The sequence below is a fragment of the Macaca fascicularis genome, chromosome 8 (genome assembly GCF_037993035.2).
Source record: "Macaca fascicularis isolate 582-1 chromosome 8, T2T-MFA8v1.1".
Taxonomy (NCBI): Eukaryota; Metazoa; Chordata; class Mammalia; order Primates; family Cercopithecidae; genus Macaca; species Macaca fascicularis.
In genome coordinates this window covers 95,769,061-95,841,149 of record NC_088382.1, presented here as the reverse complement: position 1 = coordinate 95,841,149, position 72,089 = coordinate 95,769,061, and the positions used below count along the sequence as shown (strand labels likewise).

Here is a 72,089-nt window from a genome sequence, read left to right as displayed (position 1 = left end):
TATATTGTATTTAGTTAAAAAATTATTATGTCAAATATCCTGAATGCTATTTGCATATAGAGTGTTTCATATATATTGTGTCAAATCTTTAATTGGAACTAAAGTCCCAGGAATTCTCCAGTCTCTACCACGGTATTTCCAAACTGTGTGGGAGAAGCTAGATAAAATGGAATCAATGTAAATTCTGCTTTGATTGTTGAAAATCACAGAGAATCAAACTTACCTTTATGCAGTGCCCAGACTTTGAAAGTATTCAATAAATAGAGGCTCTCGTTATGTTATCATTCTCTATCCACCCACCACAATTCCACCATCCTTAAACACCCTGAGTGTGTTTTATGTTGAATCAATCACTTATTTATCACTTCTGTGGTCTAAAGACGGTTACCTATCCTCAGTTTATAGAGTTCAAACTAATACAACTTAAATAAATTATAAACACCACGCTTATCTTTTCCTAATTATTTTACTATGTTTAACTATTATTTGTGCACTTGAGGTGATTATGGCTATTGTATTTGTAAGGTAGATATTCTATATAATGACATGCTGTCATGCATCTCTTCTCAACTCCGGGTTGAATGACGTAATGATGGTAGCTTGTAGCAGACCATGGCAGGAATGAAGTATTTTACCATGAAAATAGTCAAATGTTGCAAATCAGGGCTTGATTCATTGGTTAATTGTCCGGTCTTGAGAAAAAGATGGAGAAAATGTTAATAAAGCAAAAGTATGTAATGTTTATAGTCATTATATTGTAAATTGCAACCAATTTGAAGAAATGTTCTATTAGTATTTAAAAACTGTTATCTGATTCAGCAAGGAAGCCACTCACTTTATGAAGAACAAGAGAAGTTTTGACATATGTCTTCGTTGTTTCACTTTCATGTTATTCATTAATGTAAACAGAAATATTAGCCAGCATTTATGTTGGATATTCACTTATTTGTCAATTGCAAGTATAGGTTGGGTACAGATAGAAGAATTGAACAAACAAAAAAATCAATGAAAATGTTCTGTGAAAATCAATTCACTATTGAATTGGAATTTACAATGAAGAGTTTTTTTTGGCTGGGCGCAGTGACTCACGCCTGTAATCTCAGCACTTTGGGAGGCTGAGGCAGGTGGATTGCTTAATAAGGCCAAGAGTCTGAGATCAGCCTAGGCAACATAGTGAGACTTGGTGTCCACAAAAAAATTTTAAAAAATTAACCAGGCATGGTGGTGCACACCTGTGGTCCTAGCTACTTGGGAAGCTGAGGTGGGAGTATCACTTGAGCTGGCTAGGCACAGGTTGCAGTGAGCCAAGATCACACCACTGCACTCCAGCCTGGGTGACACAGTGAGAGCCCATTTCAAAGAAAAAGTATTATTTTATTGTTACTTATAAATTGGGTGATACACATTCTTTGCCTCAATAAAATTGAAAATAAACATGCCATACATTTTTACGGACAGCCAGTTGTTACACATGCACACCACAACATCTTCAGAGTCTTGCCTAGAGCCAGTCCTGCAGGTCAACATGCTCAAAAAAAAAAAAAAAAAAAAAAAAAAGGATTTTGTTGCTGTGTGTGTGCAGAACAACTTTCCAATTTGCCATATTTTACATTTATATGTAGATACAAGTTTCGATGCATCTTTAAAATAATAGTCACCCACATTTTTTGCTATTATGAAATTAAGGCAGCAAAGTGTTCCCCTTTCCCTCCACATTGTCCTTCTCACCTGGCAGAAGTAAAAATGTCTCACTCCTGCTAAAGGTACTTGTCATAAATGCCATCAAGCTCACAAGAGATGAGAGGAAACCAAAAAGAATGACAAGATCTGGAGTTTCTTTATAAATGGGTCCTTATGGTGAAAACATAACAAAATTGTCATTCCAGTGTTTAAACTACCAGTGATGTTCAGGAGAGTGGGCTTTGGAGTGTGACGGGCATGGGTTTGTGACTCCGTCTCTCTAATGGCCATGTGTGAAATGGAAATAATAACACCTGCCTCATAGGTTGTTGCCAAAACGAAATAAGATAAAATCTTTAACATGCTTAGCACAGGTGGGCATGTGTGCTAAGTACTTGGTGAAAGGAAGCTACAGTTTTAGTTATCCATGATTAATGACGGTCTGAAAATATTACATGGAAAATTCCAGAAATAAACAATTCATATATTTTAAACTTTGTGTCATTCTGGACAATGTGATGAAATCTCTCTTTCGCCAGCCCTCTATGCCCCAGCCAGAACATGAATCCTCCCTTTGTCCTCCAGGCTGTAGGCGCCCCCGATTGTGAGTCACTTAGTAGCCATCTCAATTATCAAACCAAGTGTCAAGACATTTGTTTTGTGTTCAAGTAATACTTATTTTACTTAATAATGAACTCAACGTGCAAGAGTAGTACATCTAATTTATAGATAAACTTTAAATTACGCAGGTATGTATGTACAGGAAAAAACAGTACATAAAGAGTTTCCATTGGGGTGGATTAGGAGGGTCTATTGTACAAAAACCACTGTAATCACTTTTATTTATTTGTTTATTTATTTTTTGAGAAGGAGTCTCACTCTGTCCCCCAGGCTGGAGTGCAGTGGCACGATCTCGGCTCACTTCAACCTGTAACTCCCGGCTTCAAGCGATTCTCCTACCTCAGCCTCTGAGTAGCTGGGATTACAGGCACATGCCATCAAGCCCAGCTAATCTTTGTATTTTTAGTAAAGATGGGGTTTCACCGTGTTGGCCAGGCTAGTCTCAAACTCCTGGCCTCAAGTGATCTGCCCACCCCAGCCTCCCAAAGTCCTGGGATTACAGGCGTGACCCACTGAGACTGGCCTGTAATCACTTTTAGATTGAATTTCCTAAATCCAGGAACAGTGCCTTATTCATTTTTCTTTTTTCTTTTCTTTTCTTTTTTTTTTTCTTTTGTTTTAAGAGGCAGGGACTCACTGTCACCCCGGCTGAAGTGCAGTGGTGTGATCATGGCTTACTTCAGTCTTGAACTCTTGGTCTCAAACCATCTTCCCACCTCAGGTTCCTGAGCAGCTGATACTACGGGTGCACACCAACAGTCCTGGCTCATTTTTCCATCTCTCCAGTGCTTAGTAGCATGCCTTGTTGGGGGCCAGAGAATTCAATACTCATTTCATGAATTAACTAGAGTCAGAGTTTTAAAATGACTTAAAATTGCTTTTACAGAATATTTAATTCCCCGTTTCTCTAGGAAACACTATAATTGGTAAGTGTATCTGAAGAGTGAGGGTATTTTGTGGTTTTGTAGTGTAATGCACATACATATATAATTGTGGATGTGTGTATATCTGTATAGGATGTACAGGAATTATTGTGACTTTCTGTCAGCTTCAGGGGTTCCCAAGAGTCATTATCTTCATAGCATTAGAGGATCAATTTATTCTGCAAGGAAAGGAGATATTCCTTGACGAAGTATAGTATAGTGTCTGTCACACTGAGCATAAAGAGCTTCTTTCTAGATGTAGTAGGTTCTTCAAAGCACAGTGTGAAAGCAAAGGAGAGGAAGGCTGCTTCCCACACATAGTCCTCCGATGTCTTCGATGCAGCTAAGGCAGCCCAAGGCTTTGCCAACTCTAAAGTAGTTGTCAGGGTGGACAGTCATATCCACTCTCAAACAGCCCCTGAGAGCATCTTTAGAGGCAGTGTGTGGTACACAATGCCCCCCAGAGCAGACCTATGATGCCATGGTTAATAGCCAATCAAAGGCCAGGTCAAAGCCCTTTCCTAGGACTATCGCACTTTAAAACCAAACCAAAACAAAACTTTTAAACTTTTTAGGTTGGGTACAGTGGCTCATGCCTGTGATCCCAGCACTTTGTGAGGCAGAGGCAGGTAGATCCCTTGAGCCTAGGAGTCCGAGACCAGCCTGGGCAACAGGAAAAAATCACGTCCTTACAAAAAGTACAAACAAACAAAAATTGACCAGGCATGGTGGGCACGTGCCTGTAGTCTCAGCTACTTGGGAGTCTGAGGTGGGAGAATCGATTGAGCCCTCAGAGGTTAAGGCTTCAGTGAGCCTTGATCACACCACTGCACTCCAGCCTGGGCAACAGAGTGAGAACCTGTCTCAAAAAACCAAAACCAAAAACCAAAAAAAAAAATCCCAAAACAAAAAAACCAAAACCAAACTTTTAAGTTTTTTATGATGGAAAATTTTAAATATACAAGAAAGAAACACTACTATAATTAACTCCCACATATCCATCACCTACGTTCAATAATTATGGACTCATGGCCAACCTTGTGTCAGTTATACAAGGGATCAGTAAAGTATCTTTTATATAGGTCAAATAGTAAATATTTTAGGAATTGTGGGCCATTTCATCTCTGTTGAAACAACTCAACGTTGCTATTGTGGTGGAGAAGCAGCCGTATATCACACATAAATGAACGAACGTGGCTGTGTTCCAGTGTAACTTTTTTTACAGAAACCGTTCATGGGTCAGATTTGACTTCTAGGGTATAATTTGCCAACCCCTGATCTATATATAACCTTGCTCCCTTTCTTCCTACCCTGAACTATTTTCAGTTAAAACCAAGATATATTATTTTATCCATAAACATTTCAGTACTCTAAAAGATAAAGCTCCTCTTGCAATATAATTACAATTCTATTAGCATACTTAAAGTTATTCCTTAATATCAACAAAATCTAGGCTGGACACGATGGTTCACGCCTGTTATCTCAACACTTTGGAAGGCCAAGGCAGGTGGATTACCTGAGGTCAGGAGTTTGAGACTAACCTGGCCAACTGGCAAAATCCCGTCTCTACCAAGATACAAAAATTAGCCAGACATGGTGGTGGGTGCCTGTCTTCCCAGCTGAGGCTGAGGCAGGAGAATCGCTTGAACCCAGGAAGCAGAGTTTGCAGTGAGCCAAGGTCTCTCCACTGCACTCCAGCCTGGGAGACAGGGTGAGACTCAGTCTCAAACAAACAACAACAAAACCCCAAAATCTAGTCAATGTTCAAACTTTTCCAATTGTTTTATAATTTTTATTTTCTATTTTTGCAGTTGGTTTATTTGAATAGGAGACACTACAATTGGTTTACATGTTTTTATATTTTCTTTTAGGTATGCCTTCCCTCCTCTAACCCTTCTTTGCAAGAAACTGGTGGGTCATGTATCCTGCAGAGTTTTCCACATTTGGAATTTGCTGATTGCATCCTGTGGTGTCATTTAACTTGTGGTGGTGTCCCCTGCAATTCCTATAAATTGGTAGTTAGATCTGGAGCCTAGATTACAATTATGTTAGATTTTTCTTTTGTAAGAATACTCATAGCAGTACTGAATACTTGCATCAGAATGCATGTAACATTTGTCTCTCACTTTTTTTTTTTCAAAGCAGCCATTAATGATCACCACCTAGATCCACTATTTCATTAAGAATAACAAAATAATGATATTTTTAGTTTATTATTCCTTCATTCATTAGCTGAAATACTCTAAAAAAGAAACTACATCAACTATTGGTTACCCTAGTATACAGTTTGTATAAAAAAGTCAGGATAGGCCAGGTGCGGTGGCTCACACCTGTAATCCCAGTACTTTGGGAGACCAAGGCAGGTGGACCATGAGGTCAGGAGTTCAAGACCAGCCTGGCCAAGATGGTGAAACCTGGTCTCTGCTAAAAATACAAAAATTAGCTGGGCATGGTGGCAGATGCCTGTTGTCCCAGCTGAGGCTGAGGCAGGAGAATCACTTGAACCCAGGAGGCGGAGTTTGCAGTGAGTTGAGATCACACCACTGCACTGCACTCCAGCCTGGGCGACAGAGCAAGACTTTGTCTCAAAAAAAAAAAAAAAAAAAAAAGGAAGAACAAGCAGGATAAAGGCCAAAGTGACCAATAAGGGTTTCTAACAAATAAAGATATTATTAACGTACATATTTAAACATGATTAACACGTTCTTTTGATATAACTCTGGCAAGATTTTTTGTCCTTCCTTCCTTCCTTCCTTCCTTCCTTCCTTCCTTCCTTCCTTCCTTCCTTCCTTCCTTCCTTCCTTCCTTCCTTCCTTCCTTCCTTCCTCTCTCTCTCTCTCTTTCTTTTCTTTCTTTCTTTCTTTCTTTCTTTCTTTCTTTCTTTCTTTCTTTCTTTCTTTCTTTCTTTCTTTCTTTCTCTCTCTTTCTCTCTCTCTCTCTCTCTCTCTCTCTCTCTCTTTCTTTCTTTCTTTTCGACAGTCTTGCTCTGTCACCCAGGCTGGATCACAGTGGTGCAATCTTGGTTCACTGCACCCTCTGCCTCCCAGGTTCAGGCGCCCGCCACTGCACCCAGCTAATTTTTGTATTTTTAGTAGCAGCGGGGTTTCACCATGTTGGCCAGGCGGGTCTTGAATTCCTGACCTCAAGTGATCCACTCACCTCAGCCTCCAAAGTGCTGGGATTACAGGCGTGAGCCACCACACCTGGCCAACTCTGACAGTTTTTGATAGCTTCCTTGCTTTCTGTAATGACTGGATCTTCCTAGCTCATTTTATACAATTTTTTGCCCAGACCTAGAATGAGCTGTTCTTGGAGAAGCTCTGGTTTAACCTTGCAGTTTTTATTCCTGCTGCTTTATTAAGATATAATTGACAAAATTTGAATATATTTACTGTATAGAATGTGAATTTTTGATACATGTATACATTGCGAAATGATTACCTTTTTTTGTATGTGTATAAAGAGAAAAATTTAAGATCTAGTCTCTTAAATTTTAAGTGTACCATACAGCATTGTCACCTATACTCACCATGCTGCACATTGGGTCCCCCAGATTTACTCACCTTGTAACTGAACATTAGTACTCGTGGACAAACATCTCCCCATTTCCCCCACCTCCAGCCCCTGGCAATCAACATTCTACTTCTACTCTCTGTTTCTTTGAGTTCAACTTTTTCAGATGCCTCATATAAGTGAGGTCATACAGTTTTTGTCTTCTTAATCCTACTTCCGGGCATGTGTCCAAAGGAAATAAAGTCAATATCTCAAAGAGATATTTGCACTCCCATGTTCATTACAGCACATTATTCACAATAGCCAAGACATGGAAACCCAGTGTCCATCAGTGGATGAATGGATAAAGAAAATTAATAAAGCAAATACATTTATATGTATATGTGTATATTTATATGTGTGTGTGTCTGTGTGTATATATATAATGGAGTATGTATTATTTATTATTATTTATTTAGTCATAAAAGAGAAGGAAATCCATTTGTAACAACATTGATGAGCTTTGAGAAGATGGCAGTTCTTTTGTTAAAAAAAAAAAGGAAATTAAAAGAAAAAGATATGGAATCTCACTATGTTGCCCAGACTGCTCACCTGGGCTCAAGTGATCCTCTACCTGGGCGTACCAAAGTGCTGGGATTCCAGGAAGACTGCAGTTCTTAGTGCATGTTCAGAAAAATGCAAAGCCCTTGCAGTGTGTGGACGATATAATACGTGGTGTGATGGCCCCACACTCGTCTCTGGAATCTAAAGTGAGGGCCCAGGAGGCACACATCTAAGAGCAGATGTGCTCAGTAGGGAACAGTGCTTTTGTGGATGGCTATGTGGTTACCTTTTCTTAACTTTCTCTCTACTAATTAAGTTTTTCTAACTAGAACATGTCAAAACAAAACAAACCTTCCATATCAGTCCAAGAAAAACATTTTCCTGGAAAAAGTGAATTATAAAGTCATATGAACTTGATGCCTGTGTATGTTCTTCAAGGATTCTAGCTTCACTAAGGCAGATTACAGTGAGAAAACTTAGCATGTGACTGTCTTCAGTATCAGAACACTGCAGGCAAACCTGATAGCTCTCTTGACATTGATTCAGAACAGATATTATGCTCCTCAGCCAGAACACACTTCTGGTTAACTTGCTTTTGATAAACAGAGGAGAATTTGTGAACTGTCGCCAGAACCATTGACTTCTTGGACTACTTCACCCAGAAGGATCTCTTATGTTTGGGGTTGGAAGTGGGGACCACTTATGCTTTGTTGATTTTGGCAATTTAAAGTTATAAGAATATTTTAATAGTTTCTTCTTCCTGAAGAGAAGACTAAAAGAATTTCAGGTGTTGGTTGGCTGTTAAGTCTTCCTTGGCAGTAATTTGTAATGTGTTGTTTGCCCAAATGGTTTACCTTTTGTATTTTAACAAAATAATATTTTTGCTATTATATATTAATTAAACCTGGACCTAATTTAGTATATCTTCCTTCATAGTATCTCACTGTTCTTCAGTGACCTTATTTCATTTCTTGTTACAAAATCTGTCTAGTGGCAAGAATTTTTATTTGAATTAGAAAAATGGAAAAATCGATAATCATTTATTAACATTTAGATAAAATATTTATGTAGGTATTAACTACAAAGCAAAGGTAAAAAGTGCAAAATCATGGAATAACTGTATATTTCAAATGCTTAAGGGAATTACTTCGTACTTTAATCCAAATTCTATATTCTGATTGCAGTGAAATGAATAATTACCTGGGAAAGATGATAATTTTTTTCTATATTTTATTGTATTTTATTGTCGTTATTTTCTTTTCTGCTTACCAGAGCAATGCATACTTTTTAAAAAATTGAGCCATTACAAAAATATATGAGATTAAAGCTACCTAATACCACTCTTAAAGAGAACCTCTCATAACAATTTGGGGAACCACTAAAATTGCTTATTGAAGCACCGAAATACTTGCTTGGGGTGGCAGAATTAATTTTCAAAGGTCATTTTGATTTTGAACCACAAGAGGTCACCATAACATTATAGCAAGTGTCTACATTTGGTTCCTCCCATCTGCAAATTTTTAATTTGAAATATGTCATGTCAAAGTTTTAACAAGTGGCTTCAGGTTGTTTATGTTAAGAGATTCTTTAGACATCTCACTAAGTGTCAAGGAGTTCTGCTATTCCCTAGCTCTTACTCACTCCTCAAACCACTGTTGGTCTTCATCACAAATGTCAAGCCCTTCTCTTTCCTAAACGGCAAGTAACTTTTTACCTCTTTGGCTGTTATTTCACACTCTATGTATGTTTTCATTTCCTCTGTATATTCACAGTGACTTATTTCATTTTAAGAATCCCTGAGTTTGCTCTGTTAAAAAAGAGAGCTCTGTGAACAAACAGGTTTGGGAAATGCAGTAGATAATCAACGTGTCATCTTGGACAGTCAGCATGCGTATTAACATAGTAAAGTCTCTGAGAAGCCCTTCATAATTAAAGGTGTCTAACTTTAACCCAGCACTTTCCAAACAATTTATTGGACAATGGCTTCCTTTGTTTAGACAATTGTATTAGTCCTTTTTCACACTGTTATAAATAACTACCTGAGCCTGGGTATTGTATTTTGTTTTATATTATATTATATTATATTATATTATATTATATTATATTTTACTAAGAGACAGGGTCTCCCTATGCTGCATAGGCTGGTCTCAAACTCCTGGATTCAAGTGATCCTCTTGCCTCGGCCTCCCAAGTGCTGAGACTGAGTAATTTATAAAGAAGAGGTTTAATTGGCTCATGGTTCCACAGGTTATACAGAAAGCATGGCTGGGTAGGCCTCAGGAAACTTACAATCATGGCAGAAGGTGTAGAGGAAGGAGAAACGTCTTACATGGCCAGAGAAGGAGCAAGAGAGAGAGAGGGAAGATGCCACACACACACACTTTAAAACAACCAGATCTTGTGAGAACTCTATCAGGAGACAGTACTACAAGAATGGTGCTAAACCGTTAGAAACCACCCCCATGAGCCAATCACCTCCCACCAGGCCCCACCTTTCACACTGGGGATTACAATTCAACATGAGATTTGGGTGGGGACACAAAGCCAAACCTTATGACTATTTAATACCTGTAGCAACCTGAAGAAGTGATATTCTTTTGAACATTATCTGGGAAATTCTGATTTCTAACATTAACTATTTTAAAAGTGTTACAAAACTCATATGTCACACTATTCTATAAATATCCACTTCATTTTTAACTTGAATAAATTATATCTTTTGAATTCACATGAATTTAAAATTTGTATTTTAAAATATGTATTTTTAAAGCTTGACGGTATTTTCTTCTCTCGTCCAAATATTTCCTATTTTTAATTTTTTTTTTTTTTGTATTTTGATGGCAATGATCCCAGGAGCTGTCTTACTACAGCAATAACTCGTATGGTAATTACACAAACTAATGATGGAAAATTCACCAGCTGGAATTGTAAATGGCATTATTATGTTGAGAATACTATTTTCATGAGAAATAATGAACTAAGAAAAGTGAATAATAGGCAGAAAAGTCATTATTTTAAATTATTATAAGGCTACAAAAATGTCACAGAAGAAAGATTAGTAATCAGAAAAAGGTTTTATACTAACAAACCTTGTAATCTTAGTGTATGAAGAGACCTCAGTGTCATTTGATATAATGTCATATCACCTGCAGAAATCAGGAAGAACTCATGACTGTTTGAGGCTGATCGTTAAATTTTCAGATATCTTCAAGTAGTAGAAATATCTGTTTACTAGCAAAGCAAAACGTGTTCCCATGAAACTAATCTATTGGTTCTATTTCTGCAACGTATAGGTTTTCTTTTTTTGAAATGACCTTTTTATTTTCTGGAAAATAAATTTCTTGATGTAAGAGTTCTCCAAAGATCACATGCAATAGAATAATAGAACATATTGGCAATAACAGAGAACTTAGGACAACAAAAACAGCCTTCTTACCTTAAAGAAAGAGAAACTCAACTTCTGGAAGATTAAGAAAATTTTTTAAAATGTTAAATTAAATTAAATTAAAAAATTGTAAACATCTTTATTGAAATATGATTCAATGCCATAAAAGCCAACCATTTAAAGTGTGCAATTCGGTGGTTTCTTATATTCAGAATTGTGCAATCATTCCCAAAATTTAAGTTTAGAACATTTTTATCACTGAAAAGAGAAATCTCATGCCCATTACTACTCATTTCCCAATGTCTCTCTCCTACTTTCCCCCACCTCTACACAGTCGCTAATCTACTGTCTTTATAGATTTACCTATTCTGGGCATTTCATATAAATGGAATAATATAATTTGTGTTCTTTAGTGTTTGGCTTCTTTTGCTCAGCAACATTTCAAGATTCATCCATGTTGTAGCATATACAAGTACTTTACTCCTTTTTATTGCCAAATAATATTCCTTTCTCTATTTTTTCTTTCTCAAATCTTTTTAAAAAATAATTTCAACTTTTATTTTAGATTCGGGTGTGTGTGTGCAGGTTTGCTACATAGGTATATTGCATAATGCTGAGGTTTGGGGTACAGATGATCCTGTCACTCAAGCAGTGAGCATAATACCTGGTAGGTAGTTTTTCAGCCCATGCCCTCCTCCCTCTCTTTCTGCTCTAGCAGTCTCCAGTGTCTATTGTTCCCATCTTTATGTCCATGTGTACTCCATGTTTAGCTTCCTCTTACAAATGGAACATGCAGTATTTGGTTTTCTGTTCCTGTGTTAAGTTGCTTAGGATAATGAACTCCAGCTGCATCCATATTGTTGCAGAGGACATGATTTCATTATTTTTATGGCTGCATAGTGTTCCATGGTGTATATATGTACCACGTTTTCTTTATTTAACCCACCTTTGATGGGCACCTATGTTGCCCAGGGCTGATGCCCACCTAGGTTGATTCAGTGTCTTTGCTCTTGTGACTAGTGCTGTGATAAACATGTGAGTCCATGTGTCTTTTTGGTAAACTAATTTATTTTCTTTCTGGTATATACCCAATAATGGGATTGCTGGGTTGAATGGTAGTTCTGTTTTAAGTTCTTTGAGAAATCTCCAAATTGTTTTCCAAAGTGGCTGAGCTAATTTACATTCTCATCAACAGTGTATAAGCATTTTCTTTTCTCTAAAACCTCACTCACATCTGTTATTTTTGTTTGTTTTTTAATAATAGCCATTCTGACTGGTGTGAGATAGTATCTCATTGTGGTTTTGATTTTCGTTTATCTGATGATTAGTGATCACGAGCATTCTTTTCTTATATTTGTTGGCTGCTTATACGTCTTCTTTTGAGAAGTACCTGTTCGTGTCTTTTGCCCACTTTTTAATGGGGTTACTTATTTTTCACTTGTTGATTTGTTTAGTTCCTTACAGATTGTGGATATTAGACCATTGTTGGATGCACAGTTTGTAAATATTTTCTCTCATTCTGTAGGTTGTCTGTTTACTCTATTGATAGTTTCTTTTGTTGTACAGAAGCTCTTTAATTAGTCCCCACTTGTAAACTTTTGTTTTCGTTGCAGTTGCTTTTGAGGACTTGGTCATAAATTCTTCCTTAAGGCTAACTTCCAGAATGGTGTAAGAATTAAAAAACAAACAAACAAACAAACAAAAAACAGACATCACAAATCAATAATGGCAGAACTGGGGGTAAAACAAAGATATTACAATTCCAGGTTTATGATGCATTTATGTTTTATTTTAAAATTGATTCATAAACTAAACATAATTTTGTTCAAATATGAGTTAACTATTCAATTTACCTTAGAGCTCTATTCTGAAATGGGGTTTATTCTTCTGGGGAAAAACTTCTACCTCTCTATTTCCACCATGAGACGGCAGGCTACTGAATAGTACACAATACAGGATCTTAGATACAAGTATCAGTGAAAAGAGCGGTGAATTGCAAAGTCAGCAAAGATAGGAGGTTGTAAGATTTGGGTGAGTGGAATTTACTTGGGGAGAATGAGGTCGTCACTTTCCCACTCCACTCTACTGCTAAAGCAATGAGATCCAGTCTAATGTCTCCTGAACCCTAAGATGTAACTTGCTTTGGCGATCTCACTTGTGTGGTGAGTAGAAAATGAGAAAATTTAATCCAGAGAACAGAGATTGATCACACAGCACATTTCAGTGTCATCATGTATCCAATATAGAAGGCTTTTCTGGGTATATGCAAAAGGCAGAAACAATAAAGGGAAAAAATGGAAAAATTTCTACATAAATATTTAAAATATCTATATGTTTAAAAATTACCATAAACAAAACTGAAATACAAGACTGGCAACATTTATTTTTGAGTCCCAGAGACTGAACCATCTGCTAAGAAGGGAGTATTCCTTTGGGCAGGACTGAATATACCAAAGAGTTAATATCTTTAATTTATAAACAGCACATTAATAAAGGAAAAAAAAAATTGACAAAGGGCAGATAGTTTTATTGTGAGGGTGGAGGGGAGAGTAACCCAAAAGAAAAATTGACAAAAAAGAGACAATTCACAAACAGGAGTATAAGTGGCCGAAAAATGTCAGGAGCAAAATTGAAACTTTCTAATAATCAAAGAAATGTAAATTCTAACTATCAGGTTTTATTGAATTCTTCATAAAATTGAAAAATTGGTATTACCGGTTGAGTTCCTCAGGAAGCAGGATGTTTAGTTAATTTTTAACTTTAATTTTAGTGTGTAGGACGTTTATTAGGGAGGGTCCTGGAATTAACACCTGTGGAAAGAGTGGCAGTAAGATTGGGCAGAGGGAGAACTTGAGCTCTGACGCAGACTCAAAGAAGGCCTCAGCCTACCCTGCAAGGAGCTCTGGAGTTGTGATGACCTTCAGAGTGACTGGAGACAAAGAGCTGGGCCTTTATACCTTCTGTATATCCGTCCTTAGACATGAGCTTAGGCATGACCTTGGGCGAGGCAATTTTCTTTAGCTGAGTCATTCCCAAAGAGGAACCAGCCAGGGGCTTACAGACGGTGGGGCAGTGGGAGCAGCCACCTCTGGGTGCAGGTAAGAAAGAAGAGCGATGCCTATAGAGAATTTAAAAACAATAACGAACTGCCTACAAAGTGGGTCTGCTTTTTAATACCACCATACACCACCAAGTCTAAACAATGTCAGTGATAAAATACTGTCTCTCCAAACTTTTGTTGGTCTAAGGTCAAAATAATTGAAATTACTGTGGAATTTAATAATATGTAGGTAAGCTTCACATTTGCACAGTTGTATTAGTCATGTGTGATACAGTGATATAAGAAGAAATATCTATCTGCATATCTATAGCTATATCTATCCAAATCTGCTACCTCTCTATATCTATCTATATCTGTATTTGCTATCTATATCTATATCAATAGATACAGATTTTTTCTAGCTATCTCTATCTATATTTATATCTATATCTATCTATATCAATCTATATCTATATCTGCTATCTATCTATATCTATTGATATGAATAGCTATATCTATATATTTGTTGCCAGGAACTGGGGACAGATATGTAGATATGCTTCTCAACTATATATGTCTATATCTATATCTGTCTATATGTACAGATATAGATAGATATAGCTCTAGTTGAGGAGCATCTGTATAGATATATTTATAGATATAGATATATTGGTCCCTGCCCTCAGTTCCTGGCGTAAAGCTCCTAAAACCCTCACAGACGGGGGTGCTATAAGTATTTTTTGTTCTAATATTTGTTCTAATAGTATTCGGTCTCTGACCCCAGTTTCTGACACAGAGCTCTTAAATCCCTTGAAATTTCTTGGGTGACAGGATCTTTTTTATTGTTCTAATGAGGCAGATCTTGGAGATTCCTCAAGAGCCTCAGGATGTGGGCTGTTGCCAGGGGAACCAACCATGTGATGAGAGGGGTGGAACTTTCAGTTCATTGGGTGCTTGTGAAAAATGAAGATGTTTGGCTTTCCCAGGCTGGTATTTTGAGAACAGTGTTCTCGAATTTGTGCTTTTTTTTTTTTTTTTTTTGAGACAGGGTCTTGCTCTGTTGCCCAGGCTGGAGTGCAGTGGTGCAGTCACAGATCACTACAGCCTCGACCTACTGGACTTAAGCCATCCTCCTGCCTCTCAGCCTTCCTAGTCACTAGAGCCATAGGTGCATGCCACTATGCCTGGCTATTTATTTATTTATTTATAATTTTTTGTAGAAATGAGGTCTCCCTATGTTGCCCAGGCTTAGAATTTCCATTTTTAACTAGCTCCCTGGGTTATTTTTACATTAAAATGAATTACTATTATTATTATTATTATTAGAAATGGATTCTCACTATGTTGCCCAGGCTGGTCTTGAACTCCTGGGCTCAAGTAATCCTCCCACCTTAGCCTGCCAAAGAACTGGGATTACAGGCATGAAGCAATGTGCCCAGACCCTGGTTTATGCACATTAAAGTTGTAGAACTGTTGATAATGGCTGGGATCAAGGGTGACAAAAATAACAATACACATATTGAACTAGTGAATACTTTTTTTTTTTTTTGAAACAGGGTTTGGCGCTGTCACCCAGGCTGGAGTGCAGTGGGGCAATCTTGGCTTACTGCATCCTCCCCATCCTGGGCTCAAGTGATCCTCCCACTGCAGCCTCCTGAATAGCTGGGACTCCAGGCTCGTGCCACCATGCCTGGCTAATTTTATTTTGTATTTTTTATAGAGATGAGGTTTTGCCATGTTGCCCAGGCTGGCCTCAAACTGCTGAGCTCAAGTGATCCTTCCGCTTTGGCCTCTCAAAATACTGGGATTACAGGCATAAGCCACCGTTTCCGGCCCCTGAATACTTTTATTTTTAAATTTTATTTATTTATTTATTTATTTATTTGAGACACGGTCTTGCTTTGTCACCCAGGTTGGAGTGCAGTGGTGCAACCATGGCTCACTGCAGCCTTGACCTCCTGGGCTCAACCAATCCTCCCACCTCAACCTCCTGAGTAGCTGGGACTACAGGCATACACCACCAAGCCCAGCTAATGTTTAAATTTTTTGTTGAGACAGGGTCTCGCTGTATTTCTCAGGCTGGTCTCAAACTCCTGGACACAAGTGATCCTCCTGCTTTGGCCTCCGAACGTGTTGGGATTATAGGCATGAGCCATGGCCCCCAATCTGTGAATGCTTTCAAATTCTGAATTTTATTTGACTCCTTATCTAAGCTATTTTCCTAGCAAATGATTATATAATCAACATTTTAAAAGGCCCAAACACATAGAGACAATCAATGATGCAATTTTAATAACCTGAGAGCTCTTTTTCTCTCAGAAATTTACTACTTCATTAGGGTACCCAACATGTATTTAGAAATTGAAGTAAATAAACCAAGAGCCAATGTCTTAAACAAAACAAAGAAAACATGAGATAGCATTTCAGAAAGAATACTTCACATAATGGAGGAACAAATTCTGGATCTAAACGTCCTGTGGTATTCCTGAAACTAAATGACCCCTGACAAATTTGAACACCAAACAAGTTGATAACAGGATGAAGATAATTAGGTCTTGAGAGCTTTCACAGTTGGCTTCAGCTTGACCATAGTCTTCTCTTGGGCAGTAGGGCTGTGTCCCACATTCCGAGGCTAATGTTTGGAAGGAAACTGTGACCTCCCATTTCAATCCACAGCAGGGTTTTCCAAAATGTTGCAGAAAGAAAATTGGTCACAGACTAACAGTTGGAGAGAAAAGTATGGTCAAAGGTGCAATTGATGGTGTTCTAGGAAGAAAACGCTATTTCCCTGGAGAGAAAGAATTGTGTGGAAATTATAGATATATGAGAAGTATCTTTCATAGATTGTGAAAATGCATAGAATCTACAAATCAAACAAGAACCAAGGTTCTTTACCCTGTTAACTTTTTAAAACCTTGTTTATCTTAAACATTGCAGCAAGGAAAGCCAGAGTACGTTTCAGTAAATAGTTAGGAAATGTTGATCTATTTAAATTAGAAATCAGTTTTGAAATGTTTGTGAAAACTTTGCAAAAATTCTTCAAATAAAAGTGCAGAACTGATTTTTACTTGTTAAAATGTTCATTTGAAAATAGTTTATCTAGATATTCAATGTTATTTTTTAAAATAATAATTACATTGAACACTTGATATCTATGGCATCCATGAAAATTGTGTCTTGCAAACCTCCTACTATGGGGAACACAGTTGATCGGGGGCCCCAGGGTCCGAGCTTTGAAATCCATCTTTGAGTTTGCATAACAGCTACACCACCCGTGAGCAGCTCCTCATCAGCTGTCTGAGTGTGGTGAAGATGCTACAGCTAATGTTTTTCTGACAGACAGGGGACTCCTTTCTCAGTTGACTTTGACTCAAGGACTCCCTGATGGCCTGCATAGCACTCCGAGACACTTTCTCTCAACCCTCTTCAGTGGCTTTCCTAGTCTTTCCCATCACTCTCTTTATTTTTTTTTTACATGAATATTATACCTAATAAAATCCTTGCCCATTTAGTCCTGTCTTGGCATCTGCTTCTTGGAAGATCTAGAATAACAGTATCTCGTTGGTAGCTTCTTCCCTCAGGATTATATTCTGATTGGAGGTTACAGTGGTTGAATTTGAGGCCCAGGAATAAAAATGCATTTTTTTTTTTTTCGTAAAAGAAAAAATCTACTATGAAACTGGAATCTGGACTACAGTGTTGGAAAGTTTAAAAATGTCTAACTGCTGACATGCCACTGGTATTTATTTAGTTTCTTTTTGTTTCCATTATCCTCTTACTTTGGATGATTTGGTCCTCTTTTTCATATTTATTTCTCTATCACCTAGTAACTGCACATTTTCCTTTCAAGATGTTTTACTTGAAATTGCATGAGTTAATAGTTATCTTTGGCCTTTAAAAAGTTTATGAAATGGAGGGAACATCCCCTGAAGAAATGAAACATAAATAAATATAAATAACTGATTATGGCAAAGTCAAAGAACTTAATTAAAAAAGCATAGATATAAATATATTTAAAAATAAATAAGCATACAGATACAGCCTCATAATAGTTTTTTAAACTTCTAAAATTTAAATATTATTAACTTATTTTTAGAGATGGGGTCTTTCCATGTTGCCCAAGCTGTTCTCAAACTCCTGGGCTCAAGCAATCCTCTTGCCTTAACCTCCCAAATTGCTGGGATAAGTGTCAGCCACCGTGCCCAGCAAGTCTGATAATAATGTTAATGTCATATGAGGGATGGGTGTGGTAGCTAGCTCCTGTAATCCGAGCACTTTGGGACACTGAGGTGGGAGGATCACTTGAGGTCAGGAGTTCAAGACCAGCCTGGCCAACATGGTGAAACCCTGTCTCTACCAAAAATACAAAAATTAGCTAGGTGTGGTGGTGTCTACCTGTAGTCCCAGCTACTCAGGAGGCTGAGGCGAGAGGATCCCCTGGGAGGCAGAGGTTGCAGTGATCTGAGATTGCACCACTGCATTACAGCGTGGATGACAGAGTGATACTCCCTCTCAATTAAAAAATATCTATCTATCTAGATATCTTTATCTATAGATATCTAAATATATCTATATATCATATGGGCTACAGACAATTAACAAACATTTATAGATTGAAGTCAGGTAGCATGATGCCTCCAGCTTTGTTCTTCTTGCCCAGGATTGTCTTGGCAATGTGGGTTCTTTTTTGGTTCCATATGAAGTTTACAGTAGTTTTTCCAATTCTGTGAAGAAAGTCAGTGGTAGCTTGATGGGGATAACATTGAATCTATAAATTACCTTGGGCAGTATGTCCATTTTCAGGATATTGATTCTTCCTATCCGTGAGCATGGAATATTTTTCCATTTGTTTGTGTTCTCTCTTATTTCCTTGAGCAGTGGTTTGCAGTTCTCCTTGAAGAGGTCCTTCACATCCCTTGTAAGTCGTATTCCTAGGTATTTTATTCTCTTTGTAGCAATTGTGAATGGGCGTTCACTCATGATTTGGCTCTCTGTTTGTCTGTTATTGGTGTATAGGAATGCTTGTGATTTTTGTACACTGATTTTGTATCCTGAGACTTTGCTGAAGTTGCTCATCAGCTTAAGGAAATTTTGGCTGAGACGACAGGATTTTCTAAATATACAATCATGTCATCTACAAACAGAGACAATTTGACTTCCTCTCTTCCTATCTGAATACCCTTCATTTCTTTCTCTTGCCTGATTGCCCTGGCCAGAACTTCCAATACTGTGTTAAATAGGAGTGGTGAGAGAGGGCATGGTTATCTTCTGCCAGTTTTCAAAGGGAATGCTTCTAGTTTTTGCCCATTCAGTATGATATTGGCTGTGAGTTTGTCATAAATAGCTCTTATTATTTTGAGATAAGTTCCATCGATACCTAGTTTATTGAGAGTTTTTAGCATGAAGGGGTGTTGAATTTTGTCGAAGGCCTTTTCTGCATCTATTGAGATACTCATGTGGTTTTTGTCATTGGTTCTGTTTATGTGATGGATTATGTTTATTGATTTGTGTATGTTGAATCAGCCTTGCATCCCAGGGATGAAGCCCACTTGATCATGGTGGATAAGCTTTTTGATGTGCTGCTGGATTTAGTTTGCCAGTATTTTATTGAGGATTTTCGCATCAATGTTCATCAGGGATATTGGCCTGAAATTTTCTTTTTTTTGTTGTGTCTCTGCCAGGTTTTGGTATCAGGATGATGCTAGCCTCATAAAATGAGTTAGGGAGGATTCCCTCTTTTTCTATTGTTTGGAATAGTTTCAGAAGGAATGGTACCAGCTCCTCTTTGTACTTCTGGTAGAATTCAGCTGTGAGTCCGTCTGGTCCTGGACTTTTTTCGGTTGGTAGGCTATTAATTGCTGCCTTAATTTCAGAACTTGTTATTGGTTTATTCAGTGATTCGACTTCTTCCTGGTTTAGACTTGGGAAGGTCTATGTGTCCAGGAATTTATCCATTTCTTCTAGATTTTCTAGTTTATTTGCATAGAGGTGTTTATAGTATTCTTTGATGGTAGTTTGCATTTCTGTGTGATCAGTGGTAATCTCCCCTATATCATTTTTTATTCCATCTATTTGATTCTTCCCTCTTTTCTTCTTTATTAGTCTGGCTAGCAGTCTATCTACTTTGTTGATCTTTTCAAAAAACTAGCTCCTGGATTCATTGATTTTTTGAGGGTTTTTTCATGTCTCTAATTCTTTCAGTTCTGCTCTGATCTTAGTTATTTCTTGTCTTTTGCTAGATTTTGAATTTGTTTGCTGTTGCTTCTCTAGTTCTTTTAATTTTAATGTTAAGGTATCAATTTTAGATCTTTCCTTCTTTCTCTTGTGGGCATTTAGTGCTATAAATTTTCCTTCAAACTGTACTACAAGGCTACAGTAACCAAAACAGCATAGTACTGGTACCAAAACGGATATATAGACCAATGGAACCCAACAGAGGCCTCAGAAATAACACCACACATCTACAACCATCTGATCTTTGACAAACCTGACACAAACAAGCAATGAGTAAAAGATTGCCTATTTAATAAATGGTGTTGGGAAAACTGAATAGCCATATGCAGAAAACTGAACCTGGACCCCTTCCTTACACCTTATACAAAAATCAACTCAAGATGGATCAAAGACTTAAACGTAAGTCCTAGGACCATAAAAGTCCTAGAAGAAAACCTGGGCAATACCATTCAGGACATAGGCATGGGCAAAGACTTCATGTCTAAAACACCAAAAGCAATGGCAACAAAAACCAAAATTGACAAATGGAATCCAGTTAAACTAAAGAGCTTCTGCTCTTTAGAAACTATCTTCAGAGTGAACAGGCAACCTACAGTATGGGAGAAAATTTTTGTAATCTATCCATTGGACAAAGGGCTAATATCCAGAATCTATAAGGAACTGAAAGAAATTTAAAGAAAAAAAACAACCAACCACATCAAAAAGTGGGCAAAGGATACGAACAGACACTTCTCAAAAGAAGATATTTACGCAGCCAACAGTCATGTGAAAAAATGGTCATCATCACTGGTCATCAGAGAAATGCAAATCAAAACCACAGTAAGATACCATCTGACACCAGTTAAAAGGGCAATCATTAAAAAGTCAGGAAACAACAGATGCTGGAGAGGATGTGGAGAAATAGGGATGCTTTTACATTGTTGGTGGGCATGTAAATTAGTTCAACCATTGTGGAAGAAAGTGTGGTGATTTCTCAAGGATCTAGAACTAGAAATACCATTTGACCTAGCAATCCCATTACTGGGTATATACCCAAAGGATTATAAATCCTTCTTCCATAAAGACACATTTACACATATGTTTACTGTGGCACCATTCACAATAGCAAAGACTTGGAACCAACCCAAATGTCCATCAATAGTAGACTGGATAAAGAAAATGTGGCACGTATACACTGTGGAATACTATGCTGCCATGAAAAAGGATGAGTTCATGTACTTTGTAGGGACATGGATGAAACTGGAAGCCATCACTTTCAGAAAACTAACACAGGAATAGAAAACAAAATAGCGCATGTTCTCACTCATAAGTGGGAGTTGAACAATGAGAACATATGGGCACAGGGAGGGGAACATCACAAACTGATGTCTGTCAGGGATTGGGAGGCTGGGGAGGGATAACATTAGGAGAAATACCTAACATAGGTGATGGGTTGATGGGTGCAGCAAACCACCATGGCACGTATATATCTATGTAATAAAACTGCACGTTCTGCTCATGTACCCCAGAACTTAAAGTATAATAAAAAAAATGTATAGAGATCATTCTTTGTTTGGAATACTTGGGTGGACACAAAGATTCAGGTTTCCAAGAGGCTTACTACCTAGTTATGATTAGAGTTGACCACATGAAAGAAAAAGTCATAGAAGCCCAGGCTTGGAAGGGATCTGAAGGTTCAAGTCCAATCACCCTTGTGCTTGAGTATCCTTTTCCTCAGCAAGGCCAAGAGATGCCCAGGCTGCTTAAACAGCTCCAGTGACAGACAGTCTGCAATTTCCTAAACATAGTGTTCATCTCTAGATTTATCTTTGACTTTCAAAATTCCTCTTTGAGTGTGGTTGCTGAAGCCTATAATCCCAGCACTTTGGGAGGCTGAGGCAGGAGGATCACTTGAGCCCAGGAGTTGGAGACTAGCCTGACCAATGTAGTGAGATCCTTTCTCAAAAAAAAAAAAAAATTTATCTCTGTAGTGAAATTTCACTCTTCAGTCCCAGTTCCATGACAGTAGAAGCCAGCCTCCATGACGGCTTCTCCAAATCCCCACCTCCTGGTAGCCACACCCCTGCGGAGTTTCCTCTCATATTAACAAGAGTTGCTCTGCGTGACCAATATCAGGTGGCAAAAGTGATGGCATGCCACTTCTGAGATTGAGTTAGGAGAGACCGAAGCTTCTGTTTGCATGTTCTCCTGCTCATTTGCTCAGGCACACTCACACTCCTCACTGGCTGTGGGGGACGCCAGCTGTCATGCTGCAAGGACACTCAGGCAGCCTATTGAGAAGCCCACGTGGTGAGGAGTGGAAGCCTTCTGCCAACAGCCAGCTGGGAACTGAGGCCTGCTGACAGTCACGTGCATGCACTTGGAAGGGGATTCAGTTCCTGTCAAGCCTTGTGATGACTATAGCCTCATCAGACAGCTTGGCTCCAACCTTCCTCCTGAAATCCTGAGCCAGATCTACCCTCTCAGATACTCAATCTTCAGAAAATGTGAGAAAACAAATGCTTGTTGTTTTAAAACTGTAACATTTTGGGGAAATTTGTTATGCAGCAATAGATGACTAATGCAACACCTTGAAGCCATTTCTTTATTTATTTTTGAGACATTGTCTATATCAAAAGAAAAAAAAGACATTGTCTGTATCAAAAAAAAAAAAAAAAGAAAAGAAAAAAAAATCAGCCAGGTGTAGTGATGTGCACCTGTAGTTCCAGGTACTCAGGAGGCTGAGGTGGGAAAATTGCTTGAACCCTGAGCCCGGAGGTCAATGCTGTGGTGAGCTGTGATCATATCATTGCACTCCAGCCTGGGTGACAGAAAGAGATATAGTCTGTAAAAAATAACAAATACAGAGTAAAAGAATTAAATGATTCCCAACAACCCTATGACATTTGTGTTACTATTATTTCAATTTCACAGATAAGAAAACTGAGACGACAGAGAGGTTAAATATCTTTCCTAAGGTCACAGAACTGGTAAGTGGTATACCAGGACTTGAACCTGAAAAGTCTCTTCTCAGAGCTGTCTCAGGAGGTTGCCATCAGGCTGCCGGCCAGAGCTGCAGTAGTCTCAAGGCTTGGCTGAGGTTGAGAATCAGTTCCTAGGATCACGCCCATAGTTGTCAGCAAGCCTCAGTTCTTTGCTCTCTGTCAGCTGGAGACCTCCATTCCTCATCATAGGAACTTATTTTATCAGTGACTTTTTAAAATGAGATCATGCTCTGTAGGCTTTTTTTTTTTTTTTTTTTTTTTTTTACCTTGCAACGTATTGTAACTGTTTTATCATGTAACTAAACATATTTCTAGCCATCATTTTTGAAGGTTTTGGATGCGAATTGCCAACTTGAAAAGGCAGAAATCCTTTAGGCAAATCAGCAAAACAGTGAAATACTCTATCACTTTATCTTTTTAAATTTATACACTAAAATAAGAAAACTTACTTTCCTGTTGTGCCTGGAGACTTCTTTGAGTCACTACTATAACAAAATGAAATTTGTGTTTTTACTGGACAGTAGAGATTTTTTTCTATCACTTATTACTATATACTAATTTTTTTTTGTAGTTTTAAGACAAAATTTATAAAACTTGAAAAAGCGAAATATTCTTTCTTTGGTGCTAAATATAAAGATATGCAAGTTAACATGAATTATTCATTAGTGTAGTGACAGAAAAATACTCCCAGTAATTCAAAAATTATGATTGACTTGTCTGACTTATTTAAGTCCTGTTTTTGTAAGGTGTTGTGATAGTGCAAAATAGTTTGGCAGGGTGGCAGGAAAGCGCTCACCATCTCCGAGTTTCACACAAAGCCATCCTACTCAGAGGCTCGTTATTATTTGTTTATGGGAAGAAAACTGTGAGAGTAGCTTTGCATTGTTGGTTTCACACGTCATGGTGTATGTGAAATTGGCTTAAAAGAGCCCCATGCCAGTTGTCATTATAAACACAGATCCTACACCTTGGGGAAAAGGCAGCTGATAAGCTGTATGCCTTCAAACTGATGTTTAAGGCAGGAGATCACTTTAGAGAAAATTAATCCCAGTAGGGGGGATCTAAAGAGACATAAAACTTGAAAAGCAACAACATTGAAGCTATTTCAAGCAGAACTAATGTCTAAATGAAGCAAGTTCTTCATTTTACCTGTTAAAAACGAAGGTTCTATCTTTTTAGCTGTAAGGTAAAGGGGGTTATAGTATTGTAGGGCTTCCCAGTGTATCACTTCCTTAGGGTATCCCTAGTTACTTGTTGTGTACTCTTTATGTTACTGGAGTATGATAAAAACTGATGACAGAATATCATGATTGTATTCTTTTCCATATTTTCCATCAATATTGTTCATCAAAGAAAGAAGTGAGTTTTGTCTAAATGTTAGTCTAAATCTGCAATGATTTTTTGATTTGGCATAGTTCCTTAAATCCTTGCAGTGGAATACTCTTTAGGGGTTGGATTATACTTTGTGAAGAATATCTCTCATAAACCAAGCCACTTAATTAAATCGCTGTATGAAATGTAAGTCAGAGAGTTATTCTAGGAAGCTGCTATAGTTTCAGAATCTCGATAGTCCAGGACACATTCTGAATTTAATTCTTTGTGTCTTCCTAATTCTTCTTTTTAAAAACTTCGTGTAGAGTAGAATCTGGCATCAGGTGACGGGAGCTATATATTACACATTATTAGGAAAGTTACAGTTGACTAGTAAGAATTTGTGACTTTTGAGAAATAAATGGCAGTTGAAGTATGATTTTTTTGTTGTTGTTAAAAAGGAGGTCCAATCTAATTACTCTTTATAATAGATACCATGTCACAGGACCATTTCCATTTATTAAGTTGCTTTAAGTGTCACAGGTAGCCACTTGTAAGCACTAAACACGTTGATATAAAAATAAAGCTTCATTTAAAGCTGGCCTTAAGTCTAAGTCTAGAGCTATTTTAACATTTTATTACTTTAATTAAGTTAAATATATAATTTAAAGAACTATGAAGAGTTAATTAATGGGTGAATAGCAAATGGTCCCAAACAATGCTTGCGTGGTCTCCATATAATCGAGCAATTGTACACAATAAAGAGAAATACATGCAGGAGAGTCTATGTATTTGGATATTTTTCTATACGTTACTTTATGAATTATTCTTTCTGAGACTAGTCATATCAAAAGGATATACTTATGACCATTTTAACATTTCAGAGCTTAGTGGAAGTCCTTGAAAGTAAAACTTTCAAGTGCACAGGTACTTACATTTTGTCTCCAGGCAAAGTATTTACATCAACAACACTTCTAGTTAATAGTTGGGGCTTTCCAAAAGAGAACTAATCAGTGGTTCTATTAATGTTTTCATTTTTAAAGGGCTTTAAAATCAGCGACTGTGTTTTCCAATTTTCAAGAAACACGGTTTAGGCTTAGCGGGAGGCTTGTGACAAAGCTTTCTCTGCTGTGCGGCCAGCCGCAGCCAGCACAGAAGAGGCTTCTGCAGCCTACTATGAAGGCCCTCATTGCTGGAAGAAGGCAGACAGGCAGAGGGACTGTGTCTGGTGTCTTCACTGCTGCCCAGGTTTAGGTTTTATAGTAGATGCTTCCTATATGCTGTGCGATCCTTATGCAAACAATCCTTACAACAGGCTCTCTGAGGAATGCATTTTGGTTTTTTCCTGAGCAGTACCTTAACATCTGACTTCAGTTTGTTCCCTTTGTTTCTGTCTTCCATTCTGTTTATACTATTAGGTTGATGCAAAAGTAATTGCAGCTTTTGCCTTTATTTATTTATTTATTTATTTATTTATTTATTTATTTTTGACATGGAGTCTCGCTTTGTCACCCAGGCTGGAATGCAGTGACGGGATCTCAACTCACTGCAACCTTTGCCTCCCAGGTTCAAGCAGTTCTCCTTCCTCAGCCTCTCAAGTAGCTGGGTCTACAGGCACGCACCACCAGGTCTAGCCAGTGTTTGTATTTTTTGTAGAGATGGAATTTCACCATGTTGGTCAGGGTGGTCTAGATCTCCTGACCTCGGGTGATCCACCTGCCTCGGCCTCCCAAAGTGCTGGGATTACAGGTGTGAGCCACTATGCCTGGCCTTGCCTTTACTTTTAATGGCAAAAACACAATTGCTTTTGCTCCAGCCTAATAAATAGCCTATTCTGCAAATTAATTCAAAAGCTCAAGACATGTAAGAACGAGTTGTTTACCTGCTTAAAATAAACCTTGTTTCCTTGTTTCTTAGTAGTTGGAAAATTCTGAGGGTTCTTTAGGAAGAAAAGTCCATTATTTGGTAGTTATGCTCTCTTTGCAGGATGAACTAATTTTCCCTCAGCTATATGCAAGCCATATTTTAAATTTTCCATCAAAATATAGCTCTGGGAAAATTCATGACTACTTTATTCATCACAGACATTCCTTGTTAAACCAAACTACAAATTAAATGAAATTAGAAAGGAAATTACACAAATTGAAGTAGCACTGGCCTGGAAATCAGGAAACAGCCTCCAGTTCCAGTTCTACAACTTGTGAGGCATGTGATCTTGATTTGCTTGATCGTGACTGGATTTCATTTCCCACACATCATTTTTGTGTGTGTGTGTGTGTGTGTGTGTGTGTATGAATGAATATAATTGACAAATGTCAATGAGGTCTAATCAATATAGTGATATAATCAATATACCTTTATCAAAATGATAAATATTTATAAGTATAATACTGTGTGTGTATAATTTATATACACACATTCACATACATGTATAATATATATAAATAACATAAGAATGAAATGTATAGAAAATGTAAAGTTACTATATATATTTATATATACACACACATATATATACACATACATATATACACACACACACACACACACACACACACACAGGTTTTCTCCTTGTATTTGCTTAGGGTGTTCGTCTGGGTTCTAAACATCTACTGTGGCCCTAAGTTTTTCTGTCTTAGATGGATTACCCGTAAGATGGTCATGAGGGCCAGACACAGGCCTTTGTCAACTGTTTAATGCAATAGAAGGCAGTGAAGTTCTACTTTAAATATTATAAGCTCTTAGAATTTTAATTGTTCATGTCATCCGAATATGAGCTCAGCGAAAAGTTCTTTAGAGGGACGATATCCTTTATAGAATCGTATAACTGTATATGTTCACTTCCTCAGGTTAGAGATGCAGAAAGTGAAGCCCAGAGAATTAGGCGCAGGCTCTGCCTGCTGGTTGACTTTGCTTTCATCACGTCAGATTACACACACAGACGGTGACCAGCGATGCTCCAGGCATCTCGGTCGTCAGCGGGTATCCTGAGGGCTGTCCGCCTGACCGCGACCCCCCAGTGGGGTTTCTTTCCGAGTGTGCCGCCCCTCACAGCTGCTCTGGGATAAAGGGCGGAGGAACAGAGCTGGCTGCTCCCCGAGTCCCCGGGTCCTGCGAGCGCCGGTCGTGTTGCGGGTATGGGGTGCGGCGCCAGCAGGAAGGTGGTCCCGGGGCCGCCAGCGCTGGCCTGGGCCAAGCACGAAGGTCAAAGTCAAGCCGGCGTCGGAGGTGCGGGGCCACGGCCCGAGGCGGCGGCCCAGGCGGCGCAGAGGATACAGGTGGCTCGCTTCCGAGCCAAGTTCGACCCCCGGGTCCTTGCCAGGTAAAGCGCCACGTGAGGAACTGGCCTGGGACTGGGCTGACAAAGAAAAATCCCTGGCCAAGACCGCCTCAAGGTTTCCTTCAGCTTGACTCAATTTTGGACAGGGTTCTTTCGGATGATAGACCACTGATCTACCCTTCTCTGCCCTTTTAAGATGTAAATCTTCTACAACCCAAGAGTGTCCTTTTCAAGCACCTGGGAGCCATCCCTTTGAAATGTAGTCATCAAGAGAGTCAGGGCCACTGTCTCCCAGTCCCTGTGGGAGGGTAGGAGCCTAACTTCCATTAGGGCCAGGCAGCAAACACAGATCTCATTGACCACCTCTCCCTAACCTTCCCCCATTCTTTTCCACTAGCTCACCCCAGAGCTTAAAAACTTTCTTGCCTTTTCTTTCAAAGGCGTCCATTTCCTTTCCTCTGTTGCAGAAGCCTTGACCCCTATTGCAATAGTCTGGGATAAGCCTTCTTTGCTGTGTTCCATAAGTGCCCAGTACAATTTATCTTTGACATCTCTGAGCAGGGAGTTCAGAGGATGGGAAAAAAGAGAGCAGGAGCAGCAGCAAACAAGGGAAAGAATTCCTGTCTTCAGAGGTGGGGTGTGGGGCTGTGAGAGGACTGCCTACCAACCTCCAGCGTCTGTGGCAGAAGACAGCTTTGCCACCAATATCCTAGGGCTGGGTCCTACCAGACCTGGTGTGTGAAGGATCTTCCACTAAATTCTAAAAATTGGGATTACAGTGAGTGAACTAGAGACACGCCTTTGAGTCAGCCAGGCTTAAGGTCCAGTTCTATCTCTTCTATCATGTACCATTTCGACTATTCCTTAGCTTTTTTCCTTCCTTAGTTTCTGCCTCTGTAAAATGGGAGTATCTATCTCATAAGACTGTTGGCAGCATAATTAAAGTAATACATGCAAATTATGCTGCACAGTGCATGGCACCAGTCCTCCTGTAGACATTAGTGCAATGCTGATTACTGTCTTCATGAAGTACAAATAAGCCCTCGCTATGTAGAAGATTGCAAGTTGGTTGGCCTCCTCAGAGTGTACCATGTTGGACATGTTGGACATTTTGACCAAGTAAATCACAGAATCCCCTTCTCCTCTGTGTGTTTGGGGGCACACAATAATGGGTGGCTCAGCTGGCTTCCCAAGGCACTTCTGGTCCTAGAATTGCACACTCACTTCATCACAGTGCTCTGTCCAGAATCTATGCAGAGCCATTTCCTGGCTCTTTGAGAACTTTTAATGACTCCTGGAGGATTAGTCCAGTGGCTGCTAAGTTTAGAGAAGAATAAAACTGACTAATATGACTGAACTGAATCTGAGTAGGTACAGGGTCTTGTCAAGACTGAATTGGTTAAATAGCATCTCTGGTCATTTGTAGTCAGAGAGTTGATGCTAGTCTGATCTAGTCTTCATCCACCCTCCTCATTCCCAATCCCCGGGTAGACCCAGCCCCATAGAGTGTAAAGGGATCACAGAAGTAGAGGATCTCAACATTACAAGGGCTTCAGAGACTGTAACTCAAGGCTCATCTTTAACCAATGAGTAGTTGAGTTCCCAAAGGTTAAGTGATGACTTGTCCAAGTTAATGGTAGAATTGGGACTAGAACACAGTCATCTTTCTTCTCCATTGTGATTCCATCTATAACTTTTGCAGAAAAGAGATGATAGAATTTAAATATGAGTATATTTACTTTCTTTTTTTTCTTTTTTTTTTTTTTGAGACGGAGTCTCGCTCTGTCTCCCAGGCTGGAGTGCAGTGGCCGGATCTCAGCTCACTGTAAGCTCCGCCTCCGGGTTTACGCCATTCTCCTGCCTCAGCCTCCCAAGTAGCTGGGACTACAGGCACCCGCCACCTCACCCGGCTAGTTTTTTGTATTTTTTTAGTAGAGACGGGGTTTCACCGTGTTCGCCAGGATGGTCTCGATCTCCTGACCTCATGATCCGCCCGTCTCAGCCTCCCAAAGTGCTGGGATTACAGGCTTGAGCCACCGCGCGCGGCTATATTTACTTTCTTGTTGGGAGTTTATTACAATTGTTTCTCTCAAGCAGATTGTGACATTATTATTATTTTCTTGTTTCAAATCTTTATGTTCAAAAATTCCCAGTTTGTATAATAGCAACTGAGGTTAAAGTAATATTTCCAATTTATGTAGTCTCTGGAATGATACAAAATAGCCCCACCTATAAACTGACTTTGAGGCTACTCTTTTAAGAGAGTGGAGGGGTAAAAGTGAAGGAAATGAAAAGACCTTATAGAGGCATTCTTCCCTGTTTGATGTGATTTTTACTTAATATTTTCAATATATATATGATGATTCAGGAATAATATGTATTCGGTGAATGATTCTTTTGTTCAATGTTTATTGCTACTTCTCTGTGCTAGGCACTTTACAAGGTATAATCACGCAAATCATAAAGATGGTCACCGTTCATGGCTGTTGAGGACTCATGAGCAAGGCTGCAGCTGTAAGAATTTGTTATGGGACAAATTGAATAACAATCTGAAGCATTTACTTCCACCACTCTAAATCTTGGCTTAAAGTGTACTGTTTCCTCCAATGCCAAATTACTAGCAATTTTTCAAATATTGGAAATATGAAGGCCCCTTAACAGTATTGAAAAAAGCTTCTTTTATTTGAGCAAAAGAGTGTAGTTCTCAGAAATGGTAGTTTGTTTGATATGATTAATTCTGTGAACAAATGAGTTTGGTGGCAGCTTTGAGGGCATGGCGATAAATTAGCATTTGCAGAGTGCTTTCATCCATAATAGAGGTAATATAAAACTTGGTTGGTCTGCAAAGCAATAGAATTTGAAATGCCTGTGATTATCTTCAAAATCACACTGGGAATGCATGTAAATAAAAAAGCAGAGATGGAAAGGGAAAAGGGGAAAGAATCTATTTAAGATTACTAAATTGCTATCTGTTTTGATAAGGTAATTGGCCAGAAAATTAAGTGCTCTGTGGAGAACAAAGCTGTTTTCTGTAATCTGGTACAGCCAAACGTCATTTTTATTCAATACACACAGGAATATAAAGAACAAACAAGAAGGCAAAGAAAAAAAAACGTTACAGGAAAAATAAGCTCAATAAAAGAAGTAAGACTATTTAAAGAATAGTTTAGTATTTGTATTTGAATCTTCAGTATTGAATATGTGGTATAAAAATGTGCCTTCTCCCTGGGTGCTCCCTGAGTACATTCCATTCTCTGTCATCCTTAGCTAGGAGAGGTTTTATTAAAATGAAGTCTGGGTACAGTGGCTCACATCTGTAATCCCAACACTTTGGGAGGCTGAGGTGGGCAGATCACTTCAGGTCAGGAGTGCAAGACCAGCCTGGCCAACAAGGTGAAACCCCGTCTCTAATCTAAAAAAAATACAAAAATTAGCCGGGCAAGGTGGCGTGCACCTGTAATCCCAGCTACTCAGGAGGCTGAGACAGGAGAATCACTTGAACCCAGGAGGCAGAGGTTGCAGTGAGCCAAGATCATGCCACTGTACTCCAGCTTGGGTGACAGAGCAAGACCATCTCAAAAAAAAAAAAAAAAAAAAAAAAAAAAGAAAAGAAAAGAAAAAGAAAAAAGAAAAGAAAGGAGACCTGTGTTCTAATCCTGACTCTGCAACGATTGGCTAATGTGTTCTTTAAATTTCCTCATTGGTAAAACAAGAAGTTGGATTAAATACCCAACTTTAATATTCTTTCCAGCTGTAAAATAATGATTTTAAGTCTAGCATTTTCTCGACACATCTTAAATATGAGTTAGAGGGCTAAATTTGATAGGATTCCTTTTTAATTTTTTTCTTTTTAATTTTTGAGACAGAAGTATCACTCTGTCACCCAGGCTGGAGTGCAATGGTCTAGTCACAGGCCACTGCAACCTCAAATTCCTGGGCTCAAAGGATCCTCCTGCCTCAGTCCCCCGAGTAGCTGGGGCTATAGCTGTGCATCATGATTGGCTAATTTTTAAATTTGTTATAGAGAAGGGTTCTCACTTTGTTGCTCAGGTTGGTCTCAAACATCTAGGCTCGAGCAATCCTGCCATCTCGGCCTCCCAAAGTGCTGGGATTGCACAATGAGTCACCGTGCCTGGCCAGATTCTTAAATTTTAATAGAGGTTTACACAGATAATTAAAGCTTAAGATCCCTAGCATTTGAAATCTGAGCTGACATCCAGGCCTTTTTTTTCTTCAACTTTTATTTTAAGTTCAGGGATATATGTGCAGGATGTGCAGATTTGTTACATAGGTAAAAGGGTGTTCTTGGCCTTTTTGTGGGATAATTGGTTTACAGATTATTGACATACATTCCATGTTAAAATTCTCTTCACTGCCTAGAGATTCCAAGCGCGGGAATGGGGATGGAGGGAGACTGTGAGAAACTACTGGCTGCAAGGTGGCCATAGCACTACTCCCACCAGACTGCTGAAACCTGCTCTTATAATAGCACAGCTGCATTTACTTCTTCCTTAGTAACAGCTACTGTGTACAAGAAGAGCCTGGGGCTGAGCTCACAGCCAAGCAACACAAAGAAACACACTGTTTATTTATTCTCTGTCTCCTGATATGGGATCCTCTGTCTTTTGAGAAATTATAAACAGGAGTAAGCTTCTACTGTATTCTCCCCGACTTGATTTGTTTGTTGTTGAAGAATGATAAGAACAAGGGCTAGAGGAAGGGAAGAAATTAGTAGAAGGGGGTCTTAACATTCTTGAAACAGTTTTTGTAAAATGCATTTGAAGGGGCTGGATTTGAATCCCATCCATTCCAACCATAATCTGGGGGGCCTTGAGAACTCATTTAACTTCTTTTTAAGTCTGAATTTCCTTATTTGAAAAAGGGGGATATCATTATATTACCCAGCAGGGTTTTAGTACGGATAAGATTTTTAAAAATTGTTGGTATATAATAACTGTATAATAAATGGTAGTTATTGTATTTAAGATTGTCTTTCTACCAACAAATTACCTTTATAGCATTTTCTTCCATTTCGATACAGGATTTGGGGCAACTTTCAAAAATAATAAACACAAGTAATAATTAGCAAAGAAATCTGATGGGAGGAATAGAAGGATAGAAAAAATGATATAAAGCATGGACTTACGTAATTTTGAGAATCATCACTTCTGGGGATAACATGTTTGTTTTTTCTTCCCAACAGATATGATATCAAAGCTCTTATTGGGACAGGTAGTTTCAGCAGGGTTGTCAGGGTAGAGCAGAAGATCACCAAGAAACCTTTTGCAATAAAAGTGATGGAAACCAGAGAGAGAGAAGGTAGAGAATCGTGTGTGTCTGAGCTGAGCGTCCTGCGGCGGGTTAGCCATCGTTACATTGTCCAGCTCATGGAGATCTTTGAGGCTGAGGATCGAGTTTACATGGTAATGGAGCTGGCTACCGGAGGGGAGCTCTTTGATCGACTCATTGCTCAGGGATCCTTTACAGAGCGGGATGCTGTCAGGATCCTCCGGATGGTTGCTGATGGGATTAGGTATTTGCACGCGCTGCGAATAACTCATAGGAACCTAAAGCCCGAAAACCTCTTATACTATCATCCAGGTGCAGAGTCGAAAATTTTAATTACAGATTTTGGTTTGGCACACTCTGGGAACAAAAGCGGTGACTGGACAATGAAGACACTCTGTGGGACCCCAGAGTACATAGCTCCTGAGGTTTTGCTAAGGAAGCCTTATACCAGTGCAGTGGACATGTGGGCTCTTGGTGTGATCACATATGTTTTACTTAGCGGATTCCTGCCTTTTGAAGATGAAAATCAGACAAGGCTTTACAGGAAGATTCTGAAAGGCAAATATAATTATACAGGAGAGGTAAGAGAGCATTATTTTATTTCTATGGTGTTGGTTTAGAGTGGGGTTTCTCCACCTTGCCACTTTTGACATTTAAGACTGGATTCTTTATTGGGGTTGTCCTGTGTGCTGTAGGATGTTTAGCAGCATCCCTGGCCTCTACTCCAAATACCAGTAATGCACCTCCCCCAGTTGTGGGACCCCCCAAATGTCTCCAGACATTGTTAAATGTCCCCTGTGGGGCAAAATCGCCCCTGACTAAGAGCCATTTGACTCAAGATAGCAAGGGCCTCCATTACTAGCTGCCTGTGGTTAGCACATGACACTGACAATCAAGTAGATAAATGAGTTTCTCTGCAGTATTTTTTCTCCAGTCTGTGCAGAGCCGGAGCTGGCTGACTAGACTAATGTGTTCACAGAAGCTCAGCATGACGCTTGGGTGTTTGGCGAGAGATTTTTCTGCCTTAAATCTTGATGATCCAAGCCCTTTTTGTGATGAAGTGTTTTCTCAGCGAAATGTTTAACCTCACAGCTTGTGTAAAATATTTATCCACTGATTAAACTTGAAACTCCCAATGTTCATGAACGTGTTAACTTTTTGTTGTTTTGGGTAGGGAAGGAAAGTTGCCAATGCTTGTGTGTGGGAAGCCTGACAAAATAGGAAATTCAGTTCATGTGCAGCAGATGAGCAAATTTATTTGACTTTTAATTTCTCATAAAGAAAAATACTGATATTTGCTTATACCTACTTAAAACGTAGCATGTATATCTACAGCAACATCTTTGAGCAAAATTAAAGTTAAATAACAAATTTAAATATAATGTTTTCTACATTCTGACAGACCTTTAGTGCCTTATGGTACATGTATAGGTTTTTGCAAACTCATATAAATTGATAAATGAGAACTAAAATTTACACAAGGAAGTAGGAAAGGATGGGAAAAATTCACAGACAATGCAATACCATTGATTATTAAAAGTCTGAAAAATGTCCAGCCTCACTAATGACCAAAGAAATGCAAATGAACACAAAAATGTCTTTTTATTTGTCTTTCAAATTCATAAAGATAAAACAGAAAACAACTAAATTCTACTCATGGCTGCGAAGGGTACTGAGAGAATAGCTCTCTCACTAAGTACTAGTAGAGGACAAATTGTCACAGGTTTCTTGGAAAGTAGTTTGAAAACATGTATCTAGAACTGTATTAGTCCGTTTTCACACTACTGTAAAGAAACATCCAAGACTGGGTAATTTACATTAAAAAAAAAGTTTAGTTGTCTCACAGTTCTGCATGGCTGGGGAGACCTCAGGAAATTTACAATCATGACAGAAGGCAAAGGGGAAGCAAGCTTGGACCTTCTCACATGGCAACAGGAGAGATAAGAGAAGAGGAAAGAGCCCTTTATAAAACCATCAGATCTCGTGAGAACTCACTCACTATCATGAGAATAACATGGGGGAAACTGCCCCATGATCCAATTACCTCCACTTGGTTCCCCTCCTGACACATGGGGACTACAGGGATTACAATTTGAGATGAGATTTGGGTGGGGACACAGAGCCAAACCATATTAAGAACTTTAAAAAACTTATGTATTTTGATCTGATAATTCAACTTGTAAAAATCTAAGTAATCCCAGATGCAGCAAAAGTTTCACTATAAGAGTACTAACCCAAACTGTATTTACAAAAGTAAAAAATTAAAAAGAGTCCTGAGAGAATGTTTGAATAAATTATGGAACATCCATATGATAGAGTATGATAGTCCCCAATTTATGCACATTTAAAAATTGTAATGACATTGGAAAATTTTCACAATATACTGCCAAGTGGAATAAAAGCAGGATATAAACTGTGTATACACTATGATCACATTCATGTGGGAAAATGTTTGCATGGGAAAAGGCTAGGAGGAGATACAATAGAATGTTTACAGGGCTTTTCTCCTGGTATGGAGATTTGGATCATTTTGATTTTCTTTATAGCTTGAGTATCTTTGTATTTCTGTTTTTGTTTTGTTTACAAAGAATACACATTTCTGTTTTGGTTTTATCTGCCACTGCATAACAAATCATCCACAAACCTAGTGGCTTAAAACAATCATCACCTTTTTATGACCCATGAACTTGTGGTTGACGAGGCTCAGCTTGTGACTCTTCTGTACCACATGATGTTGGGTGGGACTGCAGTCATCTGGGGGCTTGACTGGGATGGAATATCCATGAGGGTCCCACTCAAATGTCCGGCATCTTGGTGGGGATGGCTGGAATCTGGGTTCAACTAGATCACTGGGACTCCTAGGACTTTGTCTCTCATTCTCTCTATGCATCTTTGGCTCTCTTTTCCTCCACGGGTTTCTGTATATGCTTTCTCCAGCAGGGCAGCCAGATTTTTTACATGACAGCTGAGGGAAGGGGATATTCCAATAGGGAGCTATGGAAGCTGCCAGTCCTCTTCAAGGCTAAACTTGAAAATAGCACAGATCCATGTCTGCGTCATTCTGTGGTTACTGAGTCCTAGGCCAGCCATGATTCAGTGTTGGGGGGAACTACACAGAGTGTGATATTGGGGTTATGGTCCATGGAGGCCATATTTGGACTAGATATTATAATTATTTTTTAATGTGAAAGAATAATAAACAACATACAATATTGTCTGTTACAAAGTCCTTTTGTTAGGTTTAATTCAGAGAGTTCCTAAGGTCAGTATCCCCAGAAGCAACTCTGAGAAGAGGATTCATGTGCAAGTGATTTATTGTGGAGAGACTCTAGGGGAGACAGATAGGGGAGTGAGGGGAGCAGGACAAGAAAGGCAAAGAGGCCAAGGCCACAGAGGGTAGGCCTTATTCAGCAGGGGAGATATTAATACTTCTCAGCATTGTCCAGAGGCTAATGGGAGGGTTTTCACACCACACCTATCTGTTGGTCACTGGGGTTGGTAATGGTGGTAAATTCTCAGGCCTTCTGAGGTCAAGGCAAAGTGACTCCATGAGCCCCGGGGCAGACTGCTGAAAAAGAGCAGGGGGCTGAGTTTTAGAAGCAAAGCACTTAAAAAGAGGGGTGTGTGCATGCATACAGGAAAGACAGGCCCAGGGTCTAGATGAAGCACTGACAGCATCTCCAGAGTGGGAATTGCAAGGCACCCTCTGTTTCTTGAGGAAATGCCTGCCTATAGCCCCAGAGTACTGACAGCATACACCACAGAGGAGTGTGGCTGCTTGTAATAAAGTTCTGGATTTAGATTATCTTCATTTTCTTCCCCATGTCTGTCAGGAACTCATGTCCAGCATATTAACATTTCTTTTGATATCACAAAGTGTCTTAGTCAGCGCAGGCTGCCATAATAAAATACCACAGGCTTGGTGGCTTAATTACTTGGAGGCCTCATCTCCAAATATAGCCACACTGGGGGTTAGGGCTCAACAGATAATTTTGAGAGAATAAAATACTCAGTCCATACTACCAAGGAATCATATATTGGTAGACTCAGAAAATATCATCATGTTTTCATTTGTCATCATATTATTGTATATTTAACATCTATTGCCAATCTAGTAATTGCTAATTGTACTGATTTTATTTAAAACCAGGTGACCATTGTAGGGTAAAGAGAATTTTCCTTCCCTTTCTTCTGAATATAATTTGAATCTATAAGACCAACTGACAATAGGCAGATTAACAGGAGAAGATGTATGCAAATTTATTTCTGTGCACAGGAGCCACACAAAAGATGAGACTTAAAGAAGGGCCAAATGCGTGAAGTTTTTATACTGTATAGAACGGAATAGAGAATTGGAGTCTGGAGACAGGTTGTGGGAGGGAGAGGGGAGCAAAGGCATGCTGAGCAACGGCTGTCTTGTTTTGCAGATGGTGTCTCTCAGGTAGCAGCTCTCAGAAAGAATAGATGGAATCCAGTGGTGACAGTTTCCCTGTTGGAGCTTTAATAGTGTCAGATATTTCCTATGAGTGAATCTTTCCTAGTTCAGGATAAGGCTGATAAGGGGTCTCAGAGAAATCCTGTTTACATCCACTGTTTACTTTGCTAATGTAGATTTCCTCTACAGATGCAAATCTTCTCCACAAAAGGACAGTCATTGCTGTGTCTGCAGCCCCTCTAAAGAGCCATCTCAAAATATGCCAAAGAAGTATATTTTGGTGGATATATTTTGGTTTCCCATATCATCAAGTCTGGAAGCATAGATGTGGTAGACAGAATAATGGCCCACCAAAATGTCCACGCCCTAATACCCAGAACCTGTGATTGTTACCTTATGTGGTAAAAGAGAATTTGTAGATGTGATTAAGTTAAAACTCTTGAGATTGGGAGATTATTCTGGATAATCTGGGAGGCCCAACATGGTCACAAGTTTCTTTATAGTACGGAGACAAGTGGGTCAAAGCTAGAGAGAAGAGATATGACTATGGAAACAGGTTGAAGTGATGTGCCTTTGAAGGTGGAGAGAGGGGTCATGAGGTAAGGAATAAGGACAGTCTCTAGGAGCTGGAAAAAGCAAGGAATGCATTTTCTCCTAGAGCCTCTGGAAGGAACACAGCTCTGGTGACAGTTTGATGCTAGCCCATAAGACCCATTTTAGACTTCTGATTTGCAGAACTGTAAAGTAATAATTCACATTTTTAAAAAAGGTTTTCTTTTGCCTATAACTGAAATTCCAGATATGACACATGTATAAATCACTTATTTTTCCCAGAATTCAGGTATAAAAATCAAATTAAATAGGTCGGGCATTGTGGTGCACACCTGTAACCCCAAAACTTTGGGAGGCCAAAGCAGGCGGATTGCTTGAGCTCAGGAGTTCTAGACCTGCCTGGGCAACACGGCAAAACATTATCTCTACAAAAAATACAAAAAGTTAGCCAGGCATAGTGATGTGTGCCTGTAGTCCAAGCTATTCTGGAGACTGAGAGGGGCAGATTGCTTGAGCCTGGGAGGTCTAGGTTGCAGTAAGCTAAGATTGCAACACTGCACTCCAGCCTGGGTGACAGAGTGAAACCCTGTCTCAAATAAATAAATAAATGAAATAAAATAAATTGGATGAAAACTTCCAGAGATTTATGTGGTATACCTCTTATGGTGAAGGGGAGTGATGTGTTTAATATAAATACTAAATATTATACTAGTATCTAACAGAGCCATACTCTAGCTCCACCCATATATAAGTAAAAATTAGCCAAAATACTAATGTTTAACTTTTTTGGATTTTGTTTTGAAATATATTCTTTTTCATGAAATCTGCAATGGTCATTCCACTTCTGTCGTTCTTTCCCTTTTCCGAATACCGTTTAGAATTACAATTAATTTCATTTGTTCTAATTTAATCTGGTTGCTATAGGTTGTTGCTTTAAGACATTATAAGCTCCTTAAAGGCTGAGATACTGCCATATTTTCTCTGTGTGTTCAATAAGACATCTAAACGGAATAAGCATGGAGAATGCATTCAATTACAAATAAATTGCTTTTGAAAAGTATTAAAAGTTTCTGATTTATAACTGCATGAGTAAATGTATCTCAAATATAACTGTTTTGAACACAGCCTAGAATTTCTGACTTATAGTTAGGTAGATTATTAGATAATTAACATCTTTAATTGCTGAATGTATTAGATCCATTCTGGAACATGTAGATGGTCTGAAAGGCTACATTTACCATATTCACTGGGTTTTGCAGGGTAGGCGTGGGCTTTCCCTTTTCTAGTTGCTTTCTGCAATGCTGGAGGAGCAGCCAGGGTAGACAGGTACAGCAGATGGTGGAGAAGGGATGGAAGAGAGCAAAGATTTCCTCCCCAGTGTGCAAGGAAGGCCTTCATTTATCTGCTTGATTGCCAGTGCCATCACAATGGCTCTTGGATGGTGGCAGAGCTCGTGCTTGAGACACTAAGTAAAGGACTCATCATGGAGACCATTTGAAGACATGTTTATGTGGTCCTCACCCCTTCCTTCTGGTCAGGCCTTCCTCGTGCCAGAAATTTTGTTCAGCTCTGGGAATAACCCCATAAAAATTGCTCAGTGTCTCTGCTTTTAGGAGCCTGATGGTCTTGGCTGAGAGATCAAGTATGATTATGTATCTCTTCTACTATAAGTGCTTTAATACAAGTGGGAACAAAGCCTCAAAGTTCACAGGGGCAATGGAAGAAAATCTATCATTTCTTAGGAAAATTGGGTCAGGGTCCAGGAAAAGGGCCACATCTGTGCTATCTTGGAGGAAGGGTAGGAATTTCTGGAAGGAAGAAGATTCCAAATAGGCAGAATATATGCAAAAGCATATAAGGGAATACACTAACTAGTAAAATGTAAAAACTTTAGGCCAGGAGCAGTGGCTTATGCCTGTAATCCCAGCACTTTGGGAGGCCGAGGCGAGCAGATCACGAGGTCAAGAGATCGAGACCATCTGGCCAACATGGTGAAACCTCGTCTCTACTAAAAATACAAAAATTAGCTGGGTGTGATGGCGCGTACCTGTAATCCTAGCTACTCAGGAAGCTGAGGCAGGAGAATTGCTCCAACCCAGGAGGCGGAGGATGCAGTAAGCCAAGATTGTGCCACTGCACTCCAGACACTGCACTCCAGCCTGGTGACAGAGTGAGACTCTTTCTCAAAAACACAAAAACAAAAATAAAAACAAACAAACAAAAAACTTTAGAGCTCAGATGCATGCATATGTGAGTGTGTGTGTGTGTGTGTTTGTACATGCATGCATATTGATATAAGTATTTTGAAAAACTATGTAATATGATAAAGAACACAATCTGGGCCAGGCATGGTGGCTCATATTTATAATCCCAGTGCTTTGGGAGGCTGAGGTGAGAGGATCACTTGAGCCCAAGAGTTCAAGGCCAGCCTGGGCAACATAACAAGACTCCATCTCCACAAAAAACATTTTTTTAAAATTAGGTGGGCATGGTGGCATGTGCCTATAGTCCTAGCCACTTGAGAGGCTGAGTCAAGAGGATCATGGCTGCAGCGAGCTATGATCACACCACTGTACTCTAGTCTTCTGGATAACAGAGTGAGACCTTCTCTCTAAACAAGAACAACAACAAACAAACCAAACAAACAAAAAAAATCCATGATCTGGAACAAGACTGGCTGGATTCCACTACCAGCTCTGCAATTTACTAACTCTATAACTTTGGACATTAAAAAATTTTCTGTATCTCAGTTTCTGCATTTGTGAAATGGTAATCATGGTGGCACCTACCTAACAGGGTTGTTGTGAAGATCAATTGAGCTAATAGATTTAGGTGCTGAGACTATTTTCACATGCTACTATGTACAGAGTTAGTGCTATATATATGTTCATTATTTTTGTTATTGTTACTATTAACTTGGGAGACTGGGACTGAAAGTTTGAATTTTGCATAAGTAAGTGATTAGTTTTATGGCTTTTTTCTGCAGTACAAACTTCATTTATCAAGTGCACCTTTTAAATCTTTTACATGGAATAGTGAAGAAAGGTTGGTGTTAGAATTTTAATATTAATGATTAATTACAAGAATTCTCACCAATGAGTTGTGAATCATATATTATTGTCTAATTATATTCCACTGTATCACAGTCATGTTTTTTTGGTGAGCAATACACTGATTTTTTAAAAAGGAGTCTTACAACCATATTAGCCAGCTGACAAGGACAGACAGTGGTATTAAAAACATTTTTTTCTTTTTTGAGAGACAAGGTCTCACTCTGTCACCCAGCAGGCTGGAGTGCAGTGGCGTGATCATAGCTCACTGCAACCCCAAATTCCCTGGGCTCAAGCAATCTTCTCACCTCTGCTTTCAGAGTAGCTGGAACTATAGGTATGTGCCATGCACAGCTCATTTAAAAAAAAAAAATGTTTTGCAGAGATAGGGCCTCATTATATTGCCCAGGCTGGTCCTGAACTCTTGGTCTCAAGTGATCCTTCTGCCTTGACCTCCTGAGTTGCTGGGATTACAGATGTGAACCACAGTACCTGGCCTAAAAACATATATATGTATATATATTTTAAAATCCCGCATGGATATTGATAGAAAATGGTCCCTATCTACTTAGGTTCATCTATGATTCTCACACTGTTAGGAAAAACTTTTGCTGATATTCTCTTTTAGAAGTAACATGTCTGATTGATTAAGCTCATTTTCATCAGCCATGATCCCAATTTTGTTCTGTCTCCTTTTCTCCACCAATTTCTCTTATTCTCTTGTTCTCCATTCAGGTTATTAAGTAGGAAAAAAGGAAACAAAAGCAGAACCTTCAGTATTTTAATTCTCTTTCCATCATGACTAGAATTCTTGGAATGAATACTCTACCATATTTCAGATAGGTCTGCTAAGCCTTAATTCCTGTAATTTGTTTCCCATTCCTATGATTTAGTTCCTAAATACTTATGCTCACCAAAAAATGTGGTGCTTAACAGTTTTTAATGATATTTTTACTTTAAAAGTTATTTTATAGAAAATAATTTTAGTGGTTTTAAATCTTACAAAAGTAAATTCATTTTCTGCTCTATCACTTTCTTCGTCTCTTCGCTGACTTGCCTTAAACTGAATGGATATAAACCTTCATCTCTTAAACTCAATCACAGACAATAACGTTTCTAGGAAGGGAAATGATGGTGGTGCATTTTGTTTTGACTGTGTAGATTTCACCTTGCATTAGTGATTAGAGTATAAACGTAACTATGCTGTCTGCTTCCTTGATTAGGTTGCATCTTGACCTTGGTATCATCAGTGGAATTCACAGAGTTGAGAGGAAAGGAACTATTTGAGTAAAGTTTCCAGAAACTGACTTAATATTAATACTATGTTTATATTATATTTTATTAGCTTTATACTGCAAGAACTAGTTATAAATAATAAACACATTATTCTATATGTTTATACTATAAGCACTAGTTATGAATAATAAATGTATATTATGCATAGAAGAATGAGTCATCTGTTGATTTGGGATTCAAAGGCCAATTTTTAAAAAAATTATTTTGGCCACTCTTGTGTTGTTTTTTCTTTGGAGAAAATGGAACACCCCTCTTGTTAACTTCTGGTGCTTTGAAAAATAGTAGGTGCTCAAAAAACTGCAACTGTCCCCAATTTTACTTAAATTTAGTGTTTTCCTTATGAGTAAAGAAATGGAAGCATTCCTTCTCTCAAAGCAGAACCCCTTCACGCACAAAAATATCCTCTTTATGAGCCTAGTGTAAGATTAATTAACCTTCCATTTTAAAATTAAATGGTACCTGTGACTTGTGAGTATGTATTCACTCTTCCCAGAGTTTACAAATGCCCCAGCAGACAGAGCATTCTGACATAATTAGTCAACGCTTTTCCTTCTGCAGTTTCATTTTTGGCAAGATAAAGCATTAAAAATCTGCTTTGTAGATTGAGAAATAAAGAAATAAAAATATTAAATATCTATGACAAAAATGATGTATGGAATCTTCTGCTCCCTGAGAGGTGGAAGAGTAATTTTTGCCGTGTCTACTACTAACACAGTCATGCAGAGTAATCAGTTTGGGGCATATTTACGTAACTTTTTTTTTTTTTTTTTTTTTTGAGACGGAGTCTTGCTCTATCGCCCAGGCTGGAGTGCAGTGGCCGGATCTCAGCTCACTGCAAGCTCCGCCTCCCGGGTTTACGCCATTCTCCTGCCTCAGCCTCCCGAGTAGCTGGGACTACAGGCGCCCGCCACCTCGCCCAGCTAGTTTTTTGTATTTTTTTAGTAGAGACGGGGTTTCACCGTGTTAGCCAGGATGGTCTCCATCTCCTGACCTTGTGATCCGCCCGTCTCGGCCTCCCAAAGTGCTGGGATTACAGGCTTGAGCCACCGCGCCTGGCCTACGTAACATTTATTTGCAAAGCCTTGAGTTAAATTCTACAAAGACCAGACACTAATGTTCAAAGAAGGAAGGAAAATTCATCAGAAGGTTGTCACGAGTAGAAATTTTTAATAAAACTTAGGATTTTTGTGGAGATAAATGCGACAATGAGTTCTTCTAGTGCAAGGAATTGAAGGATAGCTTATTTATTTATTTTTTAAAAATAGAGATATTTGTAGCTTTTAAAAAATTATTTAATGAAATCCACTGATAAGTACCCTATACTTCAAGAGCTCTATATTTAGCAAATTGCAACATTAATTACAATCTTAAATTCAAAGGTTTGCATCTAGAATTTTAGGGACTGGGTCTATGTTGTGTGTGTGTATATGTGTATAGTGTTTAGCTTTTTAATACTTTTTGTTTCTTTGTATTTTGAGACAGGGTCTTGCTCTGTCACCCAGGCTGGTTACTGTGGTATGATCACAGTTCACTGCAGCCTCAACCTCCTGGGCTTAAGTGACCCTGCCACCTCAGCCTCCAGAGAAGCTGAGACTAGAGGTGCGCATCACCACACTAAACTAATTTTTGTATTTATTGTAGAGACAATGTCTCACTGTGTTACCCAGGTTGGTCTTGAACTCTTGGGCTCAAGTGGTCCTTCTGCCTTGGCCTTCCAAAATGCTGGGATTTCTGGCATGAGCCACCACTCCTGGTCCTAATAAGTATTTTTAATAATGATTCTTTGTGGGCATTTATGCAAAGGAACTGAGAAATATTAAAGCGTTGACTAGTTGTAGGACTGTTAGTCATTTTTAAACCAGTTACCTAGTTAGCTTTTGGATATTTACTAATCTCTTTCACAAGATATTAAATTAGCCCCACTAATTTGTGTTCATAAAAAAGAAGAGAATGAAAATATTGATCTTGAATATATGACTCTTGTCTCCCGGAAGAGGAGCCACCAATCTCCATGGGATTCCTGGGACTCATGGTAAGGAGGAGAGATAGGGGAACCATAGTACACAAAGTGATGGGTGATCCCTAGATAAAGAGAAACCTGAACAGAACATTTAATTTGGAAACTGATGCAGAAAACTGGAGAGGGAAGGGTCTGACTACCAGACCACGGAAGGCAACTCAAAGGAAGAAGAGGACAGAATAGGAGGGAGTTGGAGAACAGAGCCAGCGAGCGGCAAGTTGGGGAGATGGGTTAGAGAGTCACCACTGAGAGGAAGTTAGAGAAATCGTGCTGGAGATGAGTCCAGCAAGGTCCTCGCCAGGGCAGGTCAGGCTGTGTTGTGCGACGAGAGCCAGACTCTTTTAAAGGGCCTGGATGTGGGCAAGCAGTAGAGGAAAATTGTTCATCAAAAAACTGGAAAGCAGTAAACTATAATCATTTTTTACTTCTCTGAAGGTGAGAGTCAAGATATCTAGAGCATGTAAGATACCATCCCTCTGAATTCCTTTGAATCCTTTAAAGCTAATAAGTAGTGCAGTTGCTGGTATAAGTTTCAGTTTTGTGCCTGTTTTGGGTTACTGTTGTTTTACACGGTGAAGCCAATCTCTATTGGAAAAGACAGAAAAATAAGCAAAGAACCAGATGAAGAAAATAGAAAGGGGGAAAAAAAGCCCTGAAATATCCACAAATGTTACAATTTACTTGCAACTAAATTAATTTAATGATCTTGGGATAAAATAAAGTTCTCCTTTTCTTTGTAACATGGTTCATCACCTCTTAACACATAACTTTTTTTTGAGGGTGCACATTTATCATGCTATCGCGAGTGGAACTGGTTTGAGAATTATTGGATAATTTTCATATTCCAGTTCTCTAAGTTCAGTTAGTTAATCTGTCCACAAAAGAACTGAGGAAGGAGTTAAGGTGTAAGGATTTAATACAAACAAGAACAACAGTAACAATATTTACAGGTTGAAAATCATTTTTCACATCCTTGGTCTAATTTGGTCCTAATGACAATCTCATGAAGGAGATATGATGATCCCCATTTTTCTGACAAGGAAACTGAGACCCTGAGGTGGCAGAGCTGTGTGTGGTCAGACAGCCTGTCTAGTCCAGATCCACTGACCTCATGCTTTTTCCACAGTAAGATGGGTTAGCAGTGGGGCTCGGGGCCGTGTCTACCTGAGACTGTCGAGAAACGCCAAACAAAGAGGAATTTTGAAGCAAAGAGTGGAGATGGCCAAATTTGGGAGGAGAAATTATAAGGAAAGCTTATTGGACATCAAGTGGATGGGAAAGCTGGTGAAAAGACTAAATGATGTTGTCAGGTGACAGCTGGTCCATAGTGGGTATTCGATTCAAGCTATGGTTTCGTAGTTGTTTTTGGTTATATAGCACTATTAGTTAAACATCTGGGGGCATGCATACTCCATTTTTATTCATTAATAGATATGTACATATATGTATATTAGTCTATTTTATACTTTACTAAACAGATGAAAATCGATTTTAGATTAATAAAAGAAAAATGAAATAGTTCATTTTCTTTCCGTAGCTGCCCTTTTCTAATACGAAATGTGAAGTTGACTCCTAGATACTCTCCAGTTGTTCTTTATGGCTCAGGAATTCTGCAATTTATAACTCATGTTTGAATAATAAGCTTTGGCTGAAGAACTTTTTTTCCAGTTACTTTATTTTCTGCAACTGCATTTTAATGTACAATCATTTGGGGTCATCTTAATAAGCTCTCCATAAACCTTGCTGCACATATTTTATATTCTTTCAGAAAGATTCAGTTGCTTGTCTTAAAATGTTCCAGAGGAGCCATCTAATTTAACCTTCATTTAAATAGTCTTGAGCTCAGATAAATGTGTCTGGGTTCAGGGCCAAATAGATGTCTAGCCAGAACCAGAGGGCATGGCATTGTGAGTGTCAGCCACTGATGTGCTTTTTCTAGACTTGCAGAGGTTATACTTTATTTTTCCTGTGTTTGAGTATTTATCAGATATGCTCATTTATTTTATGACTTTTATTTCTGGGATAAATATTTCTCATGTCTCATTTACCTAAATACACTGAAGGAAAAAAAAGAAGAGTTCCTTTACTGGTTTCTTATTCAAATTCTGGATTAAGGTTGGGGGGAGTGGTTCATGCCTGTAATCCTAACACTTTGGGCGGCCGAGGCGGGCGGATCATCTGAAGTTAGGAGTTTGAGACCAGCCTGGCTAACGTGGTGAAACCCTGTTTCTACAAAAATACAAAAATTACCTGGGCTTGGTGGCACATGCCTGTAATCCCAACTAGTTGGAAGAGTGAGGCACGAGAATCGCCTGAACCCGGCGGGGGGAGGTTGCAGTGAGCCAAGATCGTGCCACTGCACTCCAGCCTGGGCGACACAGTGAGACACCATCTCAAAAACAAACAAACAAACAAATTCTGAGTTAAGTTGGCGTGGGTGGGGGTAGCAGTGGGCCTGTAGTCACATTTACTTGGGAAACTGAGGCAGGAGGATGGCTTGAGACCAGGAGTTCAAGTCCAGCCCGGGCAACATAACAAGACCCCATCTCTAAAAAAACAAACAAATTAACAAAAAACAAAACCTAGAGTTAATAGGGTGCGCAGAGATTGGAGAGTGTGGTGTCTATGTATGGACTCTGATTTATCCTTACACAAGGGCAAAGACAATACATAGAAGGATTCCCTTGTCTTTCCTTGGAAACACCATCTTTTAAAAACACTCATCAACTAGAAAGTATATTTGAGATACAGCAAACGTACAGGCAATTTTCTCAATGTTTCTCTTTTGTAGAGGACAAAGGATACTAAACTGCAGTGTTTTCCAGGTATGTGGTATCTGCTGGTAGTGTCAACCTAAAGGATGAGGCTGAGGCACAAAATATAATTTTTAAGAGCTTGTGTGATCAGGCCAAAGTGAGGACAGCTGCTCTGGAAAACGTCCTAACTTCTGTGAGGCGTGTGCTCTTCGGTCTGGGCTGATACAAAGTTGTTTGAGAGGAATTAACACTGGTTTACAGAAATAACATTGATTAGTGATTGGCTATGTTGTTGAACTGCAGGGTATGAGTGATGGTGTCCAACCTATGGCACTTTATGGCTACTTGGTGTTAGTTAGTGTAGAGCCCACATAGCAAGTGGCTTCAGGAGGTAATTATTTAGCTCAAGAGGGGAATGAGAAGTGAAGGCTGTTATATTTCAGTGCCTTTCTTGGCCTGATAATTTAAAGGGGCTTGCATTCCTCAGATTAAATGTTTCTTTTCTTTCTCAGCAGATAATGCAGAAAGCAAATTTGAGTATAAAGCAACAGTCTTCTTATCCCCATGCTCACAAATGCCACAATGAAGTGCTGCTATTGTACTTAAAGTATATGTAATTGCTGTAAACACTGCCACAATAAATCCCTGAAATAGGAACTACTTAGCTGTGCATATTGTACTGTGTCATCGCTGTTACATGTCGAATCTATTTGTAGTCAAATCTATTTTAATCTATTTATTACATGTTGACTCTATTTGTTCCCAGCTGACTGGGAACAGTGAGGGCCCAGTGTGTTTGAGGAAGTGCACTTCACTTCATTCCCTCCTTTCCTTCCTTCCTTCCTTCCTTCCTTCCTTCCTTCCTTCCTTCCTTCCTTCCTTCCTTCCTTCCTTCCTTCCCTCCTTTTCTCTCTTTCTTTTCCTTCCTTCCTCTTTCTTTCTTTCTTTCCTTCTTTCTTTCCTTCTTTCTTTCTTTCTTTCTTTCTTTCTTTCTTTCTTTCTTTCTTTCTTTCTTTCTTTCTTTCTTTCTTTCTTTTTCTTTCTTTTCTTTCTTTCTTTTCTTTCTCTTTCTTTCTTTCTCTCTTTCTTTCTTTCTTTCTTTCTTTCTTTCTTTCTCTTTCTTTCGTTTCTTTTCTCTCTTTCCCTCTCTCTGCCTCTCCCCTCCCCTCCCCTCCCCTCCTCTCTCCTCTCCTCTCCTCTCCTCTTCTCTTCTCTTCTCTTCTCTTCTCTTCTCTTCTCTTCTCTTCTCTTCTCTTCTCTTCTCTCTCCTCTCTCTCTCTCTCTCCCTCTCTCCTTCTCCTCTTTCTTTCTTTTGAGAGACAGGGTCTCACTCTGTCATCCAGGCGGAAGTGTGGTGGTGCCATCATAGCTCACTGCAGCCTTGAATGTCTATGCGCAAGGAATCGTCCCACCTCAGCTTCCTGAGTAGTTGGGATTACAAACATGTGCCAGTGTGCCTGGCTAATTTTTACATTTTCTGTAGAGATGGGGTCTTGCTGTGTTGCCCAGGCTGGTCTCAAGCTCCTGGACTCAAAAGATCCTTCTTCCTCAGCCTCCCAAAGTGCTGGGATTACAGACGTGAGCCACTGTGCCTGGCTCAGAGCAAGCTTTCAAAGGGAGGGGAAAGCTGATGATTTCTCAATCCATTCCACTTTCCCCTTCTACTCCTTCTCATTCTTGAAGTCACAGGAACTCTGTGAGATGACCACAATGTTGCACACATTGACCTGATGTTGACATAGTTCATAAAAGACAGCTGCTTTGCCTTGTCCAGCTCCTGTAAGTGCAGTATGGGAACTCGTATTGATAACAACAGCACAATGGACAGATTTCTGAGAAGGTTTTCTCACTCATTGGACAGAGTTTGGAAGATAATTTCTGTGTTTGTGTTTGTCTTTTTCTTCTGTGAAAGTTTTTTCTTTTCCTCCCTCAAAAGTGGTTGTTTAGTTCCTCTATGTATGTAATGACACAGTATTAAAATTGCTTATTCGAAAAAGTTTTTTTGGATTTGATTGACATTAATCTATGTAATTAAGAATAGGGTTCTTTGTGTTTGTGTATATTTCTATTTTGTTGATTTTATTCTAACTTATTTATTTTTGTTCTCAGCCTTGGCCAAGCATTTCCCACTTGGCAAAGGACTTTATAGACAAACTACTGATTTTGGAGGCTGGTCATCGCATGTCAGCTGGCCAGGCCTTGGACCATCCCTGGGTGATCAACATGGCTGCAGGGTCTTCCATGAAGAATCTCCAGAGGGCCATTTCCCGAAACCTCATGCAGAGGGCCTCTCCCCACTCTCAGAGTCCTGGATCTGCACAGTCTTCTAAGTCACATTATTCTCACAAATCCAGGCATATGTGGAGCAAGAGAAACTTAAGGATAGAAGAATCGCCACTATGTGTGTCTGCACTTTTGTAAGCAGATGACCTCTAAAACCATTTTGGCCTATTTTAGGACCATTTCATCATGATTAGGGCACCCTCAAGTTCCAAGGACATGGGACTCCGTGGTATTGTTGATACTGTTGACCTTGACTTTTGACATTTTCTTGTTCTATAATTTTTCCTATACCTATATTCATTTTCCCAAAATATACTGCTGCAAACGATTAATAGTTTAGTAAATACTAGTTATGTTTAGATAACTGGAAACAATAAATAGATGAGAAAAACTTTAAAGTATTTAATGGATTAAATAAAAGATAATACTATAGGAATAAGGGATTGTATGTGAGCATGGTGAATCAGAGATATAGCAGGAATAGTTAGATATGGGAACATATGTCTTTATCCTGAAATCACTGATTTTTACCTAAGCCCCAGTATACAGTGTTAACTAGGTAACACTCAAGGTAGTTATAAATGGCTGTTAATTTCATATTTAGTGTGCAAATATTTATGAAAAATTATTAACTATGGGGCCTATAAAGAACTATAAGATATTTCAATCTCTCAGAAACTTTTAGTCTAATTGGGGCATTACTCACGGGAAAAAGTGGAGATTTTTAAGAATCATAAAATAGTGATTTTTTTTCTAGTATTAGCATTCACCAACCACCAGTGTTTAGAAAAAAAAAAAAATGATCATCTTGCTTCTTATCACTACTGTCAACCCTTTTTAGTATGTACTGGTTTCTTCTAGAATTATTTTATCAAATATCTTGATGACTTTAAACACTCACCATGAAATAATTATAGGTAACGCAATAAAGAGGTACGTTTCAGAACTTAGTTCTCTAGGCAAGTCACATATGGCCTGATCTCTTATATAGTAAATTTTTGTAAAATGATATAAAGATTGAAATATTATTAATTATAATTAATCTAATTAAAAATCTGTGAGTCACTCATATGTGTGGGTAAACATAGTAAATAAATGATTGATTGATATTGCTTATTTTATTAAGTAAAATCATAAAATGCCAGAACGACATTTATTGTAACCTTAAAATCGGTCTCAATTTTTTCATTTTATTTTTCTCTTTTAGGCTATATAGATGGAACAGCTATATATCTGATATATAGATATGAATATGTAATTAGTGATGCAACTAGTTTCTTTTTAAGTTGTAATGCTGTATCACATGATATATGACAGTCCTGGATTAATTCCTTTAATATAGAAAGACACTTACAAATTTATTAAATAATAGAAAAATGGGCAAATATTTTACCAGGTGGTTTGTAAACATATAGATGGCTAATAAGTACATTACAAATGCTTAGTTTCATTTGTAATTTACAAAATGAAAATTAAAATGACAAAGAAAACAAAAACTTAAAAGGCAAAGAATTTGTTTACCTGTCAGATCAAAACAATTTAAAACTTGGATAATACATATGGTGGAAGGTTGCAGGCAAGCAGATACTCTCATGCCCTGCAGAGAGAGAGGAGTGCAATTTGGTACCACCCCATGGCACTGGGGGACAGTTTGGTAGTAATATCTACTCACATTAAAAATACATTGATCTTTGACCTAATTGTATCATTTGTAGAAATTTGTCCTACACATATTCTTGCCAAGGTATGTATAAAACATTGTGCATAAGGTATAAAACACTGTTATTATAGTAACAAGAGTCATAAATAAATGCCTATCAGTAGGGAATGCCTTAAAGCATGTTACATTTAAGCAAAGGTCTACCATGTAGCCATTAAAAATAATGCAGTAGATCTATAAGTTTTGTTATATAACATGTTATTGTGTTAAATGAGAAAACAAGAAGCACAGAAGTATTATAGTATGGTCTCCTTTGTGTGGAAAAAAAAAGTGTTCAGAAGCTTGAAAGATTGCTAAGAATTTGATAAAGGAGATAGTGATTATTTCTGGAGAAAAAAAGAATAAGTCTGGGTGGGAGGGAAAGGTTTACTTTTCATTTTACATGTATTTCTACCCTAACTTTAAAAAAATTAATGCATTTCGGCTGACTGCAATGGTTCACACCTGTAATACCAGCACTTTGGGAGGCTGAGGCGGGTGGATCACTTGAGGCCAAGAGTTGGAGACCAGCCTGGCCAACATGGCAAGACCTCGTCTCTACTAAAAATACAAAAATTAGCCGGACGTAGTGAATGCCAGCTACTCAGGAAGCTGAGTCATGAGAATCACTTGATCCCCGGAGGTCAAGGTTGCCATAAGCAGAGATCACGCCACTGCACTCCAGCCTGGGTGACAGAGTGAGACCCTGTTTCAAACAAACAAACAAAAAAGATGCATTTCTTTTAAGTCTATAGTAAAGAGAAAATGCAATTAAAAATGCAAGTGGCAAAAGGGAAACAATCTAAAAGGGAGAAGCTTGAATAAGCACCCCCATAGGAACTGCGGATTGACTAACGAGATGTGAAAACTGGTTCTTTTTAATTGAATTTTTCATATATTTGCCCCCTGAAGTTTTTAGAATACAAAAAAGCAATCAAAATTTCTAATGCTAATATTTTTCAGATTTCTTAAGTGATCAGAAAATCACTTTCACATGCTGCCATGGTCATTTTATCCTAACATTTATTGAAAACTTACTCTGTGCCAAGTACCATGCTAAGACTTTAACATACATTATTTCATTTGCTCCTCACAACAAAGCTATAAGGTATTATTCTTAATTTGGTTTCTATCTGAGGAAACTGAGGTTCACAGATGTGAAGTAACTTATCCAAGGTCATCAGTACATAAATAGCAGATTTGGAATCAGAAACTCAGAACTTCTCCCTTAATCTCTTTGTTGGATCATTTCCAAGAATTGAGAATGCAAAAGGCAGGTTCTGATGACTTAGATTTTGTCTATGCTGCCACAAAGAAACAATGCCATACAATATTATGCTGAGTTATGGTGTAAATATTTGTAGTTTCCATGGATAATTGACTTTCACCTTTGCCTGTCTAGGTTGCCTTGAGGTGCTTTTCTACCCTCATCAGCCCTAATGAGCCTGCCCAGCAGGCATCCTCAAGTCCAAGGGCAGGACAAGGTTATTGCTTGGACAACAAAGGATATTAAACGCAGGGCAAAGTGCGAGGTCTAGGAGAAGTGGGGCTGGGCTAGGAAGACGGTCAAGCCTCAGAGATCAGCAAAGGCAAGGAGTTTGTAATCTGGGAAGGGTGTCTGGAGAAGAAGAGACCAGAAGAATCTCAGACACATGCTCTGGGCAACCCAAGCTCAAGAACCCAGGTAGAGGGAAACAATTAGGTGTCAGAGCCTTTGAAGAGGGGCTTAACAGTGAGTCAAAAATTTCTCAAGGTCAGAGTGCTTGTGTACATGGTGACTGGGGGACCATTAGTGAGACAGCCTACATGATGGGAGGATTGAGAGGTAGGCAGTGCCTCTTGACTCCTACGTTTTTAAGTTCTCAAGAGCAAGGACCAGTCTTATTTATCTTTGAAATCCCGGGATCTGGCAGCCCACATATAGCTGGCGCTCAGTTAGTGATTGAAAATGAACTGTGGACTGGTCTCTGTATCCCCTTTTCTCTGCTCAGCAGCCAGAGTTTCCTTTGAAGATCTTCTAAATCACTCGCCTCTGTTTAGAAGGATGAATGAGATGGGAAAGGAAGAGGCATGACGAGGGAGACAAGATGCCTAGCAGGATGTACAGTGGGAATTTTCATTCGTAGAAAAGAAATCCTTCTGTCCCCTGCTGAGTACCCCCCAGCCCTCGCTAAGAATCCTCCCAACCTTAAAGGCTTTTGAATGGAAGGTTGTGGTTGGGTAATTAGTTCTCTTCTCTCCAGCTTTTGTAAAGTTCTTACAAATCAACTCAGTTTGTTTTTTAACTGCTCCTCTAATAAGCTCATGGTTCTCTCAGAGGCTTAGCTTCCTGTTATCTTGATTTGGCGTGACAAGGAACTTCTACGTCAGTTTATCCCCCAGAATGGAATTCTCCCCATTCCCTTTTCCTACTGCAGATGAAACAGACCAACAAGCAAATTAACCAACCAACCAATGATCTTACCTTTCTAAATTCTACTTTCGAATAAATAGATTTTGACAGTCCTACAAATTAGACATATCATTTAGCTTTATTGTGAACTCCTGAGAGAAAAATAGATAAACTAGCACTTTTTCATCTATTTTGACCCTATTCTACCATCCTCTGGTGAAATTAGGTATTGCAAATCAATTTCTAAATATGAGGATATTATTTTCTTTATTTGACCAGAGTTAATATCAGTAGAGTGAAAAGAGCACTCAGATTATTTTATAATAAACACATTAAACCTCACCTTTTCTTTTCTTTTCTTTTCTTTTTTTTTTTTTCTTTCTTGTGATACAAGGTCTTACTACTGTTGCCCAGGCTGGTATGCAGTGGCATGATCTCAACTCACTGCAGTCTCAACCATCTGGGCTCACGTGATCCTTCCACCTCATCCTCCTGAGTAGCTGGAACCACAGATACGCCTCGCTATGCCTGGCTAATTTTTGTATTTTCAGTAGAGACAGAATTTCCCCATGTTGCCCAGGCTAGTCTCAAACTCCTGGCATCAAGTGATCTGCCTGTCTTGGCCTCCAAACATGCTGGGATTTCAGGCACGATCCGCCTCGCCCAGCTGTGTTTCATTTTTCTTATTACTTTTGTGGAATCACTTTTACTTAGTTCCTAATAGAAAAAAAAACAAGTGTCTCCTGAACGATAATGTAAACTTCTTTCATTGCTATGTAATATTCATTTAGGTTTCGTCTTATATTATTATTTGTTCTGAGCCCTCTTACCTTAGTATATTCTCTCTCACCCTTTTTCTGTTTCCTGGAAGCTACGTGATAGCTCGTTGTCATCTTTGCCTGCCATATTTTATTTTTCAGTTTTTATGGTGGTTTTATTGAAACACAAAAAGTGCACATGAGCTGTCTCTTCATTTTCTTTGCTGCACAGCCTGGCATTGTGGTTGGTGACTCTGATGGCCAGCTGGGTGGCCCTTTCCATGTGACTTTGCTATCCTGGAAGGAAACACTGTGAGTGATCTCAGCACAGTAAGATTTGTTGCACATCAGCAGCACTTTCAGCCCCTTGACGTTGTGGACCGGGAACTTCTGGAAGCCATGGGCAGCATATGTGTGTGTGTGTGGTTTTTTTTTTTTTTTATGTGCTCATAACTAATGTTGGGCATCAAGATCTGGCCCTTGAACTTTCTACGAACCATGTTGTCAATACTTCTGGGTTTCCCATCAGTTACACTTAATTTTGACATGTTGGTCTTACTGGTGCTGGATGAACCTCTTGGTCCTCTTTTTGACGATCTTGGGCTTCATGAGGGATCTAAGAACTGCCATGATGCTGCAGAGAAGATGGCTGCCATCTCTGTAGGCAGTGCTGAGGAAGACAGCTTTGCTTGCCATATTTTAAAAATGTTTGTTTAAAAGATCTGCTTTCAGTGACATACACAGAATGTTAATGACTATGCTTTGAAGGGTTCTATAATGTTTGACATAACCTGTATAACAGAAATCATGCTCACATGAGTTGTAGTTAGTCACCTTTTCATACTATTGTGTTATACCATTGTCTATTAGCTACATATATTCTGGAAAGTTAAAATCTTTAGGCTAATGTACAAACACTTTCCATTTAATATGACAAATAATGACTGACTTGTGCTTGGGATTTTTTTTTTTTTTTTACTTTTACTACAGATGCTTTATTTATTTATTTTAAATTTTATTTATTTATTTTTTGAGGTGAGGTCCTCCTATGATGGCAGGTTGGTCTTTACCTTTTGGCCTCAAGCAATCCTCCCACCTCGGCTTCCCAAGGTCCTAGGGTTACAGATGTGAGCCGCCACACCTGGCCATTAGAAGCTTTACTTTAAAAAGTCATTTTTACCAAGTGTTAAATTCACAGAGGAAGGTTCTAAAACCTTAAACATGAGTTAATATGAATTTCAATCTTGAGACCTAAGACGATGCATTAGATTCCTAGGGTTGCTGTAACAAAATACCACAAACCAGGTGGCTTAAAACAACAGAAATTCATTCCCTCACAGTTCTGGGGGCCAGAAGTCCAAAATCCAGGTATCTCCTGGTTTGGTTCCTTTAGGAGGCTCTGAGGGAGAATCTGTTCCGTCCCTCTCTCCCAGCTTCTGGTGGTGGCCGGCAGCCCTTCGCGCTCCATGGTATGTGACTGGCCCCCTGTTTCTGCTGTAGTCTTCACTTGGCTTTCTCCTCTGTGTGTCCCTGTGTCTTTTCCTTTTCTGTCTTTTATAAGGATTCTCATCATTGGATTCAGGGGTCCATCCTATTTCAGGATGATTTCATCTTCAGATCCTTACCTTAATTACATTTGAAAAGACTCATTCCAAGTAAGGTCACAGTCTGAGATTCTGCTTGGACATATCTTTTAGGGGTCATTATGCCACCTACTACACATGGAAATCATGACCTGTGGTGTGCAGCTCTGAAGAAAATATGTGCTATCTTCCCTGAGCACTGGCATCCTAAACCACTTTCTTTGTCTTTCTGTTGTCTCTGGACTTGGTTTTGTGGCCTTACTTTCAATATTTTATGAAATGGTGCTTTCAGGATTAATTAGTGGTTTTTTTCAGAACAATATTCTATATAATTGTTCCAATTCCATAAGATTATATAATAACATTCTATTTCTTGGTATATAAATTCAGGAAAAGAGAATCTTATTTGCCTCTGAGAAATAATTAATTGAAAGTACCAGATATTACTGTCTGTTTATTTATTCATTTTCCTATTTTAAAAGTTTTAAGGTATCTTATGTAAATAGATAAAAATGAGACAAAAGTCCATTTGACTTGAGTGGAAGAGGAATGCAGGAAAAAAACCCTGAAAGTAGAAGGGATAGGAAAAACTAAGATAATATTCTCACATAAAAATTAGAAATAAAAATATAAAAAATTTAAAACCATAAATTACAGCAGGTGACTTTGTATTTGACTTTGTTTTCTGGCAGCCCATTCAAAGAAGAAAGCAGGTACATGGTTCAATGTGGTTATAAAATTAAAACAAATAATTTTAATTAGTTGCTTGAGGGAAGCACATACATTCCTGACCCAGACTCAAAAGAAAATTTCTTGTGGGATCTCCCAGGGAGGATGTACAATGTAATTAACAAGTGCAATGCAATTAGCAACATCCTCTTAGTAAACACAGTGAGCAGTTTCCACAGTTTCTTGTTCATAATGTCGCTCAATGTCGGCCAGTGGGTAATTTGATGAAAACAAGTCCAGGGAGCTCAAAAGAACATGGTCCAGGGACGGAGCTCTGTGTTTGTCTGGATTACTGGAGAGAGGGGTTTTTAGAAGATTCGAATGAAGGAATAGCTTACTTGCTTTTCAAGTAATATTCCAAAAATACTGTTTCTCACCCTGATTTTAGTTTGCATTGCACAGCAGTGATTCCAAGTCCTACACACAACAGTACCTGCAAGGTGGCTGCCCGCAGTGCCAGCTCAAGGCATAGCCGTGTGGCTGAACTGGCAGCTGGTAGGCTGGGCTGACAACCTGTGCCACACACATGCTGGGCAGAAGCTGCCTCCCCTCCACATGGAGGTGGGATGAGGGCACATCCTTGGATGCCACCAGAATTTTCTTCAGAAACTGGAGCCTGCTGCAGTGCACAAAGGAAAGGGCAACCAAGGCCACCAAAACTCCAGAGTGAATGGCATGGATTATTTTAATATTTGAAAAACCTTAAAGTGACAGTGGTAAAATACTTACTTCTGATACGTAAAATAAATTTAACAAAGTATCACATGACTTTTACTGTTAGTGTCCCCTCTTGGTGTACCTTCTTCTAAAATAAACTGGCATAAAGAACTGTTTCTAGGGAAATTGAATAAATTAGTGTGTTACGTAGAATTAATATCTTTATGCTAGTTAAAAGTTGGGGAACCTCTGATGAAAATGATGACTATGATTTAAAAATAGATCTCTAGTTCTTCTTCCCAGCAGATATCCAACAGGAGGGTCATTTATCTATTTAAAGCATACCTAGTTTCTGATAAGAGAGCCTCTTCATCTATATTTTGGCTACTTATGATTTTATTTTTATAGGATTCCTTATCAATTACTAACACATTTTCTTGATAACAATAAATCATCTAAGTACAGATGGAATCTCCTCCCACCGGTGAAGGCAAATCCTTGTCTCAGCAGAAGAGCAGAAAAGCAAGAGCAAGCAGCTTTTCCTTGGATACCTTATACCACAGCAAAGCCAGGGAGAAGTCAATTACATTTGCTTCCCATGATGCTGCAAAGCTTTGGGGCGAGTAGGAAAATCTTGGACTTTTATGTTGTTGAGTCCTTGACCACCCACACCTCCTAACCCCCTTTAACATCAACACCTCCGGCATTTAAAACGTGGGGCAGTGAGTCTGTAGCGGGAGGATGCAGAGGCTGCTGCGTGTTTATGGAGCCGTCCAGGGGATTAACCGGCTGGGTTCAGCTGGGTAGTTCTCTTTTGGATCTGGAAGCGGAGTTCTCCTTGTTCTCACAAAATGTCTAAAGTTAGATTCATGCTCCAGGCAGTTCTCCTGGTACCAGCTTGGTGTGGCGGCTCTGGCCACAGTTTAGAGCAACTTCAGAAGCCCGCTGTTTCACTCGGTGCCAGAGCTGGCTTCACTTTTGAAGCGATTAGCGAAGCTCAGCGCTGGGCGCCTTGCATTAGCATTGCTTCAGTGCTAAGGACATTCCTGGCCGCAGTCACTGCCATTTTCCCCTAGCCACAGGTGCGACTTAGAGACAAGCAGAATAGTGAGCAGCGGGTGGATCATGCGGGAGAGAGCCTTTCACGGCCTTTAGGACAGACTTGTGCTTAGAAGGGAAAAAGAAAGCAAAAGGGAAAGGAATCAAGGATGTGGTCACGTCTTAGCCCACACTCCAATGTCCTTAAAGCAACCCAGGGACTCTTCTTCTCCCACCAGAGTTCATGTGAAATAAAGCCCCCCTCCAGAGTGGAGAGGCCACCCCAGAGTTATTTGTGAATCACAGCTTAGGTCTGAGGGTTTCACTAATCCCAGCTCCAACCAAGGCAGAGGACCCGGGACTGGGACTGGCACCTTTCCAAGACATGGCCAGTCTCCATTGGCACTCGCACACAAAGCGGGAGACACTAACAGCTGAGGGGACCAGGCTTATTTTTCTCTGGCAGAAAAGCCAGGGAAGAAGGAGGCAGTTTGGAAATGTGGCTGTGCACAAATGCCAACTTCAAAGTGCTCTGTGTACAAAAGCCAGCGCAGAAAGCAGGCTTCTTAGTGGAAAGCAGTGTATTGCCCCAGTGGGAACTGTAGTCCGTGAAAGATCAGAATTACCGAAACAACTGTTTTCTATATTGAAGTATGGATGATTCTGAATATAGGGCTCTCTTTGTAGAGACTAGCCTGTGGCTGCTGGGTACAAAATAACAGAAAAAATACAGCAAAATCAGTCCAGTCCTGGGCTCTTAACATTCCTACCTATGCAGACTTCAGGGAAGAAAAAAGTGTCTGAGCACAATTTTTATCAAAAGGCTTCACAAAATTGGTAGATGGATTGAAACATGGGTGTTGTAATTTTGAAAATGCAGTGTTTTTTTTTTTTTTACAATTCTGACATATTTTCAAAACAAGGAGAGAAATTGTTGAGAAACAGACATCTAATCACGACATTGCAAAGTAGTAAACAAGGTTTTCAACAATAATGAAGCATAATTCATCATATTTGTCTTACTAAATAAAATTTTTATGAAAGTAAAATAAATCCTATTGTTAATAAATATTTTATCATTAATGAAGACAAGTTAAAATTACTTTTAAAGAATTGTTTTATTTTTAGCTTGTCTTTTTGAAATTTCTAGTTTTGCATAATTTTCTTGAAGTATATGTTCATATAATGGCATAAGTAGATAATTTAATAGTAAACAAAAATAAGTAAATATATTTACTGATAAAGACTAAATAAGAAAGTTTGGAGACCATTCATCAAAGCTATCAAAAGACATTTCTAATAATCTGCACGCTCAGAAAGATTAAAGTAATTGATATTATTGAATATCCTGAGGTTTACTTTGGACTCAGAAATGCAGCCTCAACTGAATTTTGTCCACAGAATCAAAAGCAAAGGAAAGGTCAACAATAGCCATAGAATAACTTTGTTATTCCTAGCAGATTTTTTCGTAAGAGGATTAAGAATATAATTGTGGTTTATATCCCAGCCTATGTATTTATCAAGAAGAGAAAAATGGGAAAATTGAATCATTTTTTGCAATGTCTGATAAGCTAATAGTTTACAACTTAGAGAAAGAAACAGATTACCTTTTTAAAGATAGGAAAGCCCACCTATAGTTTCAGAAAGAAGGGATATACTTGTAGATGTTATAAAGAGAGAGAGGCCAGGATGGAAGTCCAAACACTCTTCCTAACAGTCTTTAAGTAGTTCTGTGGTCAGAGCATCACATTGTTAGTCAATTCACATCCATTTTTTTTCAGCCTTCTATGTATAGAAAGCAGGGCTATTTTAAAACTTTCTTTCACAAAGTAATGTTCTGCTAAAATCAACTTCAATCCTGAAGAATGCTGTAGTTATATATATTGAGACAGAGTCTTGCTCTGTCACCCAGGTTGGAGCACAGTGATGTGCTCATGGCTCACTAAAGCCTCGATTTCCCAGGCTTACGTGATTCTTCCACCTCAGCCTCCCTAGAAACTGGGACTACAGGTGTATGTCACCACGCCCAGCTAATCTTTTTTTTTTCTTTTTTAGAGTTGGGGTTTCACCATGTTCCCCGGGCTGGTCTCAAACTCCTGGGCTCGAGCAATCTACCCACCTTTGCCTCCCAAAGTGCTGGGATTATAGGTGTGAACCACTGCGCCTGGCTGTAGCTATGTGTTTACCCAGTTCTATTTTTAAATTTATTTTTATTTATTATATATTTATTTATTTTTGAGACAGTGTCTTGCTCTGCTGCTTACGCTTGGGATCGTGCCTAAGGGCACAATCACGGCTTACTGTAGCCATGACCTCCCAGACTCAAGCGATCCTCCTACCTCAGCCTCTCTGATAGCTGGGACTACAGGCACATATCATCACACCTGGGTAATTTATTTAAAAAAAGTTTTGGTAGAAATGGGGTCTCACTATGTTGCCCAGGCTTGTCTCAAACTCCTGGGCTCAAGCAATCCTATGACCTTGGCTCCCCAAAGTACTGGGATTACAGGTGCGAGCCACCATAAAATAGAGCCACCAGTTCTATCTGAAATCTTCAATAGATTTTAGTAGCATTTCCAAGTAATGATAAATATTATGCTTTCAAAAGAAATGCCAACTCTGAAGTTTGTTTAAGCCAATGAACATTTCCATTGTAGACATAAGAGCAAAATATGAAATGTGAGATGCAGCCTACACAAGTCGATGATCAGAAAATCCAGAGACACTTTGCCTAAATGATTGATTACCCTTTTCGGAGGAGCCAGTATGGCAGGCCTGGGACTCCTGGTCACATGTGGCTTCTCTGTGGGGTGATGACTCATCATCACTCTCATCCATCAGCCTCTGTCTGTCTGTCTAGCCCAGCTGAACACCCCCATTCCCCTCTCCCCCAAGTAAAAGATGGCCTGAGGCTCTTTGTTTACTTTAGCAGAACTGAAGAGCTAAGGTTGTCTGCTTCACGTATCACTTAGCAAAACAGCAGCAGCAGCAGCAATAATAATAATAAAACCTGTAAATATAATTCATTCTTTTTTTCTGGCCAGGTCAAAAATTGCTTCTTTAAAAAACATACAGGTTTAAATATTCCAAACTCAATATTTAAAAGATAACTCTTCAGATTAACCATGCCACTGCTCTTCTGACCTTGTGCTTAATGCAGAGGTAGCTGGACCTGTTGGGAAGAACCCATGTCCTCTAGGGTTCTAAGGAACTCCTTGTAGCTACGATAAGCTATCAGTGGAGGTGGCACATTGTCACTCATTAAAGGGTCTGTAGAACTTTTTTCATTCACATAAACTGTGATGATCAAAACGTCCAAGGTTTGTGCCAGCTGCATTATCACAGCACGAGCAGCCACCTCACACATGTCCCGTCAGTCCCTTTCTGCTTCAATTTCATCACCAAACCCAGTCTTCTACCTCCACAATGCCTCTCCACAATGTCTCTCTCATTCATTTACTTTTATCCATTCCTGTTTTAGATCTTTGTATTTTTCTAAATTCTGCACTACTGCAGTAGCTTTCAGACTGGTAGCTCTGTTTTCAGTTTCTTTTCTTTTTAATTCATTTTCCACATTACACACACACAAACACACACACACGCACACTTCTAAAACACAGAACTTGATTGTGGCATCAGCATTCTTAAAATCCTTGAAAGAAAAGGCCTCCCAATAATCCACTGAATACATCAAAACTCCAACTACCGTCTTCTCATGCCATCTTTCTAGTCATCTCCTCGCCCTCGTCCTGCCTGCCCTACCCACCATGTGTCATGGTGACACTGCAGACTTCAGGTCACTGAAACACTCTGTGGGTGCTGCATTTTCTTTCAGTGACTCCAATTGTAATGTCTGGCCACAGCCGTGTGCCTACTATTTTTGCTGTTTGTCAGCATAGAGCCTCAATTAAGGCCAAGTTACATAAAAATGATTGTATAGCTTCACTTCTAGAGATTGTTGTTATTCTTTGTAAGGACACGCCTCTATCATGTAAGACAATCACTAATTGTCTTAGTCATTAGTCTAGATTAGTCTAATCTAGACTAGATTATTATTGTCTAATCTGGTCCTGCTGCAGGACAACACTAGTGTAAGTTCTCATGAAAATAAAATCTGAAGTAGATTCATGTGATCTCATCACCTGGGTTCTAAGCAGTGATGACACTTGGCTGACCCTTGTTATGTCTGCTTAGTTGCAATGATAGTCATGGTTCTTTTGGAAGAACAATGGATATTCTGTTTCTTCATTCAGGCTCATGACTTTATCCAACTCATGACTAATTTTTTGTGTATAAATTTTATTGGTTTTTTGGGGGGGTTATAACAGATGTACATGCTCATTGTGCAAATATGTAAACCCCAAAGAGAAAATCAAATTACCCATAATTACAATACTCAGAGATATCTACTGCCCACATTACCATACTTTATAAATATGTATGCGCTGTTTGGTCTCCACTTTTATATTGTGGAATCTTTCTATCTCTTTAAATATTCCTTCAAACATTTTTAATGACTACCTGATGCTTTAGCATGTGGATATATCATAACTTATTTGACCATTATCCTACTTTTGAGCATTTAGTTTATTTCCAAAACTTTGCTATTGTAAATAAATGGTATGATAAAAATGCTTGTAATGTCTTTCTTTTCATTTTTCTTATTGGGATAAATTATCAGAATACAATTGGCAGATCAAAGAGAATGAACTTTTTATCCTCTAAAAAGTTTACATAAATGTACACTTTCCACGCCCTTGCCAAGATATTGGGTACTGGTAGTTTAAAAATAATCTGATCTACTCAAATAGATGAAAAATGATATCTTGCCTTAATTTGGATTTCTTTACTTTCCAGCGGCAAGTGAACCCAAAGATGAATTTGAGGGTAGAGACTAGAACTCAGGACATATGTATGGAAGGATAGTGTATGTTACTTTGATAAGCCATCTCTACCCCTGTCATGTCTTTACTTGCCTATCAAAAATAAAACAAACAAAATATTCAAACCTGAAATGCCTTGTTCTATAATTTATTGACACATTTTATACAATAGCTTATTTTAATGAGATTTTCTTGGCAATCCCATGTTCTTCCCTCTGCTGCTGACATCAGAGCTTGGTTAAGGGGTCAGGGCTCACTCAGTAGTCAAGATTGAGACCTGCCTAAACTCAGGCCCAAGAGAATATAAGCAGTGATGGTTTATGGCCTTCAATTTGAGGCAGGGGCAGGAATAGACGGCTCACTTGCCTCAAAACTTCTGTGAAATAAAATGTTGCTAAAAGAAAAGAAATGGCATTTATTTTGTCTTTGTAGTGCCTGCAACTGTTCTCACCAAAATTCTGCAGTTATGCTTTCAGGGACGATACAGTTAAGTGGCTTAACTCCATTTGGGGAAGTTGCTGGTGACCAACAGGCTCTTGGTTACAAAATAAGTAGAAAATGTAAGAACTCTTATCACCAGTAGCTGGCAACTTCTCACAAGGAATGAAAATACCAACTTTTAACTCTACTTTGTTGAAATGTTAGAGACAGTTCAATTTATAATTCAGAAACCAATTTCCACTTCCGTAAAACAAACAAAGCAAGGAGGCAAGCAGAGTGAATTATTCTTCACTGAAACGGACTATTCTTCTTTAAGGCTACAGACCTAGAGAGCTGAGACCTGCATGTGCTTCTGGTTAGGCAAATGCTATAATTGCATATTTCTAACCTCAGTTCCTCTCTCTAAAGTGCCATACTAACGTGAGGCATTTTTTTGAATAAGGATCCTTGACAGCCACACTATCAGGCCATCGATATCAAATCGCTGAAAGCCTCAACTAAGGCCAAGTTACATAAAAATGACTTTGTATAGCTTCACTGCCAGAGATTTTTGATATTCTTTGTAAGGACACCTCTGTCATGTAAGACAATCACTCTGGATATCAAAATTTTGTCTTTTGAATGGCAGTGTAATTCTACCAAATTGTTGATATTTCTACTCTTGTCCATTCAGATTTTCTTAGAACTCGGTTTGTTCCAGGCATTGCATACAGCGTGGTGGCCACAAAGATGAAAGAGACTGGGTTCCTACCTGTCTAGGACAGTGGAAATAGGCATGTGTGGGAACAAAGCACGTGGACCCAATAGATAATTGTTTTGAAATGTGTACAGAGCATGATGTTAACAGAGACAAAGGACTTCTGACCTAGTATTGCCAGTGTGGTCCCTTCTAAATGATGGATGAATTCTCTATGTATCTAAGATTTAGATGCTTATTCCTAGTAAAGCAGATTGTATTAATAAGCATTTGACACTAGATGGAGCCATAAGACGTTCAGATGTTAGCACTTTGTAGGTCTGGAGTACTACTAGTTCAAACAGAAGTTTGAAGTTAAAAATTTATTAAGGAAAAGGTACCGTGTATAGAGCTAACATTTTTTACTTTCACATATATAGTCTTCAAAAACTAAATAAATTGTAGAACTACATTTTAGATGATTACAAAGTGGATTTTTTGTTTAAAAATTATATGTAGATATTACCATACAGCAAAATGTTCAGTGTTTTTTTATATTTTCAAGTTCAATCTTTATTAAACAGCCACTGTCTTCTATGTCAAGATTGTATAGGTTATGAGTCAAGAAAGTATTACTCCAAGTAATGAAGCGGTTGCATTCTAATGAGTCTTTTTATTTTCAGAAAACTTTGCCATAAGAACAGATAATACTGGAGCGAAAACATGTACAAAATAGAATTACAATAGAAAAATATTTCTTATTTAAATAAATTCTAACTTAATGAATGAACAATTATTAAATGCTCCTGAGTATTGTAACCTGGGCTAAGTGCTTAAATGACATAAAATATCATTTAGTTTTCGAAGGGAACCTTTGAAATAATTATCATGATTCATGATTCTCTTTTTATGATAGAGGAAACTCAGTCTCCGAGAAGTTAGTAATTTGCAGAAGATCATATTGTTAATAAATGCCAGGATGACTAATAATGTCAGATTGTCAAAGATCAAATGGATGCCTACATGTGAATTTCAACATTTAAATCTGAAAAGCTTCTTCATTTGTTTTTCAAATATCTACCCCCTGCTATCTATATTCACCCTTTCTGCTACTTCTATTAAATAAATGTTGGAGCTCCTTCATTTATCTTCCAAATGTTTTATTTTCCTTTTTTTTTTTTATCACTCCCTGCCCTATTTTAAGTAATTTCCCCAAACCTATCTTCCAAAATTGCTGATTTTCTCAATTCTGTTCAATCTGTTATTTAATCTTTTCATTAAGCATTTATTTCTATAATTCTATTTCTATTTTATTTGGTCAGGTCTTTTTTTATTAGATCTTGCCTTAGGGATCCTATTGGAGAAGAAGTTTAGTGCCAAGGGTTAAATAAAGGTGGAGGTTCTGGAGTCAGACTGCCTGGTTTGCATCCTGACTGTGTGGTCTTGGGTGTGTTACTTAACCTCCTTGGGTCCCAGTCTCCTCTTGTAAAGTACGGTCGTAAAACCTACTCATGGGGTCACTCTGAGTAGCAGATGAAATCACAAATGTGAAGCAATCAGCAAGCACTTTGTATTAGGTAGGTGCTCAATAAATGTTGACTTTGTTAGGATGCTTTCCTTTTATGATTTCTCCATGATCAGAAGTTCTTGAAAAGCAGCCTCTGTCATTTGTTGCATCTTCTGGCTTTCTCTATGGCTACTCATAGAGCATTTGGAAGTTTGTAATTTTTTTTTTTTTTTTTTTTTGAGACAGGGACTTGCTCTGTCACCCAGGCTGGAGTGCAGTGGTGTGATCTCAGCTCACTGCAACCTCCACCTCCCAGGTTCAAGTAATTCTCCTGCCTCAGCCTCCCAAGTAGCTGGGATTACGAGTGCCCATCACCATGCCCGGCTAATATTTTGTATCTTTAGTAGAGATGGGTTTCACCATGTTGGTCAGGCTGGTCTTGAACTCCTGACCTCAGGTGATCCACCCACCTCAGCCTCCCAAAGTGCTGGGATTACAGGCGTGAGCCACCACGCCTAGCCAGAAGTCTGTAATTTTTGACTGTGAGCTTATCCAAGTGAAACTGTTTTCCACAGATCTCCTGCGGTGCCATGGGTTGCAAAGATGTCCTTATAGGGTGAGTTCACATTTGCCTCTGTGTGTCTGAACCAGCTTTGGTGATAAGTTCTCAGTTTGGGTAGGGTCTCATGTAGACAGGGCCACCTCAGATCCCACACTCACACAAGGTGGGGACTTGATGTTCTGATTTCTAAGGGGTGAATCTCCTTCCACCCAAGGCCCTCTCACACTGTGTCCCTGAGCCCAAAGAACGGGTGGCTCAGTTTCTTGTCTTAGTTCTAGAAACTGAATAGCCTTTTAATGGCTCTCAGATTTAAACCGGAAAATTCCTCCGTTCAGTGCCCCATCTTCCTCCATACTCAGGGGACCATCACACTGTCAAGGGATCAAAGCTGATATCTAGCCCTGAGGCCTTAGATGAACACAAAAGCTCAATGTCCTCTCTGGTTTTGCTTTTGCTTGTGACTCTGGTACCCAGTTCTGGCTTTGTTTAAAACATGCCTAAGTTAAGAAGCTTTTCCCGTTTGTACTAAAGCATACTTTTAAAACATTGCATTCTTAAATGTTATCTAGAATTTTTGTGCTTTTGAAAGAGTGGGATGTTTTTTCCCACTAGCTCAGTCCACCATATGGACTGGAATTCCAGTTTTACCGTTTGAAAAAGAAACCCGGCATTGAGAAAGATAGATTAGATGGAGGTGAAGTGAGTGATGGCTGTTCTTGGGTGGGTAGTGGGGCTTGTCATCTCCCCAGCCTGCCTACACAAATGGAATATTGTCTGCTGCAGTGGTATGGTCCCAACAACAACTTTGCTCTTTTCTTCCAGATAAAGCTCCCTAGAATTCCCACCCTGTCTAGGAATGCAGCTTGGCAGATAAGGCAGGTTTTGTGCCTCCCTTAGGGAATCTCCCTCCACAATTCTATCCCCCATCCCTAGTGACATGACTTGCTCAGTTTGGCCAATGCACTTTGTGAGTTCCTGGAGTATGATCCTTGCTGCTCCCAGCCCCACAAGAGCTCATATAAGTTGTATTCCAGATGTTTCCAACACTTTCTCCATTACTGCTACCCACCCAGGGCACAGGGGCCACTAGCACCCACCCCCACTCCCACTCTGCCCTGCCCTCACTTCTCATCTCCCGGCATTCTAATCCTTTCATATTGTGGTCTCCAAAAGCTATGAAGCTAAACAGAAATTGTTCTTTCAGAGTTTTACTCCTGTTTTGACTTAAAAAGCCAAACTTTATATAATATTTAAAGAGGTTTATTTTGGGCCAAACATGAGTGATCATGGCTTGGGATATAGCCTCAGGAGGTCCTAAGAACATGTGCCAAAGGTGGTTGTGTTGCAGCTTCGTTTTATACATTTTAGGGAGACAGAAGTTACAGGCAAACACATAAATCAATATGTGTAAGATATACATTGGTTTGGTGTGAAAAGTCAGGACATCCTGAAGTGGGAGCTTACAGGCTACAAGGGCATTCAATGATTTTCTGATTGGCAATTGGTTGAAAGAGTTAAGCTTTGCCTGAAGAGTTGAATTCAGCAGAAAAAAATCTTGAGTTAATAAGATAAGGGGGATTGTGGAAGCCAAGTTTCTTGTTACATAGATGAAGCCTCCAGGTAACAGGCTTCAGAAAGAATACATGGTAAATATCTCTTATATGATGGACCTTAAAAGGTGTCAGACTCTTCATTTAAATCTCTCCTGGATCTGGAAAAGACCTAGAATGTAAAGGAGATTCTCTACAGAGGTGGTTGGAGTGCAGAGAGGGTGAATAAGCCCAGCATAACTATGGGTGAATTGAGTCTGCTGTCTCTTCATGTGGGCATGCCAAGAGTCTTTAAAAGGCTGAAGAGGCGCTGCTCCCTTGCTTGCATCTTCTGCTTTGACTGCTCCTCTCTGACTTACAGAACACTTTGCCCTGTGCACCCACTCCTGGCTTTCTCTCTGCTCAGGACTCCTTTCTCCTCCTTAGCTCCTTGACTTGACTCCCCAGTGTTCCATACATAGATGGACCACATACATTCTGAGAAACTGAGCTTCAGATGGATTCTTCCTGATTTCATAGAACCAAGCAAGACCCAATTGGACTCACTCTTTTCAGCCTAGCTCTCTATAGTCACTTTTCCCATAATTGCTTCCCACAGTTTTTAAGGCATAACTATAATTAATCTTGATTAATAGCCAACTGATCAAGAAGTGTTTCAGTGTAGTGAATATTTTCTTTAAATAGAAATTTTAAAAGGTGAGTTATGTCCACTGTCTTTGGAAACAACTCTATATTTTAGTAGACATGTCTAGATGCCAAGCTAAATATACATCTGGACCATACGAAGTTGAGCAGCTGATTGCTATCTTATTCCAGAACATTTTCTCCTCTTTTTCCTGGTTAACTGTTGCTCACTTTTTATGTATCAATTGACATGTTTTCTGAGAGAGACTTGATTGGAATCCTTAGTCTCTGTTTTTGTTTTTTTGTTTTATTTTGTTTTGTTTTGTCCAGAGCACCTATTTCACTATTGCGTTTGTACAATTGGAATTATATACTTGTTTGAATGATTGCTTATTGAGCCCATCTTTTCCTCGATACTGTAAAGTCTATGAAGCTCTTATTTCCTCAGGATCTTACACAGTGCTTGGTACCTGGAAGACACACTAAATATTTATTAAGTAAAGACATTAATGAATCTTGCTCCTTTAAGAAATTGTTCTGCTAACTAACAGCTACGGTTATAGGGAGAAATGGCTCTTTGGGACCAGGGGAATATTTGAAAATATATGTTTGACTCCACTCAAACCTACACAGCTCAAGACCAGTTTGTTTATTAGACAAGAAAATGGCTAAGTTCTAATTATTAATTTGTAAGTGAATGCCCAGTCATAGGAGGTTGATGATGAACTTGAAGCTGAAAACTAAATGGAATTTAAAGGTAATAGGTTCATTGAACCTGGGGTGGGAAAGAAAGCATCTGTTATTTTGTGTATATAAGACTTTATGTTTCACAAGTATAACAAATAGAGAAGCATATGTTGACAGAAGGAAATTGAAATGCAGGGAATAGAAATTGCAATCACAGTTTTCTGTTACAGGGCTTACAATATTGCCAATATTTACTGACAAGCTTTTGGGACAATAAATAACTGAAAAGATAGTGATAATAAAGCAAATAAGAGCAATAATTGTGATATTCATGGAAATGCACGATAGTGCAGACAAGAGTAATTCACTCTCCCTAGGAAAGTCAAGTAAAGCTATAGAGAGAAGGTGACACAAACTAGGTCCTGAAAGATGAGTAGGGGCTCACCACCTGGCAGAAAGAAGAAAGATAATTCTAGGAAGAAGAAATGTATGCATATGGCATGATGATGTTTGGGAACACAGCATTTCTGAAGATCAGAGAGACATTGAGTGTGATGGGGTAGGGGCAGGTGGTGGGCAGTGATAAAAAGGGAGGCTGGGAGGTGAGGCTGTGGCTGGCCTGGGAAGAGCCTTTCATGCTATGCTTTCAGGGATGGCAGTGGAAAAACAGTTTACATTACAAAATAACATGGCAACTAACTACTGGAAGATGATATATTTTCTGACTGGCATATATCTTCCCTTTTGAGGTTTCCACATTAGAAAGTAAGGAAGAGAACTATTTAGCATAAATATGACTGCATTTGTTACTCTGGCCATTAAAAGAGTCTCAAATGCTGTAACCGATGTTGTGCTTCCTCAGCAGAGTTTTGGGAAGAGACAAGTAGCAGTACAGTACAGCAGTTCAGAACATAAAAGTTTGGCTTTAGATTGTCTGAGTTTGAATATTGGCTCTCTCTTGACTAAGTGATTTAACCCCTTAAAGCCTCATCTGTGAAATGGACTTGAAAACAGTATTACTGATGACAATAGACACAGGGCACTACTAGATGGGGAAGACAGGGAGGGGTCAGGGTTGAAAAACTAACTGTTGGGTACTATGCTCACTACCTGGATGACAGGATTAGTCGTACTCCAACCTCACTACCATGCAATATACCCATGTAACAAACCTGCACATTATTCGGAATCTAAAATAAAATTTGAAATTATAAAGAAAAAATATATATATATTAATTTTTTTTCTTTTTTTCTTTTCTTTTCTTTTCTTTTTTTTTTTTTTTTTTTTTTGAGACAGGGTTCCACTGTGTCACCCAGACTGGAGTGTAGTGGCGTGATCTCAGCTCACTGCAACCTCTGCCCCCTGGGGTCAAGCAACCCTCCCACCTCAGCTTCCCAGGTAGCTGGGATTACAGGCATGCACAACCACACCTAGCTAATTTTTGTATTTTGTGTAGAAATGGCATTTTGCCATGTTGCTCACGCTGGTCTTGAACTCCTGGACTCAAGTGCTCCACTGGCCTTGGCCTCCCAAAATGCTGAGATTACAGTCATGAGGCACCACACCCAGCCTGAAAATAGTATTACTTAACTTCACGGATTTGCATGAGAATTGAAATAATACTTGCAAAACACTCAGTTCAGTGCGTCCCACAAATAGAAATAATAAATATTAGGTAACAAGAGGTCAACATTCAAGATGCATTCAGTACACATCAGAATCCAGTCTCTTATCTCATAGAGCCTAAATCAGTACTCATTCAATCTGAGAGTTACTTCACTGGAACTTCACTGACATCAGAAATAAACTTGTTTTTCTGGGGCTATACTAAATATTCCTTCCCAGAATCTGCACAGAAATTCCAATGATGGATGAACAACAACTGCTTGGCATGTCAGTCACTCCAAGACTTTGACATCATTAAGGTAATCTAAGTACAGGTAGTTTTGTCTTAACTATTTTTTTAAAAAATAATTAAGAGACTTGAAAACTACATTGTAGTTACTGTGAAACAAAATAATTGGAGTGACCTTGAAGCAGTCGTTACTCTTGTCATCATGAAAATGATAGAATAAAATGAGCCGAGACACACAAATTAATGGAAGATCATGCATAAGTTTTTACACTACATGGCTTAGAAAATTCAAAGAAAGGTTTTAGTAGCTAGGCAAGAGGAAAAATGTGGATAAGAAAGGCCATGGCAGAAGAGCTTTAAGAAAAATGGCCGGTAAGAACAGCTCTTTATCTCTTTCTCTCTGTCTCTCCTTGTCCTCTCCCTGAAGGAGTGGAGAAGGAGAGTGACTGGGGAGGAATTAGTTAAGAGGCTGGCTTAGCATAGCCAAGCACAATGATAAGTTCCAGAAGAAAAGGCCCTAGACATCTTAAATTTCTAACAAAGAAAAGAAAAGAAAACAAAATATGCCAGCTATTTTTTTGGTAAAAGGAGTGAAGGGCACCTCTTCACATTTTATTATGAAAGGAAAAATCTTTTTCGTACAGCCCATCTCCACTCACCGCTGGGCTGAACACAGAGAAGGGACAGAAGTAATTATGTGCAGAATACATACTCCCTGGGTGAGCGGGAGCCGGGCATGTACAACTGCAGGTAGAATATTGGAAAATTTCAAGAACAAGAATTATGTTAACTTAGAAAATTGCCTCAAGTCAGGACTTTGAGATGACTGTGGGGATTATGAAAATGAATTATCCCCATATGTGATGATTACATAAGGAACTTGGTAGGCTTGTACTTATATTTCTTAGGCCTGCTGAGGATTGGATCTCCCCACTACATGTTGTCTCTCTCTCTTTTTTATTTTTTTGAGACAAAGTCTTGCTCTGTCATCCAGGATGGAGTGCAGTGGCATGATCTTGGCTTACTGCAGCCTCAACTTGCAGGGCTCAAGCGGTCCTCCTCCCCAGCCTCCTGAGTAGCTGGGACGACAGGCCCATGTCACCACACCTGGTTGATGTTTTGAAAAAGTGTTTTTAGGGTCCAGGAGTGTTGGCTTACACCTGTAATGCTCTAACTTTGGGAGGCCAAGGCAGGAGGATTTCTTGAGCCCAGGAGTTTGAGACCAGCCTAAGCAACACAGTGAGACTGAGAC

General features: G+C 39.0%; 1 protein-coding gene across 1 annotated transcript; it reads left to right on the top strand.

Annotated features, from left to right (window-relative positions):
- Window positions 1-27,276: 27,276 nt before the first annotated feature.
- On the top strand, window positions 27,277-49,573 carry PSKH2 (protein serine kinase H2). The gene is made up of 3 exons (XM_005563645.5): window positions 27,277-27,556; window positions 32,718-33,384; window positions 49,022-49,573. Exons 1-3 carry the CDS (start codon window positions 27,372-27,374, stop codon window positions 49,331-49,333), a joined length of 1,164 nt encoding a protein of 387 aa, XP_005563702.1. The 5' UTR covers window positions 27,277-27,371; the 3' UTR covers window positions 49,334-49,573.
- The last annotated feature ends 22,516 nt before the right edge of the window (window positions 49,574-72,089 follow it).

Coding starts and splice junctions, on each gene's coding strand:
- PSKH2 (XM_005563645.5), top strand. CDS start 27,372: ATGGGGTGCGGCGCCAGCAGGAAGGTGGTCCCGGGGCCGCCAGCGCTG. Junction 27,557..32,717: donor GACCCCCGGGTCCTTGCCAG/GTAAAGCGCCAC, acceptor TCTTCCCAACAG/ATATGATATCAAAGCTCTTA. Junction 33,385..49,021: donor AATATAATTATACAGGAGAG/GTAAGAGAGCAT, acceptor TTTTGTTCTCAG/CCTTGGCCAAGCATTTCCCA.